At 36.6% G+C, this 72,089-nt stretch overlaps 1 protein-coding gene and 1 non-coding gene across 2 annotated transcripts; both read left to right on the top strand.

Annotated features, from left to right (window-relative positions):
- The first annotated feature begins 517 nt into the window (after positions 1-517).
- On the top strand, positions 518-624 carry LOC145007676 (small nucleolar RNA R71). Its single transcript, XR_013663049.1, has one exon. It is a non-coding gene; the product is annotated as a small nucleolar RNA R71 (small nucleolar RNA).
- Positions 625-35,103: 34,479 nt separating this feature from the next.
- LOC145005829 (protein LURP-one-related 10-like) lies at positions 35,104-36,310 on the top strand. Its single transcript, XM_078964946.1, has 3 exons — positions 35,104-35,459; positions 35,550-35,780; positions 35,940-36,310. Exons 1-3 carry the CDS (start codon positions 35,202-35,204, stop codon positions 36,162-36,164), a joined length of 714 nt encoding a protein of 237 aa, XP_078821072.1. The 5' UTR covers positions 35,104-35,201; the 3' UTR covers positions 36,165-36,310.
- The last annotated feature ends 35,779 nt before the right edge of the window (positions 36,311-72,089 follow it).

Raw genomic sequence — 72,089 nt, 5'->3', positions numbered from 1 at the left:
GGGTTTCTTCTCGGATGGTGGCTGCTCCTTTTGATAGAAGCCTCGACTTGTCTGCCTATACTTCTCTTCTTTTTGCTTCTTATACTCTTCATATGGCAGCCACTCCTTCTTTGATTTCCGCTAGTCTTCATCAAACTTATCCCCACTCGAGTAGCACACTTGAGCTTTTCTGTTCCCAAACTCATCTAAATTGCAGTCCTTGGTCAAGTGCGGACCACTACACCTCTCGCAACCCACTCTTATGGCATGAATTGAGTGGTCCATTTGTGTCAACCTCTGGTCCATATTATTTAGCATATCCATCATGACTGCTATTTCTTCAGTTTGGGCTCCTCCACCGCCTTTAATTCCATCTTGCCTAGGGTTGTGGTATTCACGAGAGGGCTTCGCAAATTCTTCAATTAATTCCTTGACTTCGCCCGGATTTTTCTTTGTAAGTGGTCCTTGAGAATCAAGGAGTTGTCTTGTCATCACGTTTACCCCATCATAAAATATTGATACCTCCTATTGAATGTTAAGGTCATGTTGAGGACAATTTCTTAACAACCCTTTGTAACGGTCCCAAGCTTCGTAAAGTGTCTCTCCCGGTTTTTGCTCAAAATTAGCTATTGCCTTTTTGAGTTTAGCAATCTTGGATGGTGGACAGTATTGATCTAAAAACTGCTAACGCATTTGAGCCCAAGTAGTTACGGTACCCGGGTAAAAGTGCTTTTAACCAATCCTTTGCAGCTCCTTTAAAGGTAACGGGGAGCATCCTTAGCAAAATGATGTCTCTGTTAATATTTGGGACATTGAAGTAATCGGCTATGTCATTTACTTCATCTAAGTGTTTGAATGCATCCTTGTGATCCTTTCCATAGAATGGGATATCCTTTAGTGAGGAAAGGATATGTCCCTTCAGCTCGAATGTGGCAGTGGCAGGGATAGCAGGTTGTACTAAGCATGGACCAACATCATCTCGAATTCTCTTTCTGTAAGCTCCCATGGACATTTCATCATTATTTTCCATCTCGTGCCTTGGCTCGTTCTCGAGTTCGCTCGTATGTTTTTCGAATTCGAGCTCGGTATCGTACTCGGATTCGGTTTGAACGGGTATTTGATCCAAGTGTTCAAGCTTGCTTTTATTCTTCGAGGATGAACTTGACTCCCCAGTCTTCTTCCCTGAATTCTTTGAAAACACTAATTTGAATTCTTGTAAGGGCATCTTCTTCTTGTTAATTGCAGTCTCGGGATCTTCAAGTGGTGGCACCAAATGTGTGTTTGAGCCTCTGGTCATGAACTCCTGCAGATAATAAATAAAGACAATGTAACAATGAACCAAAATAGACAAATAGACTAAAAACTAAGGAAAACTAAAATTCACAGTTCTCAAGTCGTGAATCTAAAAATTCACGTCGTGAGTTCTGTAAAAAAAAATAATAATAAGCAAATAAAAAATTTGGAAAACAGAGAATAAAAACTAAAACTAAAACTTTTGCTGGAAAATTAACTTTTTGCAGGTTTTACCCACAAAAATGATCGATTAACCTAAAGCAAATAAACTAAGCTGTTCCCCGGCAACGATACCAAAAACTTGATGTGGACGAAAGTACCCACTAATTTTAATATTTATAACCTAACAAACTTAACTAACTATGCACTTATAGGTAGTGTACCTAGTCAGATTACAGTATAGCTTAGGTAAGTTGGGTGTCGATTACAGGGAACGGTGTCACTATTTACTATTAAATTAATCTAATTATTAACAAGCTAAAAGGGTTTTTATCTAATTTTGCAAGTTTAGATGAACTTAATTCTTTAACGATAACTTAATCAATAAATACAATACTTCTATTAGTTCGAATCCACTTTCACTCAATGGTTATACATTGGCTATAACTATTACTGTTGGTGACCAATTAAGATAATATTAGTAGTTTAGTTCTAACTCTACTAATTATTAATCAATTCATGTAAATCTATTTATGTTCATACAATAGTTAACACATAATCAATTATTAAGTAATATTGGAGCCATGAAAGATTGATTAATCAAAACACAGTTATAGTCATAATATAAGTTCTCTAATACAACTTAATTTAATTATTCAATTACTATTCTAAGATTGGTTTGATCTTAGCTCCAATAACTAGTGTTCACTATATTATTAGGTATTCAGGTTCATGCAACATTGTGTTCACTAACTACATAGAACAAGGATTCAAAGCAATTAAATAACTAATTCAAGCATGCTAGGTAAAATCAATCAACACAAGCATATCACCACCAATTAAAGTTAAATCTAATGCATTAATACCATGAGTTCCAGCTTCATCTAGCTAATAGAAACAGCGAGATTTAGCTGGACATATTAACAGCTAAACAAACGAATGTTATAATCTAAAACATATTAAAGTGTACCAAACTATGAATCTATTTATGTACTTCTACTTCCTTGGTGTTGAAACCAGCTTCCAGGTATTTTTTTTCCTCTGATTTTTCGTCTTTCGGAACCCCTCTCAGCCACCAAAAGTTTTTTAATTCGTAATGGTTAAGGATATATATAGTTGCTGATTTTAATAATTCACGTCGTGAATAATAAGATATTCACGTCGTGAGTTCCAGATAACCGTGCCCGTCAAGGATTCCTTCACCCGCGTACATATCTTCTAGAACATAGACTCACGTCGTGAATATTAAGATATTCACGTTGTGAATTCGCTTTTCCCTGATTTTCTTGTCCTTTAATCTTTTAACTCCCAAGGTTTCTTCCTTTGATGTTTTTAGCCCCTTTTCTTCAAAATGTCTTCTTTTTTGCTACAAATAACATTTAAACTCATAAGTACCATTATTCTAAACAAATTACCAGTTTATATATAAAAATGTACTTTAATATTGCCTAAAAATAGGTATAAATATGGCAATATCAATATGACACATAGGACTTTGACTAACACTAATGGTCTCATTGTACACAAAAACATAGCCTATAGGTTTGGAAATGATCATAGCTCTTTTCACTGATAGAAAAAAAACATAGCTCATATAGTGAAACGCGATTATGTTAGATCCAAATAATGTATTTCGACATCCTAACCCTAAACCTTCCGCAGTAAGTTTTTAATTACTTATCATTTGGTTGTTTAGGTATAATCTTTGATCGAACTCTTTTAGTTTTTTAGAATGGTAAGACTTAACACATTACCAAATTTTATTGTTTGCTATGTCGAAATTTAGGAAAACATAATGACTACATTTATAATATTTTCCAGGTTTTAACCAATGTGAAGCCAACAATTCCCATAATATTTGATAAGTTGCATAATTGATATGTTACCGTAACACCCGGAATCTAGAAGAGCAATAAAGGAAGGAAAAGCCCTAAATGACGAACTCAACTCGTCGAGTCCATGGAAGAACTCAGCGAGTCGGAGCCGTTTCTGAGCTGCGAGTTAAGTGATTGACTCGGCGAGTTGGCCAGGGTTTGGGAAACACTAAGTTCGGGGCTTGTACCCTAGTTAAAGAACATTATAACACTCCCTCAGCCTCCTTAATGCTCTCTCAAGTCCAGAACGAAACACTAGTGACTTCCATGAGCTTGTAAGCCATTATTGAGCATTCTTGAGTGCTTTGGAGCTTGAAGAAGTTGGTGAAGCCGTGGGGATACAAGAAGAGACTAGTAAATCCAAAAACCTCTTTCATCCTTCTCCATTTTCTGGTAAAAAAAGCTTCAACATTGATCATTATGCACTTATATCTCTTCTTTGTCACTTTTGGGGGGGGGGGGGGGGTTTGGTCCAAGAACCCTAGCATGTGAGGAATGGACATCCCAAGGGCTTTTGCTTTCAGATCTAGAACCATTAAGGTTGTTATGGCATAAAGGTGCAAGCTTTATGCCATAAGAATCCCCATGCAATCATAAGAAGTGTTCTTTTGGCCTTTTCAGCTCACAAGGCCATGCATGGAGGAAAAAGGTAGGAGCTTTGCATGGTTATGAGGTGATTAGGTCCAGATCTATGTTTGGATGCATTGGTTTGGGGTTGGGTGGCTTGTGGACCAAGATCCAAGTCCTCAAGAGTTAGGGTTTGCATGGAAACCCATTAAGTGAGGATATTAATGGTTAAAGTTGGAAACTTTACCCTTTTAAGGTCATTTCCAGTCTATAGAATAGTGGCTTAATCCATTAAAATAGCCCAACAGACAGAGGGACTCGACGAGTCCAGGGAGGGACTCGACGAGTCGAAGTGAGCCGTCCCGTTTCTGTTCATGCGAGGACTCGAACAGTCTAAGGACCGAATCGACGAGTAGATTCGATAAATCGTGACCCGGAGTAACCAGGGAACTCGACGAGTCAGGGGCTGACTTGACGAGTTGGTTTGCGATTTCAGTGTTCGGAGTTTTAGCACTCAACGAGTTGAGGGAGCAACTCGGCGAGTTGAGTCAACTCGGAGTGTTGACATTGACTTTGACCAAGGTTGACTTAGTTTGAATTTTGTAGGCTATTTTGGTCTAAGTGTCGTTTTGGTAATTGATTGCTCGGGGAGTCGAGTGATCAGCAGTTTGAAGATCTGCCAACTAGCAGCGAGGGGTTATTCGCAGGATTCTACAGTCAGTTTGTGAGGTGAGTTCTCTCCAGTAGGAACGGGTCTAAGGCACCAATACTGACCCGTTTATGTATGTTAGGGTATAATGGATTAGATCCGTTGACGGGCGAGGCCCGAGGAAGGATTATAGGTATGTTTCCGAACTACGGTTCGATGTCGGGTGGTAACCGAGGCAATAGTGTATGTTTAGTTATACTTGTTGTCTTTGTGATACTTGTATGTGCCTGGTAGGGGGATGAGTGTGGGTGGGGGACCGTATCTCATCACTAGCTGAGTGTGGACGGGGTTCCATATCTCATTAGTAACATAGTAGGGGCGTTGAGACTAGTAGTTATAGTATAACGTTTGTTTGTTATGTATTAGCATGATTATATGTTATTGTTTGTATGTGTATAGTGGGTGGGTCCTAGAGACAGGCAGGGCCTAGTAGAAACAAATATGTATACCAGGTTGGGCCTGATGCTGGATTCATCCGATGTCGGGTGGGGACCGATGTAGCGGGCTAGGCCCAATGTTTCCAGTATGTGATTATGTGTATGGTATGTGGTAGGTTGGGGAACTCACTACGCTTCGTGCTTACAATTTTTTGTTTTGGTTTCAGGTACTTTCGGTAGCGGAGGGAGGAGCTCGGGATGACTGCATGACACACACCAAGAAGTTTTAGCATGGGATGTTTACTCTGATAAAAAGATCATATTTTGAGATGATATTCTGATTTGATATAACAATTTTTGTTTACGAATGAAATCGTTGATATTATGGTTTTTATAAATGATTTAAAACGAAATTTTTAGACTGTATCTTTGGAATGTTTCAAATTGGTATCAAAGCATTGGTTTGAGGGTCTCGGGCACACTCCCGGGTATATCTAAACTCAAACTGAGGACTTGGTATGAAAATTTTGAAAGAAAATCATTTTTATAAAAGAACACTGAGAAGAGAAAAGAACATTGAAAAAGAGAAAAAGAGTGGTGCATGCAATCAACCGAGCTCAAGTAAGTTCTCCCAAATTACACATACATGTTTGTTTAGATATGATATGATTATGAGAAATGCATGCTAGATTAGGATTAAGGATCTAGGAAGGATGCCTTATGTGCCTGTTATATGTGTATGAGCTTTATGAGTTGCATGCTAGTACAGATTCCTAATGTGTGAATAGAATAGCTTGATTATGTCCTAGTTAGATTTTCCTATTTGTCTGAATACTACTTGCTTTGTGGGACTCTGTGTGATGGGAGTTAGCCATTAGGTGAATAAGCCAAGTCACATGTGATCAGGGTTGAATAATCTCAGAGTGCTGGATTTGGCCCTATTGTGTAACTCTTGTTTGAGTCTAACCATTGTAGGGACGAGTCCATTACGCGAAGGATTATCTGAGCCTCATTACATGTGATGGTATTCAGGTAGTGGCTAATTAGCATTATAAAGATACCTTCAATAGTTGAGGACTGGTTTCGGGTTGGAGGTTACCCTAGGGCAAGCCTAGGATATGAGTAGTGCTGAGAGTAGTATTAGTAGTAAGGGACTTGGTCGAGTCGAGGCAATTATCAAGGAAAGTACGGATAGATGTAGAAGGTATGGGCCCATACTACTGAAAGCAGAGGATCCTTACTTGATTCGAGAAGGGCTAAAATAAACCCGAGGAACTTGTAGTGCGTGTGTGATCCCTTAGTAGTGATGAGCATTCTGATGATAGTAATGTTATGTTGCAGTATGGTGATGTTATGGGAGAGACCAGTAGCTGGTTAAGGCGTCGATGAGAGATCATGTTCGGGTTCAGGAGCCGAGCAGCTCGGGGATCAGATGAATGAGTTTATATCAGCTGAGATTACGTGCAAGATTCTAGACCAGACTCATGTGATCTTTGGTACGGTCAAGGAGGGCATATTGGAGATTTTGGATGAGAGGCTGGGAGCCTTCCGCGATGAGACGGTGGCCATGATGGGGGTGCGTACACTGACATTTCGAGAGTTCAAAGCTTGTGGAGCTCTGGATTACCATGGGGCCAGGGACCCTATTGCTACCAGTAGATGGTTGGATGACATCGCCAACACTTTTCACACTATCCGGTGTCCCTAGGGGGACAAGGTCTGACTCGCATCCTGTCTCCTGAAGGACAGAGCGCGTGATTGGTGGGAGGAGGTTGGACATGCTATTGGAGATGATGTCGCGTTGGAAGCGATGACATGGACTGACTTCTTGGCTAGGTTCAGGGCCGAGTTTACACCAGTTATTGAGGTGCAACACTTAGCACGGGAGTTCCAGGACCTCCAGCAGACTACTGAGACAACGACGGAGATCACCGCCAAGTTCAGAGACAGAGCCCTCCTGATTCCATAGTATGTGGCAGATGAGGAGATGAAGAATACTTGGTACCACAAGATGTTAAAGAGCGATATCAGGCAGTTTGTAAGCCGGTCCAGTTGGAAGACACTAGAGGATATGATACCTCGAGCCAGGGAGAGAGAGATTGACTTAGAGGCAGACAGGAAAAGAAAACCAGTCGAGGTGCAGACATCCGCGGGGTCGGGCAAGAGGCCCAAGACGTCAGATTATAGATCGAGAGGTCATCAGGACCGTAGCCAATGTGGTAAGTGTGGCAGGACGCACGAGGGTGCATGTAGGAGTGACAGTGGTGGTGATTATGGCTGTTTCAGGTGCGGCCATATCGGTCATTATAGAAGGGATTGTACTACTACCACCATGCAAGGAAAAGACCTGATCTATTTCCATCGTAGTCAGCAGGGCCACAAGAAGACCCAGTGTTCGAGTCTGGTTACTGTGGGACAGGTGATAACACCTGCCCCTGCAACTTTGAGGATTACCGACTGCCGCTAGGGCCGGGCGGAGGCACCCGCAGTGAGAAGCAGCGCATTCCAGTTGGTTTCAGAGGAGACGCGAGTAGACCCTGATGTGGCAGCTTCATATCTTTCCCTTTTCTATCAGCTTTTATTTATGATTTTATTTGCTATGGTACTGCATTGATGTAATGCCCGTAGATCCGGGCTAGTCACTTTAGAGACAATGAGCATCAAAAATAAATTTTTGATAGAACAATATTTAGAATAAATAATCTTAACCAAGTTATAGTATATGTCACAAAGGTTCTGTACATATAAAGAACGCTGAAATCCGAGTTATAACGAAGAAGTTATGACCCGTCGAAGTTTTACGGCAAAACTGGTGCGACACAGGAATTGTAAAAAGTGAATTTACGACAAAATACTTTCTAGCCTTAGCGATCTAGAAAAAATTCGTAGTATATGTTAAACTAAGAGCGTGCATAAAAAGAACGTCCAAATCTGACTTCCTATGAGGAAGTTACAATTTTTCTAAGATTTAGCATAACGGTGCACGGTCTGGAAATTCGAATTTTAGATCGGTTGATTTTTATCCAAAATAATCTAAGTGAGAAATGAAGATATCATTAATAGGAGTTAAATGATAGAAAGACAGTCGAAAACGGAGCTCGTATGCGAAAGATATGGACGAAGCTTAGTCTCTACTTTTCGAGCGCGACAAATTTGATACAATTTTGTAAATCTACGATAGAATGCGAATTAGCCAACAAGATCTAAATGAAAATTGTAATACTCGTAAATACCAATGCGTGGATATAAAGAACATAAAAAACGGAGCTCGTATGCCAAAGATATCGATGGAACTTAGTCTCTACTCTTCAAGCGCGACGAATTCCTTAGCATTTAGCACATAAAAGCATTTTAGGCATCTTTCCTAAAATATATTAATGCTTGTGTCTAAAATATGGTAGACACTCATCTCACAATCATCACTTAGCATTCAAAGTTTATGTCTAGAAATCCTAGAAATTCCTAGTTCACTTAAACTAATGCTCTGATACCAACTGTGACATCCCCAAATTTCTCGGCCATAAAAGACCGATTTAATTAATGCTTTTAAAATAAAATCAAAGTAATCTCTTAAAAGATGTTGCAGAATTTGTCCCCAAAACAAAACATGATAAAGATTTATCAAAACATTTCTTAAATAAATATGTATTTTCATCATATATCAAAACCTCGGGATTATTGGATTAATGTCTAAGTCCATAACTATAATTGGTAAGACTTGACCCGAACCGACATGGTCCATTTGGGTTGCATGGTATCGGAACACTTGGATAGACCTTTTATGAGAAAAAGATATTTGTGACATATTTGTTGGATTAATGTCTAAGTCCATAACTATATTTGGTATGTACTTGACCCGACCCCGCATGGTCCATTTGGGTTGCACTTCACCAACACAATTTATATGGATAGTCTTTTGAGAATAGTATATTTATGATTAATATTAATATATTATAAGTTATAATATATTAATATGCAATCATATTATTTAATTAGTATTGATCAAGAATTAATTTAGAATTAATTAAGTGATCAAAATGAACTTATTAAATATCAACTCTTATATATATGGAATGAGCCAAGTTCATTTAGGTTGGGCTAAGCTTTCATGGATAGTCCATGGAGTGTTTAACCCATGGATCATATGAAATGAAAGGTCATGGGTTTAACCCTAGTCTCCATACTATATAAAGGTGTCCTTGGTTGGTGAAATTGGCACTAGTGTGGTACACTATGAAGGGCTAGCCGATTTCACTAGAGAGAACCAAGTATCCATATTCTCTAAAGTCCTCCAAGGTGTTTTGGTGATTTGTGATTCCACTTGAGGCTTCCACACTATTGGGGCTACGCTCTTAAATCTTGAAGACATCAAGCTACATCAAAAGGTATGTCATCTAACTAGTACTTTGTAGTATAAGTGCTTCATAATAAGCTAGTTAGGATTAAAGCCTTGGAAAGTTCTTATTTGCATGTATTATAGAGAAAACATAGATCCAAGGTTTATAGGGTTGCATGTACACCATAGGAGTATTAGAATGCTCATAACCCAACAATATTAATATATTATAAGTTCTAATATATTAATATGAGATCATGTTATTTAATTAGTAGTCATCAAGAATTAATTTGGACTTAATTGAGTGATCAAAAGAGACCAATTAAATATATGGGGATTGATTGTGTAACTCATTCATTCTTATATAAATAGGCTTATGGTCCATGATTCCTTATGTTGGGTTTAACCCATGTGGTGACGCATGGATACTCCATGGAGGTTAAAACCCATGGAGCATAAGGAATGGGTAAAGTCATGGGTTACATGGTGTAACCCTAATGTGCAAACTATATAAAGACCCCATTGGTTGGAGAAATGGGCACTAGTGCATAATATAGAGGGCAAGCAAATTTCCAAGTCTCATATATTCTTCTCATGGTTATTCCATGTGTTGGTAATGTTGTGTGAACCATTTGATGTGTCACACTTAGGGCACTAGGCTCTCGAGCTTCATGGAGTCAAGCTACATCAACAAGATATATATACTATCTATTTTATTACCCAAGTATCAAAGTTTGTATGCTAGTTAGGGTAATACCTTGGAATATTCATATTTGCATGTATAATAGAGAAAAACATAAATCCAAGGTATTTAGGGTTGCATGTACACCATAGGAGTGTTAGAATGCTCAAAACCTAACAGTGGTATCAAAGCCTAGGCTTGTTTTCTTGTTATACTTGATTAAATTGATGAAAAATCAAAGTTTTTTGTTGTCTGAACAGCAGACTCGCCGAGTCCATGAAGGGACTCGACGAGTCCAAGAGTAAAATCATCCAACTTGTCGAGTTGGTTCATGCACTCGACGAGTTGGACCCCCTGACATCATATCTTCGAGTTTTTTGGCTGGAAATGGACTAGGAACATTACCATAAGTTGTTTTTAAACCTATAAACATATTTTTGATGTGGTAATGTTCCAACTAATCCAATTTCAAAGATAATTGTCAATAAATTCATGTTTTGTATTAGTTTAATGGTTAGGCTAATTACATGAAAAAGTTTGATTGAATTATCTTGTTCTTATGAGTTGCTTAGATTAATAGAAAGTTATGTGAAATTGTTTTTTTCAATCCAAATTAATCTAAGAGTTGGTTCTAAAATGTGTTTTTGTAACTTGTCCTCAAGTTATATGAAAAGTCACATTTAAGATTCATAAAACTCATAAATATTTCCATAGGTTATGAATAAAGAAGTCATATTCTTTTAATAGTTTAAAGTCTTCCATAACTTGTCCTCAAGTTATGCTACTTGAAGAGTTTTTGAATTAAAACTACTTTAAACACATAAGTTATGGAATTGAATAGTTTTGGAATTTTTAAAGTTTTCCCTTATGAATACTTTAATTCCAAGTTAATCCTTTAGAATTTTTAAAAGTTGAAATTCAACCCTTATACTTTATAGTATTATAAGTTAATAATATATATATATATATATATATATATATATATATATATATATATATATATATATATATATATGTATGTATGTATGTATAAGAGAAAGTCGTCTTACCATTAGTAGGCCTCATTCACGAAGCTGGTCTATATGGGGGTATAAGGTTACTGCCTATAAAATGGCAGTTTAATGGGTGTCCACTCTCACCCACCGCTTCCTTGACTGGTGGAGGGTCGTTAGCCGAACGGGTAGAACAAGGACTATAATTCTCCCTTCATTAAAAGCTAATGATAAATACTAAGTAACTAAACTCTTATTAATACCCAATCTTAGTTACTTAGGAAAATGTGAATTTTGTGCTAACCCATGAAATTACACTTTGTACTTTGCTTAAGTCGGTTAGTGGAGCGTGTGTGGTTAACCGGCTCACTAACTTGATTTAACAAGGTAAGCAAAGGGTAACTTAATGTTTATCATAGTATTGTAGAGCGCATGTGGTTAACCGGTACATCGATTGAGGGGTAAATGTTTAGGGTACCAAGTATATTTGCATGGTTATTCACACTTTGTTTTGTGATTCTCAGCATCCCAGTCACAAAACTTGAGAGGACACAATCGAGATTGAAACATGGAATTGAAAAGTTCAATGAATCTAAAAAGATCTAGGAGTTTCAAATCCAATTAAAACCTAATAAATTATTTTCTTTTTCATGGTGGAAATTGGTGAATCGTCATTCCCCTACCTTCAAATATTCTATAGCTTGGATTACGACATCCCTCTTCCAATTTATAAAATATTGTGTTGGGTCATAGCCTTAATATTTCATATTGGGTGTCATATTAAAAACTTAAATCAACAAACTTTAATTTCTCCCATTAGATGTCTGTTTTAGACATCTATGATCATTCCTAAATACTTTGAAACAAGCTTTCCTAATGAAGATGACTTCCTATGTTTGGCTCATGGAAATCATTCTTCACTTCCTCCACCTCCTCCAATTAATTCTTCCTAACCCACAAGTTCTTGAATATTTCAATGTCACTCACGCCCTATTGGAAAGCAAGGTCTATGTGTGATCACATCTTGGAGATGAAGTCACATATTGACAAGCCGGGAGAGTTGGGTGTCAAAGTCTTGAGAAAGTTAGATGTTTAATCACTTTCTATGTCACATAGTAAGTTCCTTTAGGACTACTATGGAACAGACTATGACATGACCCATAATGATCTTATCTATTTTCTTGGTGCTTCTAAATCAGCAATGATTTGGAGGACTAGTAAAGCAAATTTGATTAGAAGACCAACTTCCCAAACTTCCATGGACATTGACAACGGTAACATTGGAAATCCAAAAAAGTTTTGTCTTCCTAATGAAAAGGGATCAGCCATAGTCAACTCGGTTGACCAAATGGTAAAGAGAAATGCTAAGTCTAAGATTGCCCCATGTACCATTACCAAAGAGTCCATATGTTTCTATTGCCAAAAGAAAGGGGCATTGGAAGCCAAGCTACCCTAGCTACCTAAAAGAAAGAAGAATCAAAAAAAGTTTTGACTCTGCTTCAGGTAAGTCCACTATTTAACTCTGTTAAGTTCCCAGTTGATGATTCTTAATACAAAATGTGAGTCAGTTGCATTTTGATATTTAGCAGGATCAAGCAAAGGGAAGGAAACTTAAAGAAAGAGTATGCTAAATCTAATCACATAGATGGATTTCTATCGCATGGTTTGAAGATCGGATTCTTGAGCTACTTCTTAAGAGTTATGATAGATTTCTAGGAAACATGTAATAACATAGTTTTCATTTCAAGTTGCATTGTAAGGAAAAGTTTTTTTTCCGCATTTTTATAAATAAATAAAAGTTTTACTTTATTTTATATCTCCTTGCAATGACATTTATGAAAACTAGATGTTTGTATGTTTCTAGCAATATTAGAAATCTGAATTTGATTCTTTCATTTGTGGTAGTTTTTAAATTTACCAAATAAAGAAAGATTCCCATCACCTAAGTTTCAATTTGATCGAAACTTGGAATCATGCAAGTAGTATGATGAATGAGAATTTTCATCTCTGGAAAATTCAGACTAATTCCTTTTTCACATGTATATATGACTCAAGAGAAAGACTAAGGGATCAAGTACATATTCTTGTGCACTAGCTAAAGTTCACTACAAAATATGGATAAGACTATTCGTCATGATTTACTAAGGTTTAGTAAATATCGTTATACTTATAAGCTTAAGTATAATTCAGAGACATCGGAAAAGTTTCAATGTATGGTAGAGTGAATAAGAAGAATCAAATTAGGTAGAAGGATAAAAGTTTCGCAAATATGAAAAGGTGGGGGAGTACTTTAGTATCATGTTATATGATCATCTTAATGATTAAGAGACCTTATCAAAATTCACCCTCTAAGTGCATTATGATAGCTAAGAAGAGGACTTATGAATTGTTGAAGTGGTTATATCAAGAAGATGATTCATACTTCGTTCCAAAACAAATCTTAGAATCATACTCCAAGATTGTAATCTGAGTCACACATCTTAAACAAGGTTTATTACACTTGTCAAATGTAAGAGTAAAAGTTTTCTATTCTTGTACATTTGAAGTTGGTAAGTTGTGAAGTTTTGGATAAAACAAAGACCAACTAAGGCTAATTGTGTGAAGTGTTTGTCTTGATAAAGAATCCGCACTATCTCTTGAATATTTTGCAAGAAAGTCTTATATGTCAAGAGGACAGTGGGAGTCTTAAAGATCCTGAAATAATTTCATGATCTAAACAAGAATAAAACCTGTACTTTGACACTAGCACATGACATGAGGTTTATAACCTATCTGGTTGATATATTTCTATTTCTATGCCCATTCCAGTTAAAATTGGCTTTGCATATGAGTTTTGAAAAGTTCTCAATTGGTTGCATAACAACTTAGAAGCAATGGAAGGCCCTTGTGCTGCCAAGTGGCAAGAAATTAAGATTGAGTTCACTCCATATGAGTTTAAATTTGTCATCATCCTTGTCTTGTGATTATGTTTTTGACAAATTCACGTGGATAAGAACACATACACTATAAAATCTAAGTGTCATAAGGTTTCTCTCCGATTCATGAAAATGATGGTGATGAAACACTTTCACTAAGTAGATTTTAAGTAGATAACAACTGTGATATATGTATTCTCAAAGGCATTAGTGGAGCGTGTGTGGTTAACCGACACACTAACATGGACTTGTGAGAAATGGAAAAGGTCTAAAAAATTGAGACTATGATTAGGACATCCCTTTTCATAGTTCTAAAATTATTTAGACACACATGTGACCTATCTAAGGAAAGGTGTGTGATTTTGATAAAGTCTTATCACAACATCTCGTATTAGAAATCTAAACTTTGGTAAGAAAGTCAATAAAGTATTGCTTTCTATAAGTTCAACTGATTTCTGAGTACATGTCAAAGCTAGTGGGAGCATAAGTGTTACGCTAATAATCATCATGTTAGTGGGAGCATGATAATTATTATTAGTTTTGCAAGATAACAATGTTAATTATAGAAAACAAAAGTTTCAATTCGTGAAGTTGCAGGTGTTGAAAAAGTTGTTTTGCTATAATTAAGGGAGAGGATATTATACTTCATTTTAATTCTAAAAAGGCTTAGATTGAGATTTTAATCATCTTTAGTCAAGAATATATATATATATATATATATATATATATATATATATATATATATATATATATGAATTTTATGTTGGTTTGGTTCAACTTAAGAAAATTCTATATATCGCGTTCTCAAAATTTGTTTATGATTACGGCATCCCCTTCATAGTCAAATTTTGAAAACATGGCAAATAAATAATATTGTAGCAAAAGAGTGGTCTAGAATCATGTCTTTATGTGAGACATCATGAATCGTGTCCTATTTGATTTGGGTACAGGATCGATTGCATGTGCTTAATATTTATCCTTTCTAAATTTTTCAAATGCCTGGGGCATTAAGAAGGGGAAAAGGTCTAGAGTTGGATATGACTAAAATGATTAAGCAATTGTCGAGGACAATCTAAGGTTTACCAAAGATTGGTTTCTCAGGGACAGTTGGAAGTATAGTGTTAACTTTGGAAGGACCATATTGACATATTCTGAAAAGAGGCAACTCTTGTTCAGAAATGATAGTCAAAATGGGAATATGGAGTTGTCTCCATAAATGGAAGCAATCTGTGTAAGATTAGAAAAACTTAATGCAAGAAGCATGTTCAAAGCAATGTACTTTGAATATGAGAATTTGTTTCCATGGAGTCGATCTTCATTGGAATACCCTGTAATGATTGTTGACAAGTCTTTGCGACTTTGTACATATTCATTACAAGAGGGTAGTGCATATAAGTTTAAAATCTTACAAATTTTGATAAATGATAAGAATTTGGAATTCTTACAATTACGATAAGGATTTGGGAGTGTGAAAAGAGAATCATTGAAATTATGTTCAATCGATCTAGCTCACAAAGTAAGGATCATAGACAAACATAGAGTGCATACTTGGTGTATGGCAAAGCTACTGTTTAGAAGAACATAATGTACATGCTTGGAGCATGGGACAAATAGTGTTTTTTAGTTCAAGTATAATGTTGATAAAACTGAAACAATTAATAATGAGTAATCAGTATGGTGATATATAAAAAGTGTTCTATTTATATTCATAGGTTTTGATACCATACTAGATTCAATTACTCTTGTGTTTCATTTTGCATGTTTTGACTTCCAGAATATACTAGGTCATTCATCCTGAATGACTAAGTTATTCAAACCATCCACAGTCTGTCATATATTGGAAGTAGATATGAATCAAGATTGTCATGAGTTGGCTTGTAGATGTCTAAGATATTGGACATAGCAAAGAGGTGCTACAATACTCATGAGTGCTCATAAGTTTTGAGTATTGGATTAAACCTACGCTCATTTGAATCACTTCATGGATTTTATCACGAGTGATCATGAGACGATAATATCTTATATTCTTCAAACCTAGAGATATGAGTTGTTACTATGAGTTGGTTATAAATTGATAGCACGAAAACACATTGGTAACTCGATGTTATAAAACATGCGTTTGTGTATGATTCAACAAGTAGTAGAACAAGACATATGAGTTGAAGTTTATCCATTCCTTTTACCTTCGGGATAAAAGCGATATATGTGGACCCCTTGATGATTTAATGATGACACATGTGAGTGCTTGGCCAAGCCAGGACTGATTTGCTCTGTTCAATCAGTCAGTCATCATGAATCAGAAATCAACAAACAACAAATGGACAGAGAGAATGATTTGTAATCCATGTCTCAGTCCATATGATATCTAGAATGGAGGAATATATGATCCCTTATCTAATGGACAAGTCATTGACAAGATCAGAGTTCAGTTACAACATCAGAGTTCGACAAAAGCTTTTTGAGAGCAACGATTGCTAGTCGGGTTATGAAGTCATACTTGCAATAATAGTTTTAGACTTATCCAAGTGGGAGATTGTTGGATTAATGTCTAAGTCCATAACTATAATTGCTAAGACTTGACCTGACCTGGCATGGTCCATTTGGGTAGCATGGCATCGGAACACTTGGATAGACCTTTTATGAGAAGAAGATATTTGTGAAATATTAATATATTATAAGTTCTAATATATTAATATGAGATCATGTTATTTAATTAGTATTGATCAAGAATTAATTTGAACTTAATTTAGTGATCAAAAGAGACTAATTAAATATATGGAGATTAATTGTGTAACTCATTCATTCTTATATAAGTGGGATTATGATTCATGATTCCTTATGTTGGGTTTAACCCATGTGGTGACCCATGGATACTCCATGAAGGTTAAAACCCATGGAGCATAAGGAATGGGTAAAGTCATGGGTTACATGGTGTAACCCTAATGTGCAAACTATATAAAGACCCTATTAGTTGGAGAAAGGGGCACTAGTACATAATATGGAGGGCAAGCCGATTTCCATGTCTCATATCTTCTTCTCATGGTTATTCCATGTGTTGGTGATGTTGTGTGAACCATTTGAGGTGTCACACTTGGGGCACTAGGCTCTCGAGCTTCATGGAGTCAAGTTACATCAACAAGGTATGTATTCTATCTATTTTATTACCTAAGTATCAAAGTTTGTATGTGATGGGTTTTGGTCATATGAACATTCCTATGTGCACATACAAACCCTAATGCTTGGATCTAGGTTTCTCTAATTAAACATGCATTGAATCCAAGACTTCTAATGGCTAATTAGGTATAAGAACAATACAAAACCAGAGTTAGAAGCATACCTTGAAACACTTGTTTGATCTTCTTGTTCTTGGAGCTTTAGAGTCACAATTGTCACTCCTCTAATGGCTTACAAACACCAACTAGCAAAGAGAATGATTTGAGAGAGAGGAGAGAGGAGGAAATCGGCCAGGGTATCCTTGCTATAGAGGAGGTGTCGATTTCCCTATCCCAAGGGGTCTATTTATACTTGTAAGGCTCCTAGGGTTTTTCCCTTAAACCCTAATTGGATAACTTAGACTCTAAGTAATCCTAATCTTTCCTTGGATACGCCTTGGACGATTTTAGGCTTATCCTAGCCCTAGAAATCGTCCACCGTATATCCTATAATGATTCATAGCCTAAAGTGTAACTATCAAACAATTGATAGTTTATACCCTTTTATTTAATTAATCTCTTTAAGTCACCAAATTAATACTAATTAATCTATAACTTATATTAATCAAACAAGAATATTATTATTCCTTATATTATTCTCATAATATATTAATAATATATATTCTCTCATAATAAATCATCTGTCAAGTTGCTATGGTGAAGGCAACCCAAAAGGACCATGCACAATCGGGTCAAATACTTGCCTAATATAGTTGTAGCCTTAGACACTATTCCAACAGTCTCCCACTTGGATAAGTCTAGTAACTATACGCACAAGTACCATCCGATTCGCAATCGTAGCTCTCAAAGACGCTGTCAAACTCTGATCTAATCAATCTTGTCCTTTAGATAAGGGATCGTACAGTCCTCTGTTAGATATCATGCTGATAATTCTATGGAATAATTAGTCAAGCATTTGGTTTCTCTATCTCTAATTTATTTGACATAGAACTTAATCTAACACATCAATTTCGTTCTGACCGGGCCCGACACATAAGTCAAATCAAATCCTCGAGTGGCCGAGATATCACTTTTTCCTTCTTAGGATAAAGTTACAGATAAACTTCGACTTATATGCATTTACTTATTCATTAATCAACTATACACAACAATGCGTTTTATAACATCGAGTTACCAATGCGTTTTCGCATTATCAATGTACAATCAATTAACAAATAACAAACCATATATCTAGGTTTTAAGACTATATGATATTATCGTCTTGCGATCACCTTTTTTTCTATCACATTCCATAAGGTGATTCCAGCAAGCGCAGGTTTGTTCCAATGCTCAAAACTAGTTCGTAAGCACTCATGAACGTTGCAACAATCTTTTGCTATGTCTAAAACCATTTAGACAATCTACACACCTATTCATGACAATCTTCATTCATATCTACTTCCGACATATGAACAATTGTGGACAATTTGAATAATTCGATTATTCTTAATAAAATCAATTATTCTGGAAGTCAAAACATGCAAAGTGAAACAATAGTTAAACAATTAACATAAGACAGTAACATTACTTAGAAATAAAATTCCTTTATTTAATCATCAAATGTTAATTACTTTTATCTATTACACGTTTCTAATACTATCTAATCTATGCTAATATCATCCTTCAGCCCAATACTCCTATCATGCTGTAAGTGCTTAACCCTACTCAGTCCCTTCGTAAGCAGATCTGCTGGATTATCTTCTGATGATATCCTCTTCGCTACGAGTTGTCCTTCTTCTACACGATGTCTAATAAAGTGATATTTTCTGTCGATATGTCGTGATCTACCATGATCTCTCGGTTCCTTGGTCAAGGCATTCGCTCCTTCATTATCACAGAAAATCTCCATGGGCTTCTTTATGGCAGGCATAACTCCAAGATCACTAATGAAGTTCTTCATCCATATTGCCTCCTTTGACGCTTCGCTCACTGCAATGTACTCTTATTCGCATGTTGAATCAGCTACAGTTTCCTGCTTGGAACTTTTCCAAGTCGCTGCTCCTCCATTCAGGGTAAAGACCCAGCCCGACTGCGAACGGTAGTTATCTCTATCGGTCTGAAAACTGGCGTCACTATACCCTCGCACCTTCAAGTCATCACTCCCTCCGAGGACTAAGAACCATTCCTTCGTCCTCCGAAGGTACTTAAGGATATTCTTTACCGCAATCCAATGGGCTCTGCCAGGGTTCCCTTGATATCTACTAACCATGCTCAAAGCAAAGGCTACATCACGATGAGTACAAGTCATATCATACATGATTTAGCCAACTGCGGAAGCGTATGGAACGCGGATCATTTCAGCTATCTCAGCTTCGGTACTCGGACTTTGAGTCTTACTCAACTTGGCATTACTTTGTATCGGTAATTCTCCCTTCTTCGAGTTTTCCATACTAAAACGTTTTAGTACCTTCTCTAAGTAAGTGTTCTGACTAAGTCCTATTAGTCTCTTACTTCTTTCTCTTACTATCCTTATTCCCAAAATATAGGAAGCCTCTCCGAGGGCCTTCATAGCGAAGCACTTCTCGAGCCAGGTCTCTTCATAGTTAACTCCGGGAGTTTGAGTAAAGCCCTTCGCAACCAATCGGGCTTTATAAGTGTGTACCTTTCCATCCACGTCGGTCTTCTTCTTGAAGATCCATTTGCACCCAACGGTCTTACGTCCGGGGACATTATCAGCCAAATTCCAAACTTGGTTATCATACATGGATTGGATCTCGCTATCGATTGCCTCTTTCCATTTCTCAGACTCCGGGTCTGCCATGGCTTCCTTATAGATATTAGGTTCATCAAGGTTTATTAGTGTACTATCACTAATATACGTGTCCCCTTCGGTAGTTATATGAAAACCATACAACTGGGGTTGAACTCTAACTCTTTCGGAACGTCTAAGAGGTGATGATATGTCAATTGGTTCAACCGGAGTTTCCTCCTCGGGTTGAGCGCCAACGGTAGAGGTTACTTCATCTATCGAATCTTGAATCTCTTCAAGATCGATTTGCCTCCCACCGTCTCCTTGGCCTATGAGTTCTCACTCTCGGAAAACTCATCTCCTCGCAACAAAGACAACGTTGTCCTTCGGTCTATAGAAGAGATATTCAAAGGATTTCTGCGGGTAGCCGATGAAAATACATCGCTCACTATGAGGTTCGAGCTTTTCGTGAGTATCTCGTCTTACGAAAGCCTCGCAACCCCAAACCTTGATATGTGCTAACGAAGGAGCTTTCCCCGTCCACATCTCGTGAGGTGTTTTGGCAACCTTCTTGGTAGGGACTCGGTTAAGGATATGGGCGGTAGTCTCTAAGGCATACCCCCAAAAAAGAGATAGATAGTGAAGCACGACTCATCATAGAGCGAACCATGTCCAACAAGGTTCGATTATGCCTTTCTGCCACACCATTCAATTATGGTGTCCTAGGTGGCATCAATTGTGAAACTATTCCACACTCCTTGAGGTAATCATGGAATTCAAGACTTAGGTACTCTCCTCCTCGATTGGATCGAAGCATCTTGATCTTCCTACCCAATTGATTCTCCACTTCATTCTTGAACTCTTTGAACTTTTCAAAAGTCTCTGACTTTTGCTTGATTAAGTAGATATACCCATATCTACTATAATCATCGGTAAAAGTCACGTAGAAGCGGTTTCCATCCTTCGTGGTAGATCTAAACGGTCCACACACATCGGTATGTATGAGGTCCAATAGACCCTCACCCCTTTCGCACGTACCAACGAAGGGTGACTTAGTCATCTTTCCAAGTAAACAAGACTCGCATGTGTCATCTTCCCTAAGGTCGAATGACTCCAACACTCCATCCTTTTAGAGTTGGGCTATGCGTTTCTTGTTGACATGTCCAAGACGACAATGCCATAAGGATGCCTTATCCATACTATTGGAAGAATCCATGCATAAAACATCATTTCCTAAGTTATCAACAATCATAACAGTTTCATAAATTCCATTACATGGTATAGCTTCAAAATAAAAGACACCATTCAGATAAGCTAAAAAAGAACCATTCTCATTATTAAAAGAAAATCTAAAACCTTGTCTAAACAAATCATGAAATGAAATGATGTTTCTAGCCATTTATGGCGAATAGCAACAATTTTTTAAATCTAAAGATAAACCATTCCTAAGCACTAAATAATACAGTCCAATCTTGGTCACAGGCGACGATCTTCTGTTCCCCATGATTAGATTTATTCTTCCATGCTCCACGTCTCTATTTCTTCTTAGTCCCTGCAAATGTGGTAACCACAACCGGTATCAAGAGCCCAAGAAATATCATGAGATGAATCGTTAGATTTAATTGTGTATATACCTGCGAAAGATGGCTTGATCTTTTCTCCCTTGATGGCTTGCAGGTACTCTGGGCAGCTTCTCTTCCAGTGTCCTATCTTGTGGCAGTGGTGGCACACTACCTTCATTGTAACGATCACCTATTTGATGTGCCGGTAAACCACACACGCTCCATCGAACTATGAAAAACAATGAATCACCCTTTGCCACCTTCGCTTAGAACCAATTAGTGTGCCAGTAAACCACACACGCTCCACTAACTTCTTAGCAAGGTGCAAAGTGTAATTTCATGGGATTGCATCAATTCACTTTTCCTAAAGTAACTAAGATTGGGAAATTTTAAGAAAACATGTAGTTACTTTGTATTTCATATTATACTTTTAATGAGAGGATGAGGTTGCCCTATCCTACCCGTTCGGCTAACGACCCTCCACCAATCAAGCAAGCGGTGGGTGTGAGTGTACACTCATTAAGCGCCATTTTATAGGCCGCAACCTTATACCCACCTTATAGACCGACTTCGTGAATGAGGCATACTAACGGTAAGACTAGCATTTAAGTTATACATATATATATATAGATATTAATCTTGTAATATTATATTCGTATAGGGTTGGATTTTAAACTTGTAAAATTCTAGGGTTTGAAATTTAAATTGTCTAAATTAAACTTTTAATCACAAAACATAAATTTCAAAACTTGAGGGCATGTTTTAAAACATTTAAAACATAAAGGATCAAATAACAAATAATTCAAATTAACAATTAATCACATAATTATCCATATTTGATTTATTTATGATTTCTTGAAAAACAATTTACTAATTTAATCAAAATAATTAGTAATTATCATATAAGGAAATTAAATAATTTATTAATTGATAAATATCTTTAATTAGATCAAAAATATAGTCATATATATCATAAAATCGGATTTGGGTTCATCTAATATGATAAAGGTAAGTTTCCATAAGATAAATATGAAAAAAATCCCGATTTTGGGTCTTCCTGACGCTCGGACTCGCCGAGTACCCAAACTGGACTCGCCGAATCAGGACAACTCGTCGAGTCCACTATGGGACTCGCCGAGTCCATGACTCAGAAACACAAAATTCGAATTTTGCAGTTAACATGCAAACAATCAAGCATCAATTTAATAGAAACTAATCTAGGCTCTGATACCACTGATGGGTTTTGGTCATATGAACATTCCTATGTGCACATACAAACCCTAATGCTTGGATCTAGGTTTCTCTAATTAAACATGCATTGAATCCAAGACTTCTAATGGCTAATTAGGTATAAGAACAATACAATACCAGAGTTAGAAGCATACCTTGAAACACTTGTTTGATCTTCTTGTTCTTGGAGCTTTAGAGTCACAATTGTCACTCCTCTAATGGCTTACAAACACCAACTATCAAAGAGAATGATTTGAGAGAGAGGAGAGAGGAGGAAATCGGCCAGGGTATCCTTGCTATAGAGGAGGTGTCGATTTCCCTATCCCAAGGGGTCTATTTATACTTGTAAAGCTCCTAGGGTTTTTCCCTTAAACCCTAATTGGATAACTTAGACTCTAAGTAATCCTAATCTTTCCTTGGATATGCCTTGGACGATTTTAGGCTTATCTTAGCCCTAGAAATCGTCCACCGTATATCCTATAATGATTCACAGCCTAAAGTGTAACTATCAAACAATTGACAGTTTATACCCTCTTATTTAATTAATCTCATTAAGTCACCAAATTCATACTAATTAATATATGACTTATATTAATCAAATAAGAATATTATTATTCCTTATATTATTCTCATAATATATTAATAATATCTATTCTCTCATAATAAATCATCCTGTCAAGTTGCTATGGTGAAGGCAACCCAAAAGGACCATGCACAATCGGGTCAAATACTTGCCAAATATAGTTGCAGCGTTAGACACTATTCCAACAGTATGATAGTTAGGGTAATACCTTGGAATATTCATATTTGAATGTATAATAGAGAAAACCATAGATCCAATGTATTTAGGGTTGCATGTACACCATATGAGTGTTAGAATGCTCAAAACCCAACAGGGATGTCATGTTCCAATACAAAGCAAAGACATAAACAATACATCATAAGCCTTACAACACTTATTTACAACTAGTTTCATATAATTCAAAAATCCCTCTTCATCATCCAAACTATGCTCTGGCTCAACTACCTGTAATATAAAAAGCTGAGTGGGTTAGGCTTAGGAGCCTTGTGAGCATATAGGGTTTTCAACCCACAAATAATAATAAATTTATTAACTTCATCGACCAATAATAAATTTATTAATTTCATCAACCCACAATAACCCTGATTACATATTCCCATTATCCTCACTTTACGTCCCTAAACACCTATCATAAGGGATCTAGCCTAAGGATCATCATCGGGATGGAATTTACTGCTAAGGGGATTCATCATCCATATATGTCCGTAAAGCAACCATGAGGGGGATGGAGTACACCAACGAACATATAGTTCACCAACACCTACAGGTTGCGAGCCTGCTAGCGTTCCACATGACTGTCTATAAAGGTCCGTGGTCGTCATCTATACTCCTCTAGATGACTAGAACAACAACAACAACAACATCGAGGTCTCTCATCATTTTAACACACACCAACTATTTGTAGATAAACTACATATACAATTTAAATCATATGAAAACTTGTATAAAACATTTATTCAACACCTATCTCAAATAAGCAAACAATAAATATACACATAGCACATATTTTATAAAAAAAAATACTTCATATTTTTTGTGTAAGATGAAAGTGACTATACACTCACATGATTTAACGATAATCGGGCAACACATCATTTCTTAAAACAATATTGGACTTCATGTGGGCAGAGTTTTGGCTCGACGACTCTTTTTCTCAGGATCTTCAGGCTCTCCAGGGCTTGCTTACGATGCTAGGATGATATAATAGGGTTAGGGGTAATTTTTGCAATATTGAAGAAAGTTTAGGGTGGGAGAATGAAAGTTTGCAACCTAAAATCGGATGGCATCGGGTGCTATTTATAGTGACTGATCCTAGGAGTTATGCTGGGTGTAACTTTAGAGTACGATGGGCGTACTCCCTCTTCAATCAGAATGTTGGGCGTACTAAGGGATAACTCTGGATGCATCCAAGCTACGAACACATGGTTGTCATGCAATGGAGTAGGCTACGTGACCAATCTCGAACCGTGAACATGAGTACGTTGGGCGTACTCTGAATTTTCAAACTTTAAAATTCGTAACTTTCTCATACGAGCTTCGTTTTTGACGTTCTTTATATCCACGCGTAGATGAGACTATGCTCTATAACTTTCGTTTAGACTCCGTCGGCTATCTTCGACTTTATTTTTAAAGTTATATTTTTAACAGGTCGGGACATGAAAAGTCCATTAAGAATTCATAACTTCTTCATCCTAAGTGCGTTTTTGTTTGTCGTTTTGCCGTTAGACTACTATTAACAAGATCTTCGATTCTCGTTTAGGTTGTTTCAGCTAAAAATCACTTGATCTAAAATTCGAATTTCGGGCTGCACACTGCTATACCAAATCTTAGAAAATTCATAACTTTCTCATACGAAGTCAGATTTGGACATACTTTTTATGCACGCTCTCGGTTAACGAACACTACAATTTTTCATTTAGTTCATTAATGGTAAAAAGCACTTTATCTTAAATTTATTTTTTACATCACACAGCATCGAGTCGGTTCTATCGCAAAATATCGACATGTCATAACTTCTTCGTTATAACTCAAATTTTGGTATTCTTTATATCTATGGAATCCTTATTTCAACCACTACAACTTTCTTCATAGATATCGCGTTTATCTAACATTTATTTTCGACGCTTATTTGTATTCTTAACTTATTAAATCATAATAATTAAGCAATAAACACATAATAATCAAATAATACATCTTTATTATTTCAAAATAAGTCACAAAGATTGACCTAGACTATTACATCATCATTAATGCCTAGCTTAGAAACACGGACATTACAATATCAAAATATAAAAAAACTAAATAGAAAACAGTGACTAACATATCAAAATATCAAAAGCTAGATATGCTGGAATATTAATCAGGACAAATTAAATCATTGAACATATTTTTTTAATCTTTTATGTTTTAACTAAATTGGATCGGAAAAGCAAGCCAAAATAACTAGTAATTAGATTCTCTATCTCTCTGCATCCTTCATTTTCATATCCAGAAATGAAAACATAAAATATAAAATCATTAAAAATAAAAATCAAGTAATTAGATTTTTTGTCTCTCTATATCCAAATCTGAATACACAAAATATATAAGATCATTAAAAATAAAAATATGTAAATAAAACTTCAATAGTGGAACATAGATCTATAAAATGAAATCTTTAATATTTATTCCAAATAACAGAAATCGATTATAAAGATCTAAATAATTAAAAAGAAAACCACACATATGAAGTAGTGCATTTTTAGAGAAATATGTTGTATATATACTAAATATTTTTAAATCCACTAGATATGTTAGGTGTTATGTGATGGTTCAGGTGAGAGAGGGGCCAATGGTGTTGCATGGTTGAAGCCAACAAGATTTTGAGATCTATAAAACAAAACAAAAACAAAAAAAATCTCAGATTTCATATTGTAAGATTTACCGATCAATGATAAGATACGGAAAAAGAAAACAAAATGTGTAGGCTATAGCCACTTTTAGTACTTGTTCAAACTTCATGAACTTTTACTGTTCGACATAGACTTTTACTGTTCAACATAGATATAAAGGTAGTCAAAAATATCCTAAATTGTGGTATGTATGAAGGTTGATGGAACGAATAAATAGATAGAAATAAAGGGATGCGGATGTCATAGAGGTGAGGTGATGGTATAGTGAAGGTATTGTAGAAGACGTTTCGAAGGGGCAACATGCATCGTCGGATTGTGGTCAGGGAATAGAAGCAAAAACGATTGTGATGGCAAGTGAGAGTAATGATGGCTGTTGTGGTGGTGAAATAAGGAGAGAATGAGTTATTTCCAGAAGTGGGATGAGGTAGCATTGGCGGATCGGCGGATCCTGGTGTCACAAGTATAGTGGAGGCTGTAGGAGATTAAGGCCCTGTTTGGTAGACTCTTAATTTTTCAGATTTAGACTGTTTGGTTACATATGAATATACGCCTCTTAGGGCTGTTTGGTAAGATCTGAATTTTTATGATCTGAATTTTTAAGAGGTCTGAATTTCTAAGAGGGTCTGAATTTTTAAGATCTGAATTCTTAACATGTTGTTTGTTTGGATCATCTGAATTGTTGTGCTAAATAATAAAAAAAGACCATTTTACCCTTTTGTATTATCTATTGTTAAATTCAATATTTTTATTTAAAAAAAAAACATAAACACCATATAAAATCCAAACAAAATTAAACACATATCCAATTCAATATTGCACCTCAGTTGATTTCTTTGGATGAAAGTATAATGGCACCTCTTTTCATTTTGTGAATCAATAATTGAACATATAGTGAAATGAAAAACTGAATGAAATCATACTTGTATAGCTGTATGCACAATCATAATTTCTTTGAACTCATGAATTCATAATGCAAAAACTATAACTCAGTTAACTTGGTTATCATCAACAAATTCTTGAAATTGCAAAGAACTATTAATTATTTTCTATCATTTACCATCTAGAAATCCCATGAGTTTCTTCAAACCATTAAACAATAATGAAGAAAAAGAATCTTGAGATGAATTATTAATTGTTATTACCAATTGTTGATCAACCAACTTTTTAACAAATTTAACAAATAATGTATGATAATTGAAGCTCCAATCTGAAACGAATTCTTCAGCCAAAACCCATTTGTCATCTTCCTCCATTCGATCCCATTTTCGCCTTAATTCCTTTTTCCCCAATCCAAGGTATAAGCACAGTTCTGCATACAAGAGCTTCCTGCTCCTTTTCATGGCTTACAGAGTTTGTACCATTCGGGTTTTCATCATTTCAAGCATTAAAATCGAATTACAGGATAAAAAGAAAATGTTACCTGCAGAAGATGTCGGAGGCAAAGGCAGCACAGGCGAAGCAGCGGAAAAGGGTGGCGAAGCAGCGGAAGACGGAGGCGAAGATGACGACGACGGCGACATTGCAGACATGATCGGAGCTAGAGAAGAAAAGGGAAGAAGAGAACCGGCGTCGATGAGAAAGCTGGAGGGCTTCACTGCCGGCGGCGATGGTGGAGGCGATGTCTCTAGCGGAGGCATTGTCCGAGGGGGATGACCAGAGGGGATGGGGAAGGGTTGCAATCAGAGTTTCAGTGGAAGGAACAAGAAGAGCGAAATTTATGAAGAAGAAAGGGCAAAGAAAAGAGAATATGAGATGAAGTATATGGGCAAAAGGGGAACACAGGTTCTTTTTATTTTTTTTTCAGACATGTATTTACATCTGAAAGTTTAAGAGGTATCTTAAAAATTAAGGCCCTGTTTGGTAGCCTCTTAATTGAAAAATTAAGAGGCAGACTCTTAATTTTTCAGATTTAGACTGTTTGGTTACATATGAATTTACGTCTCTTAATTTTTAAGATACCTCTTAAACTTTCAGATGTAAATACATGTCTGAAAAAAATAAAAAGAACCCGTGTTCCCCTTTTGCCCATATACTTCATCTCATATTCTCTTTTCTTTGCCCTTTCTTCTTCATAAATTTCGCTCTTCTTGTTCCTTCCACTGAAACTCTGATTGCAACCCTTCCCCATCCCCTCCGGTCATCCCCTTCGGACAACGCCTCCGCTAGAGACATCGCCTCCGGCAGCGAAGCCCTCCGGCTTTCTCTTCGACGCCGGTTATCTTCTGCCCCTTTCTTCTCCAGCTCCGATCATGTCTGCAATGTCACCGTCGTCGTCATCTTCGCCTCCGTCTTCCGCTGCTTCGTCACCCTTTTCCGCTGCTTCGCCTGTGCTGCCTTTGCCTCCGACATCTTCTGCAGGTAACATTTTCTTTTTATCCTGTAATTCGATTTTAATGCTTGAAATGATGAAAACCTGAATGGTACAAACTCTGTAAGCCATGAAAAGGAGCAGGAAGCTCTTGTATGCAGAACTGTGCTTATACCTTGGATTGGGGAAAAAGGAATTAAGGCGAAAATGGGATCGAATGGAGGAAGATGACAAATGGGTTTTGGCTGAAGAATTCGTTTCAAATTAGAGCTTCAATTATCATACATTATTTGTTAAATTTGTTAAAAAGTTGGCCGATCAACAATTGGTAATAACAATTAATAATTCATCTCAAGATTCTTTTTCTTCATTATTGTTTAATGGTTTGAAGAAACTCATGGGATTTCTAGATGGTAAATGATAGAAAATAATTAATAGTTCTTTGCAATTTCAAGAATTTGTTGATGATAACCAAGTTAACTGAGTTATAGTTTTTGCATTATGAATTCATGAGTTCAAAGAAATTATGATTGTGCATACAGCTATACAAGTATGATTTCATTCAGTTTTTCATTTCACTATATGTTCAATTATTGATTCACAAAATGAAAAGAGGTGCCATTATACTTTCATCCAAAGAAATCAACTGAGGTGCAATATTGAATTGGATATGTGTTTAATTTTGTTTGGATTTTATATGGTGTTTATGTTTTTTATTTAAATAAAAATATTGAATTTAACAATAGATAATACAAAAGGGTAAAATGGTCTTTCTTATTATGTAGCACAACAATTCAGATGATCCAAACAAACAACATGTTAAGAATTCAGATCTTAAAAATTCAGACACTCTTAGAAATTCAGACATTTTAAAAACTCAGATCTTAAAAATTCAGATCTTACCAAACAGCCCCTAAGATGAGAGACATAGCAACAACGACAAACAAAGGCAGTGGTGTAGGGTGTCGTAGGCATGATGGCCGCCGACTACGTAATGGCCTCTGAAGGCTAGTTAGTAAGGTTGTCAAGCTAGGTTTTTTTTTTAAGAAGTTGACTTTTTAGGGCTATTTTTTTAAGAGATATGTGTTTGGAAAGAAATCGGTAAAGGAGAAAATTAAAACTTTCCTTATATAATTGTTTAAAGAGATGAGTATGTTAAGGTTTTTTATCTATTAATTTTGTTTGACTAATATTCAATCACATGGATAACCAACTTTTAGTCTATACCATACAAAATTAATTCAATAATCTATATATTTTTTTTTCTTATTTTTAAAACTTTAGTCCTAAAAATTATGGTACCTCAATTATATATATATATATATATATATATATATATATATATATATATATATATATATATATATATATATATATATATATATATAATAATAATAATAATAATAATAATAATAATAAACTTAAACAATAATTTCGTTAAAATAAAATAAAGGTTTTTATAGAAAATTCCTAAAATTATATGTTTAACAAAATAGTCACAAGTTAATCCGTTACCGGTTTAAACCGGAAAAAAATGGTCAAATTGCCACTTTTACCGGTTTTGCGACTATTTTGTAAACTTGTGCAAACTATTAAGACTTTTTCCCCGTTAACAATGTGTAATGATTATGAGTTTGCATCATTTTTTTTTTGTATTTTTTTGTATAAAGTCACGATTTTAGAAAAAGAACCAAATATTTACTAGTATTTATTAAATCATGCTTAATATTTGGTTTTAACGGTAATACCGTATGATAATAAAAAAAAAATTAAGTAGTTTATTGTTTCATATCATTCGAATCGGACAGAGGTAAGTTTCAATCCTAGATTCAACGTTATCTCAAAAAAAAAAAGTTGGTGAAACATTAAAGTTATAAATGAACATAAAGCTATATTTGACGTACTATAACTGAAAAGCTAGCTGTTAAATAAAAAGTTAGCTAATATATAAAAAGCTAACTGATAAAAAATAATGTTTGGTAAAACTAGCTGAAATATATAAAATTACATAAAAGGACATGTAAGCGTATGTGTTTCTATATTTAATTAAGGAGTGTATTTGGAAATTTTTTAAAAAGCTCCAAAAAAGCTAGTTTAAGTAGTTTTTCAAAAAACTAGTTTATAATCTAAGTTATAAACTATTTTTTGACTTACCAAAAACGACAACATAAAAAAGCTCGAAAAATAAGCTAGCTATGGCGCACCAAACACAGCCTAAGTCAAAACACGTACAGTCCTCCACTGATGTATGTTATCAATTGCGCGCTATAGCGGTGCTATATCGCCGCTATAGCATTTCGCGGTGATCCACAACCGCTATTTTCAAGTTATCGGTTTTACTTTGCGGTACCACAATTTGCACCGCAATTATCCGCTATTCACCGTTCTTTGTATCACCGAGATAGCGGCTCTATGGGCGCTTTTTCTTTTTATTTCACGTTTGATTACATTTAGGCCATTTAATTAATTTGTCAATGAAAAAGTAACTTTTAGTGCGCCCGATAATTGCATTTTAAAAAGCCCAATATATAACCTAATTAAAATCATTCACAATTTGGTGAATTACAAACCTATAGTGACTTGAATCCTTGATGAATGACGAGGGCTTGAGCTGCTGCGATGCTGCCTATGACGAATGGACGATTAACGAAGATGAACACACCTGCGGATGCTTCTTCGAATCTAGCTCCTTAGTTAATCGATCACAGTCCACAAAAAACTTGAATTTGGTCTTCACTCTTCGGCCTTCACTACCCTTCAATCGACCTCCACTACTCCACAGTCCATACTCCACAACATCGAGGTGCATTGACTCCCTTCTCCTTTAATCGGCTTCCAAGTTCCAACAGCCAAACAGGTAACAACTAACAACCTAATGCTTTCTTTTCTAGAAAACAGTAGAGACTAGAGGCTAGAGACATACACATTGTGATTTCAAGTCTCAACATATATATATTCACTATTCAATGACATTCTCTTATTTTACACATACAATTTTACATATAACTTTATAGTTTACATATATTCCACTGTTTACATATATTCCATTGATCAATTTTTACATTTATGTTACATGGAGAATGAAGTTGTTATTCCACTTATTAGTTTCATACAACTTTACTGTTTACATATATTCCACTGTCCATTTATGTTTTTCAGTTTGTGAAGTCATGTGAATTGTGATCTAATCAGTTAAGATGTAAGAAATAGGAACATAGAACATTAAGTTGTTATTTTGTTAATGAATAATGAGTGATGAGTAATGACACGTGATTGTGAAACAGGTTTAATCAATTGTGAATTTGCAAATATGGAAGAGAATTCTTCACATGCTTCTGTGAATCCGTCCACCACCACTCCTACTAATACGAGATCAGATTCCAATATAACTAGTGTAAATGCAAATAAAGATATGGCTTGGGAATGGGGAGTTCAAAAGGATCCATTAAAAAAACAAAATATTTGGTGCACCTTGTGTGACAAGAGAGTATGTGGAGAGATCATAAGGTTAAAAGAACACCTCACTCATACGGGAGCAAATGTAGCTGCTTGCACTAAGGTGACTACGAAGATCACTAAGAAAGTGCTTGAATCAATGAAAGAAAAAGAAAAGAAAAAAAGGAAAGAAAAAGAACAACAAAAATACTTAGATCAACAAGTTGTAGACCTTTCTGAAAATGAGGACGAGCAAGATGATACCCTACAAGTTATAAAAAGAAAGTTTGTAAGTTCTAGTAATATATAGGGTCCTATTGATGATGTTTATAAGTCAGACCATGGGGAAGGAAAGCAATCTACATTGGATAAGAATAATCCGATTAAAGAGAAGTTGAAGAAGGTAGCTTGGAAGAAGATTGCGGTTTGGGCTTATTCAGTAGGGTTACCTTTCAATGTCGTACGTGATGAGAGTTTCCAAGATGCGATCAATGCCATTGGAGAATATGGAAAAGGTAATCATTTTTGTTACCTTTCTGATTTGATTAATGTTAAGTTGTTAACATTTTTATATTTACTAATTTTGTTAATTATATAAATGATAGGTATGCCGGCTCCAAGTTATCATAATATGCGGGTGACATTGCTAAAGGATGTGTTAGAAGATACCCACCAGTTTGTGGATTCATTTCAACCACAATGGAAGAAATTTGGATGTAGCATTATGTCTGATTTTTGGACAGATGGCAAGCAGAGATCTTTGATTAATTTTTTAGTCAATTGTCCTACTGGTACAGTTTTTCTAAAGTCGATTGATGCATCGGAGCATATACATAATGCTGAATATATTGTGAAGAAGGTAAATGAGGTGATAGTAGAAGTTAGAGAGGAAAACGTTGTATAGGTAATATTTGTTTCTAATTAGTTATTAGTTATTAATTTTATTTTAAAAAAATTATATCCATTTTATTAGTTAAGTTTTTTTTTTTTAATTTTTTTTTTATTTCTTATAGTTTATTACAGAAAACGGTTCAAACTACAAAGCTGCAGGAAAGATTTTGGAAGAACAATATCCAAAATTATTTTGGACTCCATGTGCATCACACTGTGTGAACCTCATTCTACAAGATATTGTGAAGAAAGAAGCAACAATCGTGACCGCTTTGACTGAAGCAAGAGCTATTGTGGTTTATATTTATAACCAATGAAGGATTCTTAATATAATGAGAAAGTTGACAAAGAATAGAGAGTTGCATATGTCTTATGTAACTAGATTTGCTACCAGTTTTACACCTTACAGGTGTCCATGAGAATCGACACCATCTCCAAGTGTTGTTTGTATCTAAGCAATGGAGAAAAAGTGACTTTGCAAAGAAAGCTCCTGGAAAGAGAGTTGAGAAGATAGTAGCAAAACAATCTTTTTGGGATGGTGTATATTTAGCTTGCCAAATATATGCTCAATTGGTGGATATTGTTCGTTTGGTTGACACAGAAGAAAGACCGTTCATGAGATACATCTATGATGCGATGAGTTGAGCGCAAGATCAAATAAGGAAAAATCTAAATGATGGGAATAATGACAAAAAAAAGATTGGCAGGTAGAATTTTTTCTATCATTCAAACAAGATGTAACGACCAACTTCTTCATCCCTTACATTCAGGTATAAATCTTTTACTTATTAGTTATTAATTTAATTTAAAAATAGTATGCAATTATTTAATTTTAAAATGTTAGTGAATGACTTAATGGACAGCTGGGTGTTTCCTTAATCCCGTAATTTTTCCTGGAGATAAATCAAAGGAATATGAGGCCAATAAACAGATTATGACGATACTTTATGTTGCTATTTACCGTCTTGTTCCCGATGAAGATGAAATGATACTTTGAGACAAGAATTGAATCTCTACATTGATTTAAGTGGACAATTTGGATCCCCATCTGCTAAAAGGAGTATGACAAAAGTTGCACCGTGTAAGTATAAAAATTATAATGTAATCAAAAGTATTTATTTCTTAATTTTTATTAACTTAGGAACTTTTTTTTTTATAAATTGTAGATATATGGTGGCGTTCTTATGGAATAGATACACCTATCTTACGAAAGTTTGCTATCACGGTTCTTAGTCAAACTTGTAGTGCTTCACCTTGTGAACGAAATTGGAGTACATCTGATAATGTAAGATTTTTTACTTATTTTTAACAATTATTTTTATAATTATAATTTATAAATGATATTAGCTTGATTGGAACTTTTAACATATTAACTAAAATATTTTAATTCTTTTGTTGCAGCTGTATTCTAAGAAAAGAAATTGTTATTTGCAACAAAACTAAATGAACTTTTATTCATCCAATACAACATAAGGTTGCAAAAGCACTTCATATCTTTACAAAACAAATATTTGGATCCTATATATTTTGCTACGAGATGTTGAGGAGAATGATGACTCAACTATACCAACGGAAGATGACCTTCAAGACTTTGTAGATGGTGGTGATGACCTTCTTTGGTCAGATGTGCAAGAAGTAATGGGAGAAAATGTAGACGATCAACCAAATACTAGGAGCAAACAACGTTATAGAGACGATGATTGTGATGATATTAGAGATGTGAGGAACAATCTTGATGAAGAAGTGAATGCCTTCGATGATGTTGACTCAGAAGCCGAACCCTTGCCATGCGATTAAAGTGTATTTGACACTTTGACACTAGGTAACTTCTATATTACTATATTAGAACTTTTAACATTATGTTATGTTTTTCTATGAATTTTTAGGTTTTCTGATATTAATTATATATAGACTTTTTAGATTTTATGATAGTAATCTAAATATAATATAAAAATATTAAATTATATGTAATATTAAAAAAACCGCTATATAGCACCGCTATACTTCCGCAAAAACCGCGAATTCAAATAGCGGCCTGTGACCGCTATCGAAATTGTGACCGTGATAACTGCATAGCTGCTACAACAAAATCTGTTGATTCTATTCCAAATGAAATTACTCACTTATAAATTTGTATCCAAACGTTGCAGAATCCTCAACATTTTTAGAGATAGTTGATTGCAATAAACTCAAAAAGATAAGCAAGCTTATACATATCAAATACGACCTTAATTCGGTATAAAGAATTACATATATTTTGATATAAAGCAGTTGACATCAATTATCCATACTACATAGAAAACAATAACCCTTATTCCATTGACCTTCCCAAAAACCAACCACATGTAATAAAAATATGTAGGTGTTGATCAGTCGATGTCAGTTTACCAAGTATGAGACGAGGGTAGACCTTGTTAAAGCAATGCCGTGTTGGAGGTTTCCTCTCACAAACTTCCGAACCCCAAAAAAGTAATCCGTCAACAGGGGGATGCATATCTTATAAAAAGCCTTTCATTCATGCTCTCTGTCTGTATACTGAAGATGGCTCAAGCAAGCTATGCACCTTTGTCTTCTCCAGTTTCTGTGATAGGGTCTCAGTTCATGGTACCATATCAATTCGATATTATAGTTGATACAAATTCACGCGGAAACCTTGTGATCACTGATATCAACCATAGAATCCTGTTCAAAGTGAAACCATGCGACACATTCTTTCACCATCAGAGAGTGCTACTTGATGTTGATGACAAACCCATCGCTGTGATCCGTGAAAAGGTGATTTAACGCTCAAACTTTAATATAATTTGTACGTTTTTTTTTCTTGTTTGGGGTTTAAAATAGACTAATATATCTAATATCTTCCAGATCATGACTGAACACCACCGATGGAATGTATTCAAAGGTGACAGTAAAAGTAAATCGGATATAATATTTAGTGCTAAAACACCTAACATGATCCAGATTAAGACCGGTGTTCACGTGTTCTTGGCAAACAAAACCGGTAGTAATAATGTTTGTGATTTCAAGATCAAAGGAAGCTGGTCCAACAGAAACTGCACTATTTACGTGGGAGATACTTTAACACCAATAGCCCAAGTAAGTAATTCTCATACCTTTTACTTGGTTTAATTAATTTCTATTATATTTCCTTCCATCTTTTCAGTTATGCATGTGTGTATAACTGAAAAGAATGGGTAATTAACTTCATGTACTTAGAGCTCAAGCTGAAACTAATTAATGGACTTATTCTTGTAGATGTCTAAACTGGAATCATCCGTGCATGCAAAGCTGGTTGAGGGCAAATTCATGGTGACCATTTGTCCCAAAGTGGATCATGCGTTTGTGGCCACACTTATAGCGATTGTTGAGGCTATGAAAATGGTAAGCGCTGACAAAAAACAGAAACTTTTGTTGGGTGTTGGTAGAGGTGTGGGTGGTGTTGTTGTTTCTACAATACTTCCTGCAGTACTTCTTATATAGTAGTACTTGTGTTAGTTGCATTACTTGTCTCTATTCCTAAATTCCTTGTTGATGGATCAATGCGTGTATTAATTATATATAGTTTACCCTGGACCTATATGATGTGGTATTAAACATATTTTCAGTAGTTCTTCCTATTGTTTTAAGTCCCTGCTGTCCATGTTGTTTTACTCTATATTTCTCTTCTTTTTTAGCAGCAAAATGGTATAGAGGAAGATGCGAATGTGTGTTTTTTGAATAGAAAGGAAAGTTTATTATCCAAATAGTGTACAAAATATCCAACTGAAATCTTATTGGACGTCTTCCTAAAACTTGTAATAGATAGTAACAAAAAAAAGTTAGTGGAATCTTTTCAAAATGTATCGTCCTAAAGGATGAAAACGTCTAAAAGTAACCTTCACGCCGGTTTAGAAGTGAGAAAATGTGGAAACTGCTACGGAGGGTCCAAAGTGTACTTGATAAAATGTTAAGGGACTTTTTTCCTAGAAACAAAAGTCAGTAAAATGGGATGTGATCGAGGTTGGCCAAAACATATTGGGTGCAATGGGTATACGTACGTGGCTTGAATTGGGCAATTTTGGTGAATTAATTCACTTGACAGTTGCTAGTAACGACATAAAGCTGAAGAAAGCTTAAGTTTTAAATTAGTTACAAATTCAAAGTTTCAAACCAAAAACATAAACTCACTTCGAATTCGATTTATGTTTTTGGTTTGATTCGGTTTTGTTTGGTAACCACCCGAATACTTAAGTGATTAAGGTTGTTTTAAATACTTAAATATGATTTATTTTCGTTTATATAAAACCGTACTTTCAATATTATATTTTGGCCACAGAGAACTTAAGTTATGGACTTTAGCAATGTTCTTTAAATAAATTTCCACAAAATAGTCACTTCCCAATTATTGAAATAACAAAGAATGGACCCACTCATATCAACAAAAGTAGTGTATTAGTCACGTGTTGGAAAATAGTTAAAGTTAATATATATATATATATATATATATATATATATATATATATATATATATATATATATATATATATATATATATATATGATAATATTAATTTTTATAATTGTGATTTACATGGTATATCAACATCGAAACCAAATTTTTTGCTTTAATTTTGCTAAGTTTATTTTTTCATTTAAGAATACTTATTATATGTGTTAATATGTCTCTGAAAAAAAATTTCTAATAAAATAAGGACTATAAACAATAATTATTTAAAATTACAACAAAACACATGGAATAATAGTTATTACGTTGTTGTACATATGATCCATACTATTACTGACACAGATATGAAGTTAGTTCCTACCACATTGGTTGGCTTGAAACCCTGATACAAATATGGGTGGATCAGAAAGTATAGCAAAATACAAAAAAATATGAAAACATTCAATCGAACACCGGGTAGGTAGCTGACAAAAAATGTTTGAATCTTTAAGAAGAAATGTATAATTGAATTTAATTGGTTAAAACTATCTGAATGTAGACAAATAAAATAAGTCGAATGAAATCGAAAAGAGATTTCTCTGCAAGCAGAATATTTGAACAATGGTTGCATCTGAAATAAATGATTTCAATACATAAACTAAACATTTAAAATCCAAGTGCCCCAAAACATTTTACAAATATTTTTTCTTCACCTATAGCTACATAGTGAAAAGGGAAAGGGAAGTAATATAAATTATCACTATTCTTCATCTGGCATCTACATTAGTAAAATAACATAGATAATATAGAATTCATAATCATATCCAAGGTATACTCAAAATAATTAACAATAACATCCCATTATATAATTAAAAAAAAGGTTTTAGCTCTAAAATTTGTTTTCCGGTTTTGCGTTATCCATTTTTCGATACAAAATGGATGAATTTTGGTTCTCTATATAAGAAAAAATTTAATAAATTATGTAAAGTCAAAAGAATGATGTCGTAATTGGAGTTTTTGTTTTATTTATAGAAAAAATAAACATACACTCACACAATAACTGTTAAAGTATAGTGTTGTAATTGCTACGCATTTGAATGTAAGATGGTATAAAATGGAGTTTTCACTGTATTTTCAGAATATATATATATATATATATATATATATATATATATATATATATATATATATATATATATACAAACATTAATAGAAAACGAAAATTACACATTCATTTTTTTTTCAAAAAAAAAATCAATAAACATAGTAACATAGAAACAAACACATGAACATAAATGCACACACATATGTAGACACACTCATACACAATACAATGCGGAAACAAATATGAAAAAAAAGAAAACAATACACATAGAAAGAGAACAATGCAGGAAGAAACAAAAAAAAAAAATTGAAAGTATTTTTAATAGACTTCTCGGATGGATTAAAATCGACTGGTACACACTTTGACTGTAATCAAACAGGTGCACGCTTTGATTGGAATCAAAAGAGGGAGACGACAAAAGAAGTTTAATTCCAAACAAACTAATTTCATTTCGGGTTTCGACTTTTATAACTGAAATAAAAAAGGATCGGATTTTAGTCGGTAACATAATTGGAAAATTTTTCCAGATTTCATTGATCAAACTGAATCAAACGAAATATCTATTTTTGAAATAGATAATTTATATAAGTGATTAATACGTGGGGAATTTACGTGCAAAAGTAGAGTACATTCATTTTATATTGGATGTATATTTGGTATAAGATAAAAAAAATTCAAAATATTTAAAAACAAAGCCATATCATTTTAAAAATAATCCAAAAATAATAATTTTTAAAAGTACAATCCTATTAAAGAACTTTTTTTTTAAAGTTTAATCCTAAAAACATTTTCCCTAGAAAATTGTCATATTAATTACCAACTAATGAACAATTAAAAATATATATTACATAAATGGTCTATTTGTGAAAATGCTACATAAATGGTGTGTATTAAAAAACATTCATAAATGGTCTATATATATGAAAGAAAATCTCAAGATACTTTCTGTTAACAAAATGTTTTTTTTTTTTTAAAAACAAAAGAAAAAAACTATTGTCTTAATAAGTTCTAATGTAAAAAAACAATAAAACTATTCAATGTCATCTATAATGAATTCTCAAAGTAACTTTTTTGATAGTACAATGATATTAATAAACTTTTTTGCAAAGTTTAAAGTTATTAATGAAATTTGTTTCTAGAAAGCAGTCCTTCAAATGAGCTTCAATATATAGAAAAAAAAAAATTTCATATCATCTAAAAATAATCCATAAAGGTAATTTTTAAAAAATTTCTAAGGTTATATGTGAACTTTTTTTATATTTTATTTTATTATTTTTTTTTGTTTTTTACAAAGCTCAATACTATTTTTTTTTTGTAACATTTAAGTTTGGGTAAGTTCTTGCTTTAGTCCCTTATGCTAAGATGTTTTCAATATGGTTCTTTGGTGCTATGTGGGGTGTACTTTATGAGTACTCTTAGCGTATTAGCCTCCCGATGATCGTGAATCCAATCCACATATGTCCAGTGTATGTGGAGTACGCATGCCTAGGACAAACCCTATTTTTTAGGGTTTGTGCCCTATTTAAGCATCTTAAACGCACATCTTGGACATTTTAGACAACCTCCATATCTTCTAAACCCTAAGTTCGCCCCTAGCCTTTGTTTTGGTGCTTTTGAGCTCTTGAGAAGAATTTTGGTGTGTTCTTATGCATTTTGAAGTGGTAGAAGGAGACTGAATACTCATTTCTTGGAGTAGAGATTACATATACAGAGTTAGCATCTTCATTTCGAGCGATTTGAAGTATAAAGTTCTTAGCTTGTCAACTCCTTGTGTAGATCTAGTTTAGGTTTGTTTATGGCTTATTTTGGTTCATTTTGGTTTTTACTTATGAGTAAAGGTTGTTTTAGAAGCTTAGCCCTTAGATATGGACGTTTTAAGGGTCCCTTATGCATAAAAATGCAAGGTTTATGGTGGATCTTGACCCATGCATATGTTAATGCCTTTGTTAAGCTCTTTTTGAGCTCTTGAGCCCCATTGAGCCATGCATGCTCGTAAAATTGCAAACTTTACGTGATACGTCATCTTTAGGTACAAGATTTGAGAGTTTGGATTAATGACTTAGCCGGTTAAGTGCTTAATGGAGTGGATTGGCACACTATGGAATATGCAGGGTGTACCCAATTGGTATGCTATGCGTACTACCGCAGTTGGAGTACACTAAGTGTACGAGATGAGTTCGCCTCGCGTACTCAGCAGATCGGCCTTGGACTTGGCGTTTTCGGTATTGGGCCAATGTTTGGGCCTTACTGGATCATCAAATTTCTATGTTAGACTTTGGACTAGCAGGTTGGGCTTCCTTGGATTTTAGGCCCATGATTGGTTGGACCCAATTTGGAAGATTTTGCCATATTTAGGCCTTGGGTTGCCAAGTTGAATTTGGGCCGTCATAGTAGTTGAATCGGGCCTTGGCCTTGGTTATGGGCCCAATAGATTAGGCGGGTGGTTATGGATTGGAATCCAATGAATAATTGGATATTATTGGTATGATAGCGCGGGGATTTGTTCGGCCAGCAAGTAAAGATTTAGCTGTGTGATTCAACAGTTAGAGGTGAGTTTCCTCACTGTGTTTACCGGGTCGAAGGCACCAATGTCGACCCATGGTTTATTATTAAAGAATGCTAGATGTATGTGTGACTCTTGCAAGTGTTATGTGTTGGTTTGCTTACCGGGAAAGGCCCGATGCAGGGGCGGGGCCGAATGAATTTATTGTATGTTATCGTCTTTATGATTATTGCATGTGTTCGTATGATTATATGATTACTTGTATACCAGGCGAGGCGTATTGTCGGGTGGGGCCTGATGACTGATAGATTTGTATATCGAGTGGGGCTCGTTGCCAGGAGGGCCCCGAGGTCGGGTTGGACTCGATGTCGAGCGAGGCTCGATGAAGGGAGGGCGCCCATTTTGTGTTTATTATGCATGGTATGTGGTATTGTACAGAATTCACTAACCTTTGTGCTTACGAATTTCATTTTATGTTACAGGTTCTTTTGGTTTGAAAGGGAAGAGCCGAGAACTATTGTAGAGCACACACCACCTTATTCCGCATTTTGTGATTTACTATTATGTTCTTGATGTATTAGACATCTTTTATTCCACAATGGTTTGATCATGTTGTTTTGGATAATTGTTTTAGTTATTTGGAAATCAAAAATATTTGGTCTTAATTTTTGGGACATTACAAGTTGGTATCAGAGTCTTATTTTGAGAGATTTAGACACACTCTTAGGTGTGTCTGAACTGAAATTGAGGATTTGGTAAAAAAAATTCAAAAAAGGAAATGTTTATAAAAGGGTTTTCTAATACAAGAAAAGGGTGTGGTGCATGAAATCAACCGAGCTTAAGTAAGTTTTTCCAAAATACCCACTGAAATTGAAGATTTGGTAAAAAATTTCAAAAAATGAAATGTTTATAAAAGCGTTTTCTAATACAAGAAAAGAGTGTGGTGCATGAAATCAACCGAGCTCAAGTACGTATTTCCAAAATGCCCATATATGTTATATGATATGATTTGATCTATGAATCTGTGATTCATATGTTAGTAAGGACTGAGGATATGCTCAATATTTTGCATGATAGAATGTTGGGATAGATGCCTATGTATGCCTATTGTATGAGCTTATAGAATTACATGCTAGTGCCGATTAATCCGTGATACGACAACCTAATTGGATTATGCTTGATTCGAAGTACTTAAGGCACAAAAGATGGTTGCTTTGTGCTTTTTACATGTGTCACTAACATCAGCTAATTGTAATCGAATATGTTAAGTTACGTATTATAAAGACTAAATAACTTCAGAAGGTTAGATTCTAACCATATTGCATAGCTCTTGTTTGATTCCAACCATTGTAGTGTGAGACCTCTCATTCGAAGAATTATCCGATTTTAGTGATATGTAATTATATATGCAACTAATGGCGAAGAATGGTGCGGTGGTTACCATAGGAAAACCTAGGAAGAGATTTAGTGCTGGAAGCCTTACCTTGATAAGAATTAGTTGTACAGATAAGGAGTGGATTGGAGGATTCAAGTCAATCCTTGAGAAATTACGGATAAATGTTCAATTTAATATGGGCCCGTACTACTGGAAGCAGATGATCCGTACTTGAGTCAAGGAGAGTTGCGATGAAACCATGAAGCTTGTAGAATATGAGATTCCTCGATATATATATATATATATATATATATATATATATATATATATATATATATATATATATATATATATATATATATATATATATATATATATATATATATATATAAACAGTAAATAGTGTGAGAATGTAAAATCACTATTTTTATGTTATTATTCTGTAATGAATTTTATATCCACAACTTTATGTTATTATTCAGCAATGAATAAGTGAATAGTCATAAATTAAAACTAAAATTATAATTTACTACAAAAATACATATGCATAAATTTATAATAAAATAATAACATTCTAATGAATATATGAATAATCAAATGTTGATATTCATTTTAAAATAAATTCAATAATACAGATAGATAACATTCATTACAAAATAATAACATAAACATAATGTTTTTACGTTCTCACATTATTTAGTGTTTCTAATTGAGCTTATCTATCTATCTATCTATCTATCTATCTATATATATATATATATATATATATATATATATATATAGATACGTATTCTGATGGTTTATATGGTGTACTTTCAGTATGGTGACTCTTCGAGGCAGACTGGTTAGTAGTTCTAGCGCAGGTGAGGGCTTGGGCTCGGATTATGGAGCCAGGAAGTTAGATGATCAGATGCGTAAGTTCATATCATCTGAGATTACCTACAACATTGTTGAGTGGACTCTTGTGATCTTTGGTACGTTTAAGGTTGGTATCATGGAGGTGTTGGAGGTGCGCTGGGGCTCTTTTCCTTCTGAGATGGTAGCCTTGATAAGGGCGGATTTTTTGATATTTAGGGAGTTTTTGGGCATGTGGGGTTCCAGAATACTATGAGCAGAAGAACCCGATATCGAGTAGGTGTTGGTTAACGGAATGCTTCTAACGTCTTTGACACCAGCAGTTGTCCCAATAGGGCAAAGATCAGACTTGCATCCTGTCTTCTGAAAGACAAAGCTCGATACTGGTGTTAGGAGGTAGGACATGCGTTATAAGGCAAGGTGACTGTGTGCATGACATGAGATGATTTTGTAACCAGATTCAAGACTGACTTTGCACTAGTGATTAAGGTGCAACAGTTGGCGTGAGAGTTTTAGGATCTCCGCCAGACTATTGATACGATGGATAAGATCACCATGATGTTCTGGGAGAGAGCGTTGTTGGTTACGCAGTATGTGGCAGACAAGGAGATGAAGAAGGCAAGGTACCATGAGACGTTCAGGAGCAATATCTGGTAGTTTATGAGCCAATCCAGATGCAAGACACTAAAGGATATGATGGTATATATATATATATATATATATATATATATATATATATATATATATATATATATATATATATATGCGGCAAGATGCACGGGGGAGCGTGCAAGGTGGGTGGTTATGGCTACTTCATGTGTGGTGGAATAGGTCATTTTAGAAGGGATTGTATTGCTACTACCACCACTAGCTCAAGATCTACTCTAATTTACTTTAATTGCAATCAGAAGGGCCATAAGAAGGCCAATTGTCCGAGTTTGACTGTAGCAGGGTCAGTATCAGCACCCGCTCCTGCGAGTTTACCGATCACTGATGGTCACCAAGGCAAGGAGAATGAACCTATGGTGACGAACAAGGAGGATCGCGCGGTACATGATGTAGGGAGGGTATGTATACTCTCATTATATCTTTATTTATATTGATTTCCCTGCTTATATTTTTGTTTTTTATTTTTACGATCGTTCCCTATGAACGATATTTCTGCTTTGGTATTGTTTGATTCGGGGGCTACCTGATCATTTGTATCGCTTACTCTTAGCAAGAGGTTTGTTAGGATTAAAATCCTTTATGATAGATAAGATTCAAGAACGGATAAACAATGAACACAATAACGATTCAAGAAAGTCGAATGGTTAATCTTCACGCATTAGAAGAACTCTATGAAGAATTGCTATTGTAGAGGCGTGTTTAGGGCTACAAAGTAAAAGATAGGAGTTAAATACAATACGATCCATGCAAGAATCTTATATACTCTAACCCTATTAAATATGGTGGACAGGCTTAACCATTTACACAATAAACTTTAATAAAATCCCAATGACGCAACACTATAATCCCAACAATCTCCCCCTTTGCGTCAATCGAGGCGATAGTCCTTCAGTTCCGAATCCGATTTTTCACTTCAGAAACTTTAGGAATAACATTCAATTGTGCCCTATGAACCTAGATATACCAACTGATCATATCCGAAAAGCACTTCTTGTCACCAGCACTGTTGCCTCTGAACTTGTTGGTCATACTCAAAACATGCTCGAGACTAGAAGTAGAGTATAAGTGTTTATCCTCCAAGAATAGGCACACCTTATGATATTAAGAGTCATTTCATTCACGTTCCTGGAACACCATGTACCAACCTTCCTTGTAGATCATCCCCAGTTTCAGCTTTTCAAGATCTTCAGGAGATTGTTTAGGAACAACTGAAGGCTTCCTTCATAGAAAAGTACCAATCTCAACATCCATTGTAACCACTTCTTGAATGTAAGAGATGATCATCAGTTTAAGATGGTTGATCATAGGTTCACATTTTTAATCTTCACAAATAAGCATATTGTAGAGCATAATCCAGTCATTAGCATTGATACACAGCAGATCTGTGAGAGTAAACTCATAAACTTGGCTTGTAGAACCTCTGAAAACTTTGAATTTAGCGTTTAGGAAGATATCAGTTTTCAATAGGTACAATAACATTTACCGCTGTGATCTTGCTTGCACTCCAGGTTTCGTACTGGGGCTTCATATATTTGAGGTAGAATGCGAATAGAAGTTGATCAGTTCCACAGTTAGTTAAGGGAACGTTCACAACTTTGATGAAAGAGCAAAACTTGAAAGCTTTCAGAGTCACTGGTAGATCAAGCTGTGAGTCCAGATGTTTTGAAGTTCAAAGGATACAACAGGCTCTAAACAATATTCTCTTGGCATGTCAACAACTTCGTATTGAAGATGCTTCAGAGTCCACGTAGGAAACACAAGCTTTTTGCTCTCAAGTGTCACCTGAGCTTCTTTTTCTGCCTTCTCCTTGGCTTCAACTTCACGTATAATACATTGATGTTCGTCCATCTCTGCTTCGTGATCCTTTCTCCTTTTCAACTCTGCTTCATCAAGCTCTTCCTCTTCTTCGTTGTCAATGATGGGATCATCAGAGAAAAGTTTCTATTTACCCTTTGGCTCTGTTTCACTTTTAACAACAGGAACAAGCTTGACTACAGTTGGTTTCGATTTCACAACAGTTGTCTTTGTTTTCTGCTTTAGTGTTGGCTTTGTTGTTGTTGACTTTGGCTAGTCTCTCCCTTGTTTTGGAATACTGCAAGATTCCGAAACACCTTCCAACCAATGAAGAATAGCGAATGCGGGACTCAGCTTTTCTCCCAAATGTTTTCACACATTGAGGAGAATCATCAGATCCCTGGCTTCAATAAGATCTGAGAGCAAGGCAGTGACATCATAGATGCAACTTTTCATAACTTCCTTCTCTGATAACAGATCTTGGACCTGTTTCTCCGATTGTTCGAGCTTTAACGAGAGTGTCTTTGCCTTCTCAACCTTCACAGTGAGTGCGTCCATTATTTTTCTTTCCATTGCTAGATCATCATGAATCTTGGAGAGTTGAGATGAAATGGAAGACTGGAACTTATCGTGGTCACCTTTAAGACAATTGTAAATGTCTTGAAATTCTGATCGCTCAGACTTAAGAGAAGTGCTCAGTCCAAATAGTGAAGGGACTGAAGGTAAAGCCCTGGAAATCATCCTCACCATCCCCATAAATCATGTCTGGTTCATCAGTGCGAAAAAGGGAAATAGGTGGAGAAACATAAGTGGTGGTGAAACCTAAGACTCTAGCCCCGAAATCCGATGTGTTGACCGAAATAGCAGGTGTGGCTGATGTAGTTGGTGGTGGTGTGGATTCAGTGAAGATTGGAGTAGAAAGAGGAATACTTGTTTGTTGTGATGAAGAAACGGGTGGAAGACAAGGTGCAATAGTAATAAGTGTAGTAGTAGTTTTAGGAGAAGGAGGAGGAGAAAGAACAAATTCATTGATCGTTTGGGTTACCTCAAGGTTCATAATCTCTCCATCATTATGAACACGAGGCTCTTCATTGCGAACTAGATCTTCTTCATTGTGAACGTGTTCTTACTCCTCATTGCGAACATGTTGGTCTTCCTCAATCCGAATATCCGATTTAGTCTTAGATTCTGAACCTTCACTCTCACTTGGAGTGGGAGACTTTCGCTTACGAGTGGGCTGTTTTCGTCTTTTAGGAGCAGCAATAGAAGACGTTGCTGGTGCCTTTCGCTTTTTGGTAGAAGGTTTCGTAATTGCAGAAGATCCCTCCTTATCATCAGATTTCTTCCCTCCCTTCTTTGCACCCTTACCCCCTTTTTTTAGTTTTTTCTGCATCTTCCAATATTGCTTGAAATTCAGGAGTCAAAGGACGAAACCCAGAAGGAGTTAATTTTCAGTATCCCTCCAAAATCTTGCTCGCAGCCGGTACATCTTGGAACATAACTTCCGGAATAGATCCAATGAAAGAGTACTTCGAGGAATCAGAGACAATGATTCCAGTAGTATGAAAAGTGGAAACAATTGTCATCTGTGCATCAACCATTAAAGGAATATTAAGCTTGTCAATGGACCTGCGAGCAATAATGGTCCAGAAACGTGCATAGGAAATCTCACTGTGACGTGTGGTAGAGTGGGTGCTTTGAATGACTTGAGCCCAAAGAACAGACCCATAGTCGATGTTCAGACCTGTGTAGAGACCATACATGAGTGCCATGAACATCTTATTGTCATAGTCGGAACCAGTCACCCTTTCAAAGAAACCTTTGAACAACACAGTAAAAAGGCCATTCCATTGAGGAGGCAGATTTGGTTTTCTGAACTTTGACACAACAGTTAGGGTTTCTTTGTACCCCATTTGGTAGAACAATTTCAGGAGAGCAACGTTAGAGATGGTTTCTGGGTTGATCATATCATCAAATTGAGGAAGCCCAACAAGATTGCAGAAACGAGCTTTGGCGATAGAGGTAGTACATTTATGGATTTCGAAGGATATCTTCTGCCCCTCCTTCATGTAGTTGGCATAGGTATAGGCTTTAGATAGCATAGATAGTGGAGCATTCTCCATCTTGGTATGAGCAATCGTCAGTGGGGAATACTTGAGACACTCGATGATCGGAAGCATGAACGGTTCATACTTGCACGGTTCGAAATCAATCAACAGGTTCTGGTGTTGTTTGACAGTTAGGAGAGAGGAGTGAACAGTTTGATCTTGAACAAAGAGATTTTCATATGAGCTTGCAATTGTTGAGAGCTTGACTGAGAAGAAGATGAAAAGTAGAGAGCTTTTGTTTTCCTGAAATCTTTTGAGAGGATTTTGTAAGTGATAATGAGATATAAGTTGCCAAAAGCTTTATATACGGTTCTATTTGTGAGCTTTATATCGGCTACTAAAACATCGCCTAAAAAGCGTGACTTGACAACTATCACGTGTCAGACCCATGCGTTGTAAAAGTAGCTGTCAGTTCAAATTTTCATGCGCCTTTTTGAATTCTTATCATCAGGAATTGCCACGTTATCACCAACCTTTAGCAGTGAAATATCTTTGACCTTTCCATTATTAACAATCATTTTTAGAAAACTTGGGTTAAACTGTGAATCCTAAAAGTAACAATAAAAACCATGAACAAGACTTTTGGAAAATCTGAAGGACCTTCGTTCAAGATTGTCAAAGATAAATAAATAAATCAAAATATATCTGAGGAATTTCCTGATGTCTATATAAAAACACAAAACTGTTGATCTCGGGCATAGATTTCTTCCTTCGAAGTCAAAAGAGACTAAGAAGTGTCTGTTTGGTTTCCCATTGAAATACGATCAAATGTTTGATAAGAAACATTGAAAGGCCACTTTTAATTTGGCTAAATGGATGGCTAAATCTCCAACCAAACAATGCACTTTATATAAGTACGAGTGTTGGATGAAGTACTTGTATGACCAGTGTAGTCAGTTGAATGAGTAAGCTTAGAATTATTTTAGTGACTAAGCGAAACATTGGAATCTCAAAAAAAAAATGGATCTTATGGGAAGAAGTGACTTGGTACAAGAACACTTCATCACGATCTTATATTAGAAAAAGAGATTCCTTTGTACAAACCACGAAAGTGGCTTTCGTTAATTCCATAGTGAAAATCTAGAACATTTAATTGTTCACTGTCAATTCATGTAAGTGTGCTGGATTTTGGGTTTCACGCAGTTCCTAGTAAACGAAGCTAAGATCATTAACTCACAAATTATGTAACCATAAACCTCAGTGGTATTGTTGAGAATCTCAAGTGTTGCATTTATGAGTGCAAAGGTAAATGAAGAAATATGAAGATGGTTCTAGAGAAGTGAATGTCCCTTTGCTATATAAAAATGACTGAGCATATAACTCTTAACTCAAGGTGAAAAGAGTAAGGTAGCTCATGAATAATGTGAATTCGCATTCTGATTGGGATGAATTGATTGGTGGAATCAATTCATTAAGGCATCAGAATTGAGTCGTTGAGGCTTACGACAACATGCAACAGTATGATTCTAGGGACACTTAGCTAATACATAGATATATAAATAATTTTATAACTATCCCATCATACAAATTGATAGATGTCATGAACATCTCCCATGAGCTTTATGTATGTCTAATATTTTTGGTATTTTTATAATTTGTGAACATAAAAGAAATAAAATTAAAACACAAAGAAAATATTTTTGTAATTTTGTTTTTCTGAAAAGAAATAAGACAAAATCAAATAAATTATTTTCGGATTTTGAGATTTTCTGAAAAAGAATTAAAAACAGAAAATATACAAAAATGAAACAAGGATAAACAATAATATACACAAAGTACAAAAGGATATAAGGGACCAAACCACGAATGAACAGTGGACTGCGAACTACTACGAACGTTTGCACTGATTCGCATTGATAAAGTAGAATAAACAATTGTCTGCGAACTACTACGAACGTTCAAACAGATTCGTAGTGATACCTATATGAGTGAGAAAGTATTTTGTGTACAGATTCAGCTTCCATCATTCCTAGCCCTTGAAGAATTCTATTAAAGGTTGTTTCAGGTAGGGCCTTTGTGAATATGTCAGCTAAGTGATCAGTGGATCTTATGAAGTGTATCTCAACGTTGCCATCTGCCACATGATCCTTGATAAAGTGATACCTCAGTGCTATATTTTTTGTCTTTGAGTGTTGTACTGGGTTGTGACAAATGAGAATCGCGCTTTCAGAGTCACACTAAAGAGGGATTCGTTTCATACTGAAGCCATAATCATGAAGTTGGCTTTGAATCCAAATGACATGGGATGTGCACGAAGCTGCAGCTATGTATTCAGCCTCAACGTTGTTGATAACAACACTGCTGATAATGATACGCATGTTTGCTTCTTGGACAGCCAACTAACTAGTTTGCCATCGAGAAATTGGCATCCACTAGTTGTTCTCTTTCTATCTAAACCACATCCCCCATGTTCATCATCTGAACATACTTGAACGAAGAAGCCTGAGTTCGTAGGATACCGTATGCCTAAAGATGAAGTTCGTTTTAGGTATCTGAATATATTCTTGATAGCCACCATATGAGGTTTGCGAGGATTTTCTTGGAACCTAGCACAATAACAAATGGAAAACATAATATTTGGTCTACTAGTTGTTAGATACATTAGTGATCCTATCATTTGTCGATAAAGGGTCATATCAGCAGTTGGTTTTTCTAGAGATGGTGTCAGTTTCATTCCGAATGCCATTGGAACCTTCACTTTAGAGTCTCCCACCATTCTAAACTTAGTGAGTAAAGTATTTGTATAAGCTTCATGGTTTAAAAAATTCCTTGCTGTCCCTGTCTAATATTCTATCCAATGAAAAACTTAATTGGACCCATTGAGCTCATTTCAAACTTAGTTTCCATCAACTTTCAGAATTCAACTGTTAGGCTGGGATTAGTAGATCCAAAGATGATGTCATCAACATAAATTTGGATGATCGTCAAGTGGTCACGCTCTTTTATGAAAGAAGGTTGGGTCAACCGATCCTTGTTTAAATTTGGACATTTTTAATAAGCGAGTAAGAGTTTCATATCATGCTCATGGAGCTTGCCTCAGTCCATAAATAGCCTTGTCCAAGATGTAGCAGTGATTGGGATACTTCTCATTTATGAACCTAGGTGGTTTTTCCACGTATACTGTCTCTTCTAGTTCTCCTTTCAAGAGCACACATTTAACATCCATCTAAAACACTTCAAAATTCTTGTGTGTTGCGTATGCCAAGAAGATGCGAACAGATTCCATCATTGCAATAGGTGCGAAGGTTTCTACGTAGTCAATACCTTCTTCTTGACAATATCCCTTAACCACGAGTCTCACTTTGTTTCTTATTACATTCCCTTCTTTATCCAGCTTATTGCAAAAAAAAAAAACCATTTCAAACCAACAACAAATGCTTCAGGTGGAGTAGAAATCAATCTCCAAAATTTGTTTCATTCGAATTCATTGAGCTCGTCTTGCATCGCTTGCACCCAATCGGAGTGATCAAGAGCAACGTTGATGGTTTTGGGTTCGATCTTGGATACGAATGAATTGAACCTACATAATTACACTTTAGAGAATAATGCAGTTCGTTTCGCTTTTATTTGAGATCTCGTAAGAGCTCCTGCAGAAGATTCACCAATGACTTGAGTTTTGGGGTGATCTCTGGTCCATTTGGCTAACGGAGGATAATTTGGATCACAAGAGGGATCCAATTCAACGTTTACTTCTTTGAATTCTGATTGAACGTCCGAATCGTCATTCGCATCCTAATTCTCCCCCTCGAATGATGAGTGGTCCTCTTCACCAGGAATTGAAGTATCTCCTATGAATGGAGGTTCGAGAGAGACTTTGGGAGGTGAGTTAATTGTATCAGAAGGTGGGTCAGACAAAAGAGGTAAATTGTAACCCTCCCCCTGTGATGGATTGTTCGTTTCTTGTGGAGTCAGTTGCTCCCCCTGAGGACGTGCATTGGAGTCAGAATTCTCCCCCAGGAATTGAGTGGTCGTGTCTTGAGGTACGTTCGTAGTCAGCTGCTTTTGCTTTAGAAGTGATAGTCTTCTATGGATCATCAAAATGTAGCATGAATTCTTCATAAAGATTGGAGATTGGAACAGTGGCTTGACTTGGCTTAGGAAAGATTTCCTCCAATTGACTTTCTTTCGACATAATCATCTTAAAGTAGTTATGATCGAAGTTAACATAGTAGGTTTCTTTTATCTTCTTTGACCGTTTGCTAAGAACCCTATATGCCTTAAAGGTTATCTAATATTCCAAGAATATACCCTCGTCAGCTTTCACATCGAATTTGTTTTGCTGTTCCTTGGAATTGAAGATGAAACACCTGGAACCAAATACATGGAAAAACTTAATCTTAGGTTTGTGATTGTTTAACATTTCATAGGGAGTAATAGAGAATTGCTTATTCAGAATAGATATGTTTTGATTGTAACAAGCATTCGCAATTGCATCCGCCCAGAAGTATAAAGTTAGACAAGCAAATGTGAGCATGGTTCGTGCAACTTTTCACAAAGAGCGGTTTCATATTTCAACTACACCATTCTGCTGTGGAGTGTAAGGAGTAGAGAAATTGTGTGAGACTCCCTTTTTAGCAAGAAATTATTCAAACGCTTGGTTTTTCAGTTCTATCCCATTATCACTACGAATGCTGTGAACCAGCTTTCACAGTTGAGGCTCACTTTACGTTATAAAGTCCTTGAGTTTGGGAGTGGCTTCTGATTTCTGTTTAAGAAAGAATACCTAAGTGAAATGTGAAAAATCATCAACTATTATGAGAATGTACTTACTACCACCAACACTTTCTATTGCAGAAGGTCCACAAAGGTTGATATGTAGAAGTTCCAATGGTTCAATGACTTTCATGTTTACAATGGTTGGATGAACTCAAGAGAGGAAGCCCTCGCACATGATCACCAAGCACTAACTTGTTGATGTCTTTGAAATTGAGGTGTGAAGTTTGCTATGACATAGCCAACTGTCATCAGAGTGAGCTTTCATAAGTAAGCATATGGCAGGCTTCCCTCGTATTGGGTTCGGATTCAAAGGGTACATTTCACCCTTTTGTTGCGACTTCAAGATAACTGCCTTCGTTGTCTTTTCAGTTATCTCAGATCCTTCGTCGTCAAAAGAAACTTTCAAACCTATTCCTAGAACCAATTATGAACCACTAGTTAGGTTGTGTTGTAACCCATCCACATACGCCACCTTACGAATTGAGAAATCTCCGTTCGTTATCATTGCATAGCCTTTGATCTTTCCATACAAATTGTTTCCATACTTTACATTTCTACCATCTTTGAGAGATCGAAACTCTCGCAACTCCTCCTTCCTTCCTGTTATGTGATGCGAGCAACCACTGTCGATGTACCATTCGGTGTCAAACTGCTCGTCACATATAACCTACAAAATCAGGCAGATTTAGGAACCTAATGTTTCTTGGGTCCTTGTGAGACTTTTATAGATAGAGGAGAAGTGATAGAACGATCAACCATATAAGTTCGTTTAACTAAAGTGGTTTCATCTTTCTTAGTTATAGCGAAAACGTTTATTCTAGTATCTTTCGTTTTCGTTTCTTTTGAATCAGATTGTTTTTTTATTCTTAACAAATTCTTTGTTAACTTTCTTAGGGTTAGTAGTTTATTTCTTTGTTTAAATTTCAGAATTCGAGACTAACTTTCCCTTTTCCTTGACGTCTTTGGGTGAAGCATTTGTGGGTTAAGAATGATGAGATTTTGGTTTCTCAATGGGATTCTTTGAGAGAAAAGGTTTTTGACCAAAGATCCCTTTTGGTCTCTGTGGACTGCAGGAATGACAGTGAGAACGTTGACTAGGATTTGCATGCGAACGAGCTTTTGCATTAGGGAATTTTTCTCTCTGAACAAAGCTGGAATTTTGGGATTACCAAAATTGTTTCCTTTCATTGGGATTATTCTGATATCTCCTATTTCTTAGACGTTATTGCTCTGCAAGTTGTTTAGAGGACTTGTGAATATTCACTTTTCTTGCATGAGATTCTTCGTTTTGGGGTTCACTTGAATCTTCCTTTGTCCCACTTGGACTTCCTTTCTCGTAGCTGGAAACACTGTTCAGTGGTTCTACCACATATCTTCCCTTCACTCTCCATGAGGTTCTTTCAAACAGACCCTTGGTTTCGTCTACATTATCTATTGGAGCGGAGCAAAAATAATCATCGCAACCCTCTTTGTTGTCTTCATTAATGATGGGCGTTAGTTCTACTATTTGAGTTTTGTCCAGTCCTTTAGTGGAAAAATCTTGATTAGGAGTAGTTTGTACTTTGGGATAGACTGTTGCCTTCGCTTTCAATGTTTTTGGTTTATTTTGAGAAATACGAGAGAACACAACTGGATTTTCAGAAAGTAAATATTTAGTAGATTCAGGCCCGTTGACAAATTCTGATCAATCCACCTCATCATCTGCAAAAATTTCGCTCATATCACTGTCCTCATCAAATTCAGATGTGTTTTCAACATTTATTTTGTTTTCTGAACTCAATGAATCAAATTTTTGTGTTGTATCAGTTTTGATATGCTTTTTATCGTTTTTGTCCAAAAATTGCTTTATCATGTTTTGTGGTCTTTTGGACTTAATGTATGATTCAACTCGTTCCAGTCCAACCCTGTATGCATCAGAAGTTGACGAAACTATGGATTCACATTTGTAACAATCAGTGTCTATCTCATATTCATTTATTTTAAGAAATGGTAAGATCATCTTGTGAATTTTCTCACCAATTCCACATTCGAGGTGCAACTGAGTAATGTTAAAATAAAGCCTTTTAGCAATTAAATAGAAAATGTTACATTGTTTTAAAAGCGTTCAAATTGTCTCGTTGCAAATAAATTTACTGATCCTAAGACTTCGACATATCCGACTCGATCTTCTCAATCCACATTCACCTCTCTTCGCTTTTCTATGAAACCCTGCTGATTTGATCAGTTAGGTTAGTGTTTGTTAAACGAGTTCATTTTAAACTATCACTGATGTTTGAAAAGGTGAATTTTAGGTCATTTAATTCATTCTCATATCTAGACACAAGAATATTTAGAGATTCAAGAATAAGATTTACCTTGTTGATCAGTTGTTCACAATCATTGATTTGTGCACCGACCGGTTTTATAGCGAAACAACTATCATCCCTTCTTTCACTCCCAGTAGCATTCTCCTATGTCTGTGACCTTTCACCTATCACCATCAAACACCTTCCTGCGAACATTGAAATTTCCTCTTTCGCAATGAACGCCCTTCCATGTGTGGGCTTGAGAACCTCATCGTCCTCTGAGTCAGTTGACCATACTTCAACTCCTCCAAATTCATTCTCAACCACATTTTCTTGCACAATCAAAGTAGGTATAGAGTTATTAGCAGTCTTTTTATTTTTGATCTCCTCAAGATTTCGCATATGGTAGGACTTATCATCTTCTCCTTCTCTCTTCTCACTTAGCTTCTCAGCATGCAATCCTTGTCTAGATGATTTTTGTCATGACAATAGTTGCAGTCATAGCTAGAGTCTCTCATGCTCTTTTTATCCTTCTTATCTTCCTCTTTCGGAGAAGTGCTTTTGTTCTCCTCTTTCTCCCTTTTTGAGTTGTAGCTACCTTGCTAGTTTCGGTTCTTGTTTAATGGAAATTTCTTCCTTGAGAAGCTTTTCGGATTTGAGACCATTAAAGCGAACTCCACATTCGTAAGATCACACTCAAAATGATCTGATTCACAATCTCCCTCTGCAACATTTTTGCCCTTCGCAACAAGAGCTAAACACCCCATTCTAGAAACAACTTTTGCTTCTTTCGACACTTCAATTTCATGTGCCTTGAGAATCCCAACCAGCTTAGCTAAAGTATAATTTTTGAATTGCTCGTGCGCTTTAACTGTAGAAACCACTGCCATCCGTTCGGATCTAAGCCCATTCATGAAAGTAACCTTTTCCTTGACCAACTCGCATCCAATACCATGCTTCATCATCTTGCTAAGAAGATGATTGTAATGATTGAACATCTGGCTCATATTTTCTTCAGGATTTTGTGTGAAAGAACCAAACTCTGAAAGCAGAAGAGTTTGTGTAGAATGCTCAAGATATGCATCAGTGGAGTAAAGTTCTTTGAGCCTATCCCAGATGGATTACGCAGTGCCACACGAACTAACTAGACGAAAAGTATCTGCCTGCAAATCGAATCTAATGATCCTCATTGCTTTGACATTGCTTATTAGTTTATTTCTCTCATCTTGTGGAGCATCCTTCACATTAAGTAGCAGCTGGTTGTATTCCTTCTGAGTTTTGATGGTCCTTTTGGTTTCAGTGTAAACGAATGGACCTATAGTAATGGCTTCCCATATCCAATAGCCATTGTCTTCTGAACCAAGAACATAATCTTAAAAGTGGAGTGCCCAAACTTCATATTCATGAGGAAAGAGAATCGAGATCCTTGTTTTAGATCCAATACTGCCTGAGATATTTATAGAGTTAATGTTGGAATCATCATGCCGCATCATGATATATTCTTTGATACCTATAAAGAATCAGACGTGTAAATTAAGATTTTTTGTAGGGTAATATCAAGATTACTTCAAGCCGTCAATGTGACAATGAAGACGATTGAACTAGATCCTATATTAACGGAAACCCTAAAGCTTCGTAAACAGAAGAGATGCGTAGAGATTACACAGTCTCCTGCTCTGATACCAATTGTTAGGATTAAAATCCTTAATGATCGATAAGATTCAAGAACAAATAAACAATGAACACAATAATGATTAGAGAAAGTTGAATGATTAATCTTCACACCTCAGAAGAACTCTATGAAGAATTGCTACTGTAGAGGCGTGTTTACAAACTAAAAAATAAGAGTTAACTAAAATACAATGCATGTAAGCATTTTATATACTCTAACCCTATTAAATACAATGGACAAGCCCAACCGTTTACATAATAGACTTTAATTAAAGCCCAATGCCGCAACAGTATAATCCAAAGAAGGTTTGCTGGAGCTCCGTGGGAGCTAGATTGTCCTCTAGATGTCAAGATTACTGATGATCGATTTTTCCGGGTAATGAGGGTTCATTGGGGTCGTATTCTTCTGTTGGTTAGCTAGTAGTATCCGATTAATTATGTTTTCATTCCTTTGTACAGGAACAAGGTTATCGTAGATATGGATTGTTTGAGTTCCAATGGGGTGGTGATTGATCGTGAGTATCAGCTAGTCCGGGATCAAGCCCTAAGTAGGGGAGAGTTAGTAGTTTACGTAGACAAAGCTCAACATGGGTCGATTTTGTGTTCTACAGTGAGGCCCATACACTATATTCGTCAGGGTTGCTCCAGATTCGTCGCTTATGTTATGGATACCCGAGATAGGGGTAAGGTGACTATGGATGATGTGCCAATTGTGCGGGAGTATCCGGATGTGCTTTCAAAGGATTTACCTGGAGTACTACTAGAGAGGCAGGTAGAGTTCAGGATTGACCTGGTTCCAGGTGCATCTCCAATAGCCAAAGCACCATATCGATTGGCTCCTCCCAATATATAAGAGTTGTCTACACGACTGCAGGAGATGTTAGAGATGGGATTCATTCAACCAAACAGTTCGCCTTGGGGAGAAACGAGCTTCTTTGTGAAGAGGAAGGATGTGTCTCATCATATATGCATTGACTACCAGGAGCTGAATAAGCTGCTAGTAAAGAACCGTTATCCACTCCTGAGGATTGATAATCTGTGCCACCAGCTTCATGGTGCATCTTGGTTTTCGAAGATTCATTTGTATTCGGTTTATCATCAGAAGAGGTTTAGAGATGAGGATGTACATAAGACTGCTTTCTGGACTCGCTATGATCATTACGAGTTTGTGGTGATGCCTTTCTAGCTCACCAATGCTCTAGCCGTGTTAATGAACTTCATGAACCACTTATGCAAATCGATGTTGGATCGGTGTGTGATGTTATTCATTGATGATATCCTGGTCTGTTCCAAGACCAAAGAGTTTCATGAGGAACACCTGAGAGAGGTTTTAAAGACTTTGAGGAGTGAGAGACTATTCTCAAGTTCTCCAAGTGTGTGTTCTAGTTACGTCAGGTGCAGTTTCTGGGGCACCTTTTCAACCAGAATGATATTCTGGTCCACCTGACCAAGGTCGAGGCCATAATACGGTCGAGGCCATTTGCTGAATCGATTGAAGAAGAAGAAGGTCACATTTTGTTGGGGCCTGAGCAACATGAAACTTTTGAGACCATGAGGCAGAGACTATGCGATGCATCGATTGTAACCATACCGGAGAGTGTTGAGAGTTTGTGGTTTATGTTGATGCTTCTATCTCATGTTTTGGGGCAGTTTAGATGCAGAGGGTTCGCGTGATTGCTTACACCTCGAGGAAGCTAGAGCCTCATGATATGAACTATCCGACATATGATGTGGAGTTCGGGGTTGTAGTTTTCACCTCAAGATTTGGCAACTTTACCTTTATGGGGTCTTCTGTACTATTTACATGGATCACAAGAGCCTAAGGTATTTGATGGATCAGCGAAATCTAAATATGAGGTAGCATCAGCGGTTGGATATGATGAAGGATTATGATTGTGATATCCTTTACCATCCGGGGAAGGCCAATATGGTGGCTGATGCTTTTAGCCGCAAGGCGGTCGCAGCTCCGATCAAGGATATGTGTTTGAGGATGATCGTGATTACTCCGCTATTGGTGCAGATTTGTGAGGCTCAAATCGAGGCTATGAAGGAAGAGTGCCGAAAGAGTAAGTGTTGGATTAGTGTCTAAGCCCGTAACTATATTTGATAAGTACTTGACCCGGCTGTGCATGGTCCTTTTGGGTTGCCTTCACCATAGCAACTTGACAGGGTGATTTATGGAGAGAGAGAGAGAGAAGATATTATGCTTTATTAATATATTATAAGAATAATATATTAAAAGAGAAATCATATTATTTAATTAATATTAGTCATAAATTAATTAGGAATTAATTTGGTGACTAAAAGAGATTAATTGAATAAAGGGGACTTAAATTGTCAAATGTGTAATAGTGGAATTTTGGGCTAGGAAACCTAATAGATTAACGGGTGAACGAAATTATGATCGGATCCCATCATATTTTCGTCCATGACCTGTATTCCAGAAGGTTCCATGGGCTGCTTAGGGTTTAAACTATCCATTAGGGTTTAGACTGACACCCTAGCTGCTCACAGTATAAACAAGATCCCTAGGCTACAGAAATCGGCCACTGCTTTTCTAAGAACCCTAGAGCCAAATTTGTGTGCCTCCTCCCTATCTCAAATAATACCCTCTTGCTAGTTGTTGTTTGTAAGCCATTAGAGGAGTTACACTTGTGACTCTAAGCTCAAGGAAGAAGAAAGCTCAAGAGTTCTTGAAGAGGTAATCATCTAGATCTCATTAATTACATTAGTTTTGTAATATGTATGCTAAATGTAGGGTTTCAAATCTTGGATGAATTGCATGTACAATAGAGAAACCTAGATCCAAGTATTAGGGTTTGCATGTGCACATAGGAACTTTCTTTTGTCTCAAACCCATTAGTGGTATCAGAGCTATGTTTGGTTTCTATTGTATAGATGCCTTGTTTATTCTTTCAAGTTTTGAAATCGAATTTTGTGCTCTCTGCCTGACGAACTTGGCGAGTCCAAATGTGGGCTCGACGAGTAGGATGAACTCGACGAGTCCATATGGGGACTCGGCGAGCCAGAGCGTCAGACAGAGGGATTTTTAGGATTTACTACTGGTTTGATGAAGGATAATTGCTAAAATCGTTTTCTTATAATAAAATCTTAATTTTATTGTTTCTATGTGATTATCCTTACCAAAACAAAAGATAATTTCTAATTATTTGAATAATAATTTTCTTATATGATAAAAGTTGATTATTTAAATTATTTTGGTAAATTATCTTATAAATAATCTTGATTAGGTCAAATTTAGATAATCATTAAATTAATTGATTAATTTAAAATTATTTTCTATTTGATCTTTTGTGTTTTGAAAAGTTCAAAACTTGTCCTCAGGTTTTGAAATTTAATTTTTGTGATTAAAATGTTTAATTTGAACTATTTAAATTTCAATCCCTAGAATTTTACAAGTTAAAATTTGACCTTATACTTTATAATATTATAAGATTAATATGTATATATGTATAACCTAAAATGCTAGTCTTACCGTTAGTAGACCTCATTCACGAAGCCGATCTATAAGGGGGGGGGGGGGGGTGGGGGGTATAAGGTTATGGCTTATAAAATGGTCGTTTAATGGGTGTCCACTCTCACTCACCGCTTCCTTGATTGGTGGAGGGTTGTTAGCCGAATGGGTAGTATAGGGCAACCTTTTCTCATTAATAAGTATAAGGAATTATTAAAGTAACTAAATGTTTTTTACAAAAAAATTCCCAATCTTAGTTACTTTAGGCAAAGTGAATTGATGCAATTCCATGAAATTACACTTTGTACCCTTACTAAGACATTAGTAGAGCGTGTGTGGTTAACCGGCACACTAATTGGGTCTAAGCAAAGGTAGTAAAGGGTGAATCAATGTTTGTCATAGTTTGATGGGGCATGTGTGGTTAACCGACACATCGAATACGTGACTGTAACAATGAGGGCACCATGTACATTTGCATAGTTTTTCACACCCGTTTTTATGACCCTCAGCACCCCAGTCACAAACTTGAGGGGCATATCAAGATTTAAACATGCCATTGAAAAGTTCAATGAATCTCAAAAGATCTAGGATTTTTCAATACCTTTAAAACTTAATCTTCTTTTTGTTTTCCATGGTGGAGAATTAGTGAATTGTCATTCACTTAACTTCAAATTATTTGCATGTTAGATTACGGCATCCCTCTTCTAATATGTAAATAATGTTGTTGGATCCTAGTCCTAATTTGTCATTTTGTGTTTAATTAGGAATTCATTTCAAATCAAAGTTTGTTCTTTTCCTTTTCAGATGTCGAACATGAAAAACAACAATGCTTGTGGCTCGAGTTCCTTTGGTTCATTCTCACTCATGAACTTGTGTGGGAGGGTGATATTCTACGAAAAAAATTTCAACGATTGGATCTGTAACATAAGGATGGTCACCCGTTATGAGGACAAAGAGTATGTACTTTATAAGGAGTTGAAGGAGATCGACATGAACACTGCTACTCTCGAAGAGATCGCTGCCTTTGAGGCCCACGAGCCTGATGCCATGAAAGTCCATTCAATCATGCTAGCGACCATTACTTCCAAACTCCAAAAGTCCTATGAGGACATGTATCCCTATGAGATGCATTAAGACTTGCTGGACCGGTACCACCAAAGTGGGAGGCAAGAGAGTTATGAGATCATCATTTGATGATCACTACTCAAATGGGTGGTGGAGAGTCCTTTACCGCTCATCTGCAAAAGATGCAGAGATATGTTGATTGTCTGCTAAAGTTGAATGTTAACTTTAATGAAGAGTTGGCGATTGACATCATCCTTCACTCCCTGCCTCCCTGCTACAACCAGTTCTGTATGACCTACCATATGAATAAGGAAGAGGTCACCTTGAGCATGCTTCAAGGCTTTCATAGGATTGTGTAACGACGTAAATACTAAACCAATTTTTCATTTTTACAAACATCAAAAACATCGAGTAATAATTTAGGTTCCGATGCAAACAATATTGTCACGACCGATTACATAACAAAGATCACAAAGTAGTTTCCCCCCGAGTGTGTGTACGATCACGCCGGCGCCTTCCCACGGTCCTCGCTAGTACCTGAAACACATAACACAACAACTGTAAGCATAAATGGTTAGTGAGTTCCCCAAAATACAACCTACGCACATACACCTTTCCAGGCCCTGACCTTCCGGTCCATGTGTCTCAGGGGACTTCCGTCCCATCTGGGTAAACCTTCTGGTCCTACCCACGACAACCTTACGGTCCATTTTACAACGCCTTCCGGCCCATAACATAATAATTTCCGGCCCATATCAAGCATATCATACATGGAACATATAACGATTAACTTATCACACATAATGCATATATCTCATATCATATTCGACCTTCCGGTCACACAGTCAAACCATTTCGGGTACAGTATAGTGAGAAGACTCACCTCGTATATCTCGATAACTCGTGAACCTTGAAAATCACTCGTGCTCGAACCCCAGAGCTATGATCCTCCAATAACATCATATATCTATAATTAATACTTGTACCACTAAGGTTGACCATCCCTATCAAGCCAACACTGGTCAACTCTGGTCAACAGTCAATTATCAATTTGACCGGACTCGGCGAGTGCACTACACCGACTTGGCGAGTCTACGCGTTTTCACCAACTCGCAAGGATTTCCCCTTTGACACGTCGAGTATTCCCCTAACTCGACGAGTTCCACCTGGTCATGAATCACGGGGCCACCGTGACTCAACTCGCCGAGTCGCAAGGACAACTCGGTGAGTCCCAACTCGACTCGGTCCACCTGTCAATCCCTCTCTAACTCTCTGTGACTCACTGAGTCACCCATAACTCGTCAGGACTACTCACTGGGTGGTTTTAAGGACAATCTTCAAGCTACTCGTCGAGTCTGTTCTTCAGACTCGGCGAGTCCATGCCATGCATCAGCTAAAACTTGCTTCTGCGGTCAGATCCGTTCCATACACACATAGATCTGGCCTTCCCAAGCTCATTTATCACGTAAAGTCTCAGTCTTGGCCGTCATGCAACACTTACAAGGCTCTTTTTGGGGAAATAACCTCTAATATGGCAACCCTAGTCTCCAACTCAAAAGAATGGACATAAAGCATATCATTTGGGGCCTTCTGGACCTGCTAAGGTCCAAATCTAGGTTCCATATCTCCATGGGACCTTTCACACTTCAAATACAAGTCAAATAAGGCAAGAAGAAACCCTAGATTTGACATATCAACCAAAACACGAAGATTAGCTCTGAAAGTTACCTCAAGAAGCTTCCCTTGACGAAATAGAAGCAGATCCAAGCTCCCCAACTCTTCTAGCTTGATCTTCTCCTTCATTTCTTGCAATAACACACAAATTGGTGAACAAATAGCCTCTTATCTCACTCACAAGGACTCTCAGCTTCTTTGGTGCACTCAAGGCTCAAGGTGGCCGCAATGAAGGGCCATAAGGTCCTTTAAATAGGGCTTAGGACCGGAAAATTAGGGTTTCATTAAACAGCGCGGACTCGCCGAGTCCATCCCTTGGACTCGCCGATTCCAGACGCGAACCTTCGTCCAAAACCGCGACCCGACTCGGCGAGTTCGACCTCCAACTTGCCGAGTCCCCTCAAAAAATACCAAAAATATGAAATTAAAGATACCTGGAAATCCGGGCTGTTACAGATTGCTGAGAGAAATCTCAAGGATAAGTCTGTTGTGTCAACTCCCGCTCCAACTGTTGCCCCTATTTTGGCTATTAGGAAAGGGAAGGGTAATAAGAGGAAGTCTCCGTAAAAGAGTCATTGCAAGGGTAAATCCCAAGATGGTACCTCTTCCAGTAGAACCAAAGTTGGTTCTGCTAAACCTAACTCTAACCTAAAGGAGGCAAAGTGCCACTACTGCCACATAATAGGGCATTAGAAGAGAAGCTTCCCATAGTATATGTAGGCCATCAAGGATGGAAAGATCAAATCATCATATGTAGGTATTTACACAATTAAATCTAATGATTCGTCACATTCCATTTCTTGGGTACTTGATACAGGATGTGGTTTTCACATTTTTTTTATTTGCACGGCCTAAAAAGAGATAGGGATGTGGAGCATGGGAAGATAAATTTGATCATGGGGAACATAAGAAAGTCGGTTGTCACCAAGATCGGAATTTACTCTTTAATGCTTAGTAGTGGATTAGGATTACATTTAGACAATTGTTGCTATTCGCCAGATATGGCAAGAAACATCATTTCATTTCATGGTTTATATAGAAAAGGTTTTAGATATTCATTTGATAATGAAAAGGGATCTATTAATGCTTATCTTATTGGTGTATTTTATTTCGAAGCATTGCCTTATAATGGAATATATGAAACTGTGATGGTTGTAGATAACTTAGGAAATGATATGTTGTGTATTGATTCATCCAAAGGTTTGGATAAAGCATGCTTGTAACATTTTTGTATTGGACATGTCAACAAGAAACGTATAGCCCAACTCCAAAAGGATGGAGTATTGGAGTAATTCGACCTTAGGTATGATGACGTGTGCAAGTCTTGTTTGCTTGGAAAGGTGACCAAGTTACCCTTCATTGGCACTTGTAAAAGGGGTGAGGGTCTATTGGATCTCATACACACCGATGTGTGTGGGCCCTTTAGATCAACCACAAAGGATGCGAGCAGCTTCTATGTGACTTTTACCGAGGATTATAGTAGATATGGGTATATCTACTTAATCAAACACAAGTCAAAAACCTTTGAAATGTTCAAAGAGTTTAAACAAGAATTAGAGAATTAGTTAGGCAGGAAAATCAAGATGTTTCGATCTGATCCAGGAGGAGAGTACCTAAGTCTTGAATTCCATGACTATCTTAAGGAATGCAAAATCGTTTTGCAATTGACACCACCTAGGACACCGCAGGTGAACGACGTGGCTGAGAGGCGTAATCAAACCTTGTTGGACATGGTTCGTTCTATGATGAGTCGTGCTTCACTAAATATCTCATTCTGGGGGTATGCCTTAGAGATTGTCGCCCATATTCTTAACTTAGTCCCTACGAAGAAGGTTGCCAAAACACCTGACGAGATATGGATAGGGAAAGCTCACTCGTTGGCACATATCAAGCTTTGGGTTTGCGAGGCTTTCGTAAGATGAAAGACTCACGACAAGCTCAAACCTCGTAGTGAGCGGTGTATATACCCGCAGAAGTCCTTTGGATATCTCTTCTATAGGCCGAGTGACAATGTTGTCTTCACTGCGAGGAGAGGGGTTTTCTGAGAGCGAGAAATCTTAAGTCAAGGGGACAGTGTGAGGCAAATCGATATTGAAGAGATTCAAAAGTCGAGCGATGAAGGAACCTCTAATGCTGGTGCTCTACTCGAGGAGGAAACTCAGGTTGAACCGATTGACGAGTCCTTATCTCTTAGACGTTCTGATAGAGTTAGGGTTCAACCCTAGTTTTATGGTTTTCATATTACTACCAAAGGGGATACGTTCATTAGTGATAGTACACTAGCAAATCTGGACGACCCTAACAGCTATAAGGAAGCCATGGCAGGACCGGAGTTTACGAAGTGGAAAGAGGCGATGGAAAGCGAGATTCAGTCCATGTATGACAACCAAGTTTGGGATTTGGTTGCCATGTGCTTGGACGTAAGACGGTCGGGTGCAAGTGGATCTTCAAGAAGAAGACCGACATGAATGGGAACGTGCACACATATAAGGCACGATTGGTCACGAAGGGTTTCACTCAAACTCCCGGAGTTGACTATGATGAAACCTTATCACCGGTTTCCAAGATATAATCTATTAGGGCGATGTTGGCCATTGTTGCATTTCATGATTATGAAATATGACAGATGGATGTCAAAACCACTTTCCTTAATGGGAAGTTGGCTGATGTAACGTCTATGTTTCTGGGCTAGTCATTAATGTTGATATAATAGTCCAGGTTAACCTTTGTAACCCATTTTGAAATAATAGAAGTGTATTATTTGATTATTATGTGTTTTGTGCTTAACTGTGTGACTTAATTGAATTAAGAATAAAAATAAGTATCAAAATGAAATTTCATATAAGCTCGATATCTATGGATAATGTTGTAGTAGTTGAAATGAGGTTTCCGAATATATAAAGAATGCCAAAATCCGAGTTACAACGAAGAAGTTATGACCTGTCGAAGTTTTGCGTCAGAACCGGCATAACACAGAATGGCGTAAAATACAAATTTAAGAAAGAGCGATATCTAGCCTTAGTAATCTAAATGAAATTCCTAGAATACGTTAAACCGAGAGTTTACATAAAGAGAACGCACAAATCTGACTTCGTATGAGGAAGTTATGATTTTCTGAAGTTTCGACTTTGCAGTATGCAACCCGAATATTCGATTTAAGACAGAGCGGTTTTTAGCTGAAACAATCTAAACGAGAATCGAAGATCTCGTTAATTGTAGTGAAACGATGAAAAGATAGGCGAAAACGGACGTCGGATGAAGAAGTTATGAATTTATAACGTAGTTTTCTTGTCCCAGCCTACTAAAAATAAATAATAAAAATAAAGTCAAAATTAGCCGATGGAGTCTAAACGATAGTTGTAGAGCGTAGTCTCACCTACGCGGGGATATAAAGAATGTCGAAAACGGAGTTCGTATGAAGATGATATGAATTTTTGAAGTGTATTTAATAATTTCGGTATTTATTTTAATTATAAAATATCCGATATTATCCAAAGGTGGGGGAGTCAGTGACCGTATCCTCATTACGCCCAGCGTAATTTCATTTAGGCCCAACGTAATTTGGGTTTCCAGCCCCCTATAAAAGGAAGTCAAATGCAGCCGAGTTCTATTGCTCCATTCTTCCTTCCTCTCGCATTTTCACCCCGTTTTACGTGCTAGAAATATCCCGAAGCCCCGGTATTAATCCCGAGCCCCGAAGCAAGTCCCGAAGCCCCGAAGATCCCGAGAAGTGAGATTTCCGAGCCGAAGATCTGCCCGCGACAAGTCCTTTTTTTGTGTGAAGATCTTCCAGGTCTACCGAAGAATACTACTTCTACAAGTCGTAGTGATGTCCGATCATCATCTGATCAAGTGTGTGTAGTTACTTTCTTCTAACGCATAATTATGAAGTATTTTATATAAAATACGTATTATGTCTATATTTTGTTGTTATAAGTGTGAATGTATATTCACTTTCTTCTATCTCATAGATCTGATTTATTCTCTATGAAATACGTGTTATGTGTGTGCCTCATCTGTTATATGGAATATGTACTTATTGAACATGCTATACTGGTTTTAAACTATGTATAAATATATATATATATATATATATATATATATATATATATATATATATATATATATTTATCTACTAATATGTTGGGTAGAACATGGGTAGATAGTTGAGGTGTGATAAACAGATGAGAAGCGTCGATGTTGTTGATGTTGACTTAGTCATCTAGCGGAGTATGGATGCCGACCACAGACTCTTTCTAGACAGTCCAGTGGAATGCTAGCGGGTTCATAACCTGTAGGTGTTGTGAACGATGTGTTCACCGGTGTACTCTATCCCCCTCATGGTTGCCTTTAGGATATCTATTGTTGAGGAAACCCCTTAGCAGTAATGCTCGTCCCGATGAAAATCCTAGATTAGGTCCCTTGAGATAGATGTTGTTTTAGGGACATAAAGTGAGGATAACGGGAATGGGTAATCGGGTTATTGTTGGTTGGTGAAATTAATATAATTATTTATTGTGGGTTGAAAACCCTATATGCTCATCAGGCTCCCAAACCTGACCCACTCAGTTTATTCGTATTACAGGTAGTGGCACGAGGGTATAAGATGGATGAATCATCAAGTTGTTTTGTTTACAAGTCTGTATATGTATATATTTGTTGAACGACTTGTAATGTGATCGTTTATGATTTATGGTCTGTATCGAAACATGACATCCCGAGTTTTGATTATATAATGAAAATGCATCTCTTGATGAAATTCTTTGATAAATATTATTTTATCATATTTTGTTTTTGGGAAGAAATTCCGCAACTCTTTTATATCAAAAGGATTTACTCTGAAATTATTTTAAAAAGCATAAATGAAATCGGTCTTTTATGGCCGAGATTTTGGGGATGTAACAGTTGGTATCAGAGCATTAGTTTAAGTGAACTAGGTATTTGTAGGAATTCTAGACTTAAACTTAGAATGCTAAGTGAAGGTTGTTAGATGTGTGCCTGTTATATTTCAAACACGAGCACTAGTTTATTTTAGGAAAGTTGCCTAAAATGCTTTTATGTGCTAAATGTTATATGTTTCCATATATGATATTATTTGTTCGGATCTATGGTCTATTGCCGACCGGATCTGGAAACCTTAAGTGTTTAGGATTCTAAGCATATGTCTACGATATTAGAACTAGCATGTAATGTTTCAGAGTAATAAGGATGATTTACATATTTATCATGAATGAGGATCTAATTTCACCTTATTCGGTGTATGGATCAAAAATGGTGAAAACAAGGAGTGGCGTTGGAAATGCGGATGAAAACAGGAATCAACCACCAGTGATTGAGCAAATACTTGTTGTAGCAGTAGCACCATAACCAATAATAATGGTTGGGGTGCAAGCCATGATTCGGGCTATGTTAGCCGAACAAAGGGATGAAATGCGACAGCTGTTGCATGATAATAAGGACGAACCTATCATACCCATCGAGGAACCGGAATTGATTCCCAAGCAATCGGAGGAAGGGAACAATAGTCGCATTATGAGTCAAGTTGGGAATCAAGGAGAACGAAGGAACGACCCGGAAAAGAGAAACAACAAGGATGGGTGAATGTACAAAAATTTCTTGGGTGCCAAGCTGCCAAGTCTTTCTGGAAGACAGAAGCCTGTTGAGATTGTGGATTGGATCTCCGAAATGGAGATGGTATTTGAAAGTTGCGACTGTAGCAACAAACAAAAGACTGTCTTTGCAGTTAGACAACTGAAGACTGGAGTCTTGAGTTGGTGGAAGTTGTTGGCAGATACTATGCCACGAGGAGAATCCCTGAAAATGTCATGGAAGGAGTTCTTGGAACAGTTAAGGGTGCATTATTGTTCAGAGATAGATCTGATTGATCTAAACAATGAGTTCCAAAACTTGAAGAAGGCTTGGATGAGCATAGATGACTATGCTACTGCATTCACTGAGAAAATGAAGTTATTTCCGTACCTAGTGCCAACGGAACTCTCCAAGATTGAGAGGTTCGCTAATGGACTGCGTGCTGACTTTGGCCCGACGATCAAGATGGCAACCACTCTGAAAACAACTGTTCGAGTGGCTAAGAATGTGGAGCCCTAGCAGAAGGAAAAGGGTCTGGAAAGGATAGAGGTTGGTGAAAAGAGGATGTTCGATGGACCTTCAGGGTTCAAAAAGAAAAACAAGTTCTCGAAGTCTGGTTCGAGGGGAGGTAGAGGCGAAGCCAAGTGGTGCGACAAATGTAAGAAGAAGCATCATGGGAAATGTGAAGTGGTGGCCACATGTTTTAAACGTGGAAAGCCAGGGCACTATGCCAACGAATGCACCCTTACAAAGAAAGTTTGTTATGGTTGTAGTGAGGAGGGTCACATCTCAAGGGATTGCCCGAAGAAGAAGGAGGCAGCTAGACCTAATATTCCACCAAAGCCGAAGGCGAGAGCATTCCAGATGACGCTGGAAGCTACTAAAGATGAAGCTGATGTCGCTTCAGGTACCTTTCTCGTAAACAAATTGTCTGCCCAAATTTTATTTGATTTTGGAGCCAGCTACTCCTTTATATCGCATGAATTTGGTAGAAAACTAACTTTGCATGTTGATAGACTAGATAATGCCTTATTAGTCGAAGTTGCTAGCGGCAAGTTTGTACCTATTAGCCATCGTATGAAAAACATCTTAATTTACTTGAATGGGAATAAATTCCATGAGGAGTTATTGCCTATCGAACTAAACGGTTTCGACATCGTTCTTGGAATGGATTGGCTTAGCGCCAATGACGCCGAGATATTGTGCAAGAAGAATATAGTCAAAGTAAACCTGCCTGGGAAAGAGTCGTTTATGGTGTATGGAGATAAATGCAGAGTAAATTCTGGAATCATTTCATTGATGAAAGCAAGAAAGTGTTTGACCAAAGGATGTACATCGTATCCAGCATTCGTGATCGATGCTAAGAAGGAGAAAAAGGAGATGTGGATCATTCCTTTCATATGTGATTATCCGGAAGTATTTCCCGAAGTTCTTCCCGGATTACCGCCTGATAGACAAGTGGAGTTTAGAATAGACGTGTTACCAGGGATGACACCAATAGCAAAAACACTTTACCGATTAGCACCGACAGAGATGAAGGAGCTGATGATGCAACTTCAGGAATTATTGGACAAAGGTTTCATTAGACCTATTTCATCACCCTGGGGAGCTCTGGTGTTATTCATGAAGAAGAAAGATGGAAGTATGAGAATGTGCATCGATTACAGAGAGCTGAACAAGGCAACAATACAAAATAGATATCCATTTTCGAGGATTGATGACCTGTTCGATCAACTACAAGGTTTGAGCTATTTCTCAAAGATCGATCTTAGGTTAGGATATCATCAGCTGAAAGTAAGAGAGCAAGATATAGAGAATACTGCATTCAGAACACGATATGGGCACTACGAGTTTTTGGTTATGTCGTTTGGACTAACCAATGCTCCAACATCATTCATGGGTTTAATGAACATGGTTTGTAATCCGTTCCTAGATAAATCTGTGATAGTGTTCATAGATGACATTCTGATTTACTTGAAAAGCCAAGAGGAGCATGACAGACACTTGCAAGAAGTGTTGGAAGTGTTGAAGAAGGAGAAGCTATACGCAAACTTCTCCAAATGTGATTTTTGGATTCGCGAAGTCCAATTCTTGGGTCACGTGGTCAACAAAGAAGGGATAATGGTTGATCCAGCAAAGATCGAAGCTGTGATGAAGTGGGAACAACCGAAAAGTCCCACGGAGATCCGAAGCTTTTTGGGATTAGCTGGATATTATCGAAGGTTTATCCAAGGCTTTTCTTCGATCGCTACTCCATTAACAAATTTGACCCACAAAGGAGCTACTTATGCTTGGAGTGATAAGCATAAAGAAGCATTCAAGAAGCTAATGAATAAGCCATGCGAGGAACCGATACTTTCGCTACCCGATGGAGTTGAAGACTTCACTGTTTATAGCGATGCGTATGGGGTTGTATTGGGTTGTGTTTTGACCCAAAGAGAAAAGGTGATAGCATATGCGTGTCGACAGTTGAATGAGCATGAAAAGAACTACCCTACTCACGATTTGGAGTTGGCAGCAGTAGTTTTCGCTTTGAAAATATGGAGGCATTACCTCTATGGCACGAAGTGCAAACTTTTCACTGATCATAAGAGTCTCCAATATGTATTTAATCAGAAAGAATTGAATATGAGACAATGACGTTGGCTAAAGTTACTTAAGGACTACGACTGTGAGATACTTTACCACCCCGGTAAAGCAAATGTTGTTGCCGATGCTCTCAGTCAGAAAGTCAATCTGAAAGGAAAAGGCTAAGAGCATTGAAAATTGAAGTTTTCTCGAAAATTGTGAAAAGTATAAAGAAATCTCAAGATGAAGCTTCTGAGAAGAATGACCGAAAGGAGAAACGTTTGGGCAAAACGTTGGTGTTCGGTATAAATAGTCATGGATTGAAGGTGTTCCAAGATCGGAATTGGATACCTAAGACAGGAGGAGTCAGAGATCTTCTGATGGAAGAAGCTCACAAGAGCATGTACTCGATTCGTCCCGGTATCACTAAAATGTATAGGGACCTGAAACCCTACTACTGGTGGCCAGCGATGAAGCTTGATGTTGCAAAGTATGTGGCTAAGTGTGTGACCTGTGCGAGAGTCAAGACACAACATCAGAAACCATACGAGAGTTTAGAACCTTTGCCTGTGCCTATGGGTAAGTGGGAAGACATTGCTATGATTTTTTTCACTAAACTACCCAGAACAAAAAATGGTCACGACATGATTTTAGTGGTCGTTGATCGACTCACTAAGAGTGCGCATTTCATAACAGCCAAGGAGAAATGGTCTATGGAAAAGCTTGCAAATTCTTATGTGAAGGAAATTGTGAGGCTTCACGGTGTTCCATTAACGATTGTGTCAGATCGTGACAGGCGTTTCACCTCATGATTTTGGAAAAGTCTACAAGAGGAATTGGGTACCAAGTTGTGTTTGAGTAAAGCTTACCATCCACAGACTGATGGTCAGAGCGAACGGACGATACAAACACTTGAAGATATGCAGAGAGAATGTACCTTGGAATTCCAAGGTAATTGGGATGAACATTTACCTTTGGTAGAATTTTCCTACAATAATAGTTTCCACTCGACCATAAAGATGGCACCTTATCAAGCTTTGTACGGATAGAAGTGTCATACGCCGTCTTGTTGGCTTGAGTCTAGGGAAAAGCAGTTTATGGGACCCGAGATGGTTCATCAAACTGCTGAAAAGTTGAAAATAATTAGGGAAAGAATGTTAACAGCTCAGGATCGTCAAAAGAGCTATGCTGACAACAAGCGAAGACTGATGACTTTTGAAGTTGGAGATTCGGTTTTGCTTAAAGTCTTGTCGTGGAAGAGACTTATAAGATTTTGTAAAAGGGGAAAATTAAGTCCAAGGTTTATTCGACCATTTAAAGTTCGTCAGAGGATTGGGAACCAAGCATACAAGCTCGAAGTACCAAAAGAACTGAATGGAATTCATAACACTTTCCGTGTGTGTTATTTGAGGAAGTTCACGGGAGAAGTTCCCGACATGATTCCACTTTCAGAGTTGAGAATCGATGAGAACAAAAGGTTGATTGAAGAACCAGAGGCAATCGTTGACCGAAAGACTAAGAAGTTCCGACG

The sequence above is a fragment of the Lactuca saligna genome, chromosome 7 (genome assembly GCF_052625555.1).
Source record: "Lactuca saligna cultivar CGN05327 chromosome 7, ASM5262555v1, whole genome shotgun sequence".
Classification (NCBI taxonomy): domain Eukaryota; kingdom Viridiplantae; phylum Streptophyta; class Magnoliopsida; order Asterales; family Asteraceae; genus Lactuca; species Lactuca saligna.
Note: the sequence above shows the minus strand (reverse complement) of the source record. Positions and strands in the feature narration are given on the sequence as shown.

What these genes read in the sequence shown, in the direction of transcription:
- LOC145005829 (XM_078964946.1), top strand. Translation starts at nt 35,202, where the DNA reads ATGCTCTCTGTCTGTATACTGAAGATGGCTCAAGCAAGCTATGCACCT. An exon ending in TCGCTGTGATCCGTGAAAAG is followed by an intron (nt 35,460 to 35,549) that starts GTGATTTAACGC and finishes AATATCTTCCAG; the next exon opens with ATCATGACTGAACACCACCG. An exon ending in CTTTAACACCAATAGCCCAA is followed by an intron (nt 35,781 to 35,939) that starts GTAAGTAATTCT and finishes TTATTCTTGTAG; the next exon opens with ATGTCTAAACTGGAATCATC.